Raw genomic sequence first — 72,089 nt, forward strand, 5'->3', positions numbered from 1 at the left:
TGCCCTGTTCAGCGGTGCTTTGCCATGGTGGTATTTGCCCTGTTCAGCGGTGCTTTGCCATGGCGGTCTTTGCCCTGTTCAGCGGTGCTCTGACATGGCAGTCTTTGCCCTGTTCAGCGGTCTTCACCATGGCAGTCTTTGCCCTGTTCAGCGGTGCTTTGCCATGGCGGTCTTTGCCCTGTTCAGCGGTGCTTTGCCATGGCGGTCTTTGCCCTGTTCAGTGGTGCTTTGCCATGGTGGTCTTTGCCCTGTTCAGCGGTGCTTTGCCATGGCGGTCTTTGCCCTGTTCAGCGGTGCTTTGCCATGGCGGTCTATGCCCTGTTCAGCGGTGCTTTGCCATGGCGGTCTTTGCCCTGTTCAGCGGTGCTTTGCCATGGCGGTCTTTGCCCTGTTCAGCGGTCTTCACCATGGCAGTCTTTGCCCTTTTCAGCGGTGCTTTGCCATGGCGGTCTTTGCCCTGTTCAGCGGTGCTTTGCCATGGTGGTCTTTGCCCTGTTCAGCGGTGCTTTGCCATGGCGGTCTTTGCCCTGTTCAGCGGTGCTCTGACATGGCAGTCTTTGCCCTGTTCAGCGGTCTTCACCATGGCAGTCTTTGCCCTGTTCAGCGGTGCTTTGCCATGGCGGTCTTTGCCCTGTTCAGCGGTGCTTTGCCATGGCGGTCTTTGCCCTGTTCAGTGGTGCTTTGCCATGGTGGTCTTTGCCCTGTTCAGCGGTGCTCTGACATGGCGGTCTTTGCCCTGTTCAGCGGTGCTTTGCCATGGTGGTCTTTGCCCTGTTCAGCGGTGCTTTGCCATGGCGGTCTTTGCCCTGTTCAGCGGTGCTCTGACATGGCGGTCTTTGCCCTGTTCAGCGGTCTTCACCATGGCAGTCTTTGCCCTGTTCAGCGGTGCTTTGCCATGGCGGTCTTTGCCCTGTTCAGCGGTGCTTTGCCATGGCGGTCTTTGCCCTGTTCAGCGGTGCTTTGCCATGGCGGTCTTTGCCCTGTTCAGCGGTCTTCACCATGGCAGTCTTTGCCCTGTTCAGCGGTGCTTTGCCATGGCGGTCTTTGCCCTGTTCAGCGGTGCTTTGCCATGGTGGTCTTTGCCCTGTTCAGCGGTGCTCTGACATGGCGGTCTTTGCCTTGTTCAGCGGTGCTTTGCCATGGCGGTCTTTGCCCTGTTCAGCGGTGCTCTGACATGGTGGTCTATGGACTGTTCAGCGGTGCTCTGACATGGCGGTTCGGATACTGACATTGGTGTGTGGCATGACGAACTCCACACTGGACATTGGTGTGTGGCATGACAAACTCCACACTGGACATTGGTGTGTGGCATGATGAACTCCACACTGGACATTGGTGTGTGGCATGACAAACTCCACACTGGACATTGGTGTGTGGCTTGACGTTCCATCATTGCCCATCGGGGCTGCGGGATCCTGGTCCCTCCTGGGCTGTGACTCAGGCGGTGGCGGTGGTCTCCTGACCAGTGACGATACTTGGGCCCTCCTGGGCTGTGACTCTGGCGGTGGTCTCCTGACCAGTAACGATACTTGGGCCCTCCTGGGCTGTGACTCCGGCGGTGGCGGTGGTCTCCTGACCAGTGACGATACTTGGGCCCTCCTGGGCTGTGACTCTGGCGGTGGTCTCCTGACCAGTAACGATACTTGAGCCCTCCTGGGCTGTGACTCCGGCGGTGGTCTCCTGACCAGTGGCGATACTTGGGCCCTCCTCGGCTGTGACTCTGGCGGTGGTCTCCTGACCAGTAACGATACTTGGGCCCTCCTGGGCTGTGACTCCGGCGGTGGCGGTGGTCTCCTGACCAGTGACGATACTTGGGCCCTCCTGGGCTGTGACTCCGGCGGTGGCGGTGGTCTCCTGACCAGTGTCGATACTTGGGCCCTCCTGAGCTGTGACTCCAGCGGTGGCGGTGGTCTCCTGACCAGTGACAATACTTGGGCCCTCCTGTGCTGTGACTCCGGCGATGGCGGTGGTCTCCTGACCAGTGACGATACTTGGGCCCTCCTGGTCTGTGACTCCGGCGGTGGCGGTGGTCTCCTGACCAGTGACGATACTTGGGCCCTCCTGGGCTGTGACTCTGGCGGTGGTCTCCTGATCAGTAACGATACTTGGGCCCTCCTGGGCTGTGACTCCGGCGGTGGCGGTGGTGTCCTGACCAGTGAAGACGGTGCTGGCGGTTGTGTCTGGACCGCCGGAAATGATGGTGCACTTCTCCGCCTTGACACTCACAACAGGCTGGGGAGACTTCCTCTGGACCTTCCCCACCTTCTTTGGAGTTACAGCTGACTCACCAATCGCCTTGGATCCCATTTCAGTTGTTGTCCCACCAGGAGTCTTGACACGGTCCCGTCGTCCACTCTCCAATTTCAGAGCCTTTACAGGGGGTGGGCTGACAGTGCCTTGGCTCCGGGTCCTACTGCCTGCCCTGGTGGACGGTGCACTCCAAAAACCTGGAACACGCACCACTGGTACTGGAGGGTTTTTGGCTGAGGCGCTACGACGGGACTGATGAATTGGACGGGGGGTGGGGGCAAAAAGGTCAATTTGACATAGGGAAAGTTTCTGACGGACACTGGGATGGGTAGCTAGAGGGGGTCTGGGAGTGGAGGAAGAGGAGGTGGTTGTAGGAGTTGTCACTTTAGGTGTTTTGGGTGCAGGTGCAGGTACTGGAGGCTGTCGTGAGGTGGATGGATGTTGGGTGAGTGATTGCCAGCGTTTGTGTACTTTGGGAGGGGGCATCACAGACACACTCGGAGAGGACACAGGGGATGTGTAAATGGCAGTGGAGGTGGTGAGTGCAGGTGAGCGGCTTGTGGTGCTGGGTGTCCTGGTGCGAGTCCTAGTTCCTGTAGATGTGGTGCATGCAGGTGTGTGTGGAGACGACACTGGGAGGGAGGAGGGAGAAGAGGAGGAGGGGGACACAGTGGAGACAGTGGATGTTGCTGAGTCTGTATGGGTGTTATGCTTGTGTGAGTGCCTGTCCTGTGTGGTCCCTATGTTTGCTTGAGCTACTTTTGGGTGTTGACTTGTGTGCATGCTGGTCTGTAGGTGTGCTTGGGATGGGCTGGGGTACAGGGGATTGGGTCTGGGTGGAGGAAGTTGGAGGGGGAAGGCTGGACACAGGGACAATGGCTGCCATCAGTGCTGAGGTCAGAGATTGCAGGGTTTGCTGAAGGGCAGCCTGACCAGAATGAATGCCCTCCAGGAATGCATTACCGTGTTGCAACTCTCGCTCTACACTCTGGATGGCATTCACAATGGTAGACTGCCCAACATGAGTGACCCGAGGAGGTCAATGGCCTCCTCACTGAGGGCAGCAGTGGTGACTGGGGCAGGGCCTGAGGTGCCTGGGGCGAAGGTGATGCCCACCCTCCTGGGTGAGCGGGCACGGGTCAAACGCTGAGGGGCTGCTGGGAGGGCGGGGCTGGTAGGGGAGGTGGCGGCTGTACCTGTAGAAGTGGGGCGCACAGATGGTGCCGCCACCACAGGGGAGCTCACATCGGCGGACGAGTCTGTGTCGCTGGTTGGTGATCCTGTGGCCGACGTGAAGCTCCCCTCGCCCTCTGTCCCACTGGTGCATTCAGAGTCTGTGGTGTGGCCCTCCATGGCCATGTGGGATGCAGCTCCCTCGTGCTCCGGTGCCACTGTACCTCCGCCTGATGATGCTGATGTACAAAAGGACAGGGAGAGCAGGAAAAAGGGGGGAGACAGAAGAAAGAGAGTTTTAGTGCATGGCATACTGCTACAGTTGGCGGACAAGACAGGCGCAGCAGCCCCATGCATTACGCCGAGCTCCTGCCCTCTGCACATGCAATTTTTGGGATATGGCCTATATGGCAATTGTAGGAATCTGCGCACATGGATGGCAAAGGGGCAACTATACCTCAACTTGCCACTCTTCTGAGCTGGGGTAGAGTGCCACATGGCCTACATTACGGAGGGGCCTTGCCTACCTAACTCGCCCTGGCCTAGGGACACCCACAGCCCACCTCCCCCACCCAGACCCCTCCACTGCACGCAAAGTCCGCTGAATGAGGTTTTACTCACCCCCTTGTGTCTGCTGTGATGTCCTTAAGCGCCCATCCAACTCTGGGTAGGCCACCGCCAGGATCCGGAACATCAGGGGGGTCATGGTGCGACGGGCACGTTGGAGGCCAACCCCTAGCTGAGCCTCCGCCGTCTTCTTGCTGCAGCGGCAAATGTCCTCCCATCTCTTACGGCAGTGGGTGCCCCGTCTCTGGTAGGCCCCCAGGGTCCGGACTTCCTTAGCGATGGCACGCCAAATGTCCCTCTTCTGGTGGGCGCTGTCCTACATGACATGCACAAGGAAAGAGGAACAGTCACTACCTACTGCACCGTCAATGTGAGTGGCCCCCTCCCAACTCTGGCCATGTGGCCCATTCATCCCCATGCATTTCTGTTCTTAGAACTCTGCTCCCTTCCCTCTCCCACCCAGCCCTGTCCACCCAGGCCTAGCCCATCCAACGTGCTCCCTGTGTACTGACCTGTTGGTCTGGAGGACCGTAGTGCAGCATGTACTGGGGGAGGACCCCATCCACAAGTTTCTCCAACTCCTGTGCAGTGAAGGCAGGGGCCCTTTCCCCAGACGCAGCAGCCATAGTCGCTTCCAGACTGAGGTCACAGCAGCATTAGCAGTGTAGGTCCTCTCCTGTCGAAGGTCAGGTATCTAGTGACTGAACAGATAGAAAATGGTGGTGACGTCCGTGGTGGTGACGTCCGTGGCAGGGCGCATCATCACCGGCGGAGCACCTGTTCATTGGCTCCTGGGACCTATAGGGTCCAATGTTAACCAATGCAGCATTGCGCCGCGGTCTACGACCGCCTACCGCGACGTGTGCAACGCCAGCGCAGTTACCCCACAATCCCATTGTCCCAGTTTAGAGGTCAGGCAGCCGCCATTTCAGGGGCCCACATGGCTTCATTTACTACTGCGTCACACATACCGAGGCCTACACTCAAAACATATCCAGGAAGGGTTAATTGTCTGTTGTAGTCTTGTGTGTGACTGTGGGTACATACCTGGAGGAATGGTGACTGTTTCTTTGCTGTTGTCCTTCTTAGGCACCATCAGTTGGGACATATGGGAATATGGCGGAATCCGCCGGTGTACCGACCACTGGTGGACCTGTTGACAATGGAAGATAGACATTTGATTGTGACCGACTGGTTTGACCGTGCCACAATCCAGCAACTATGTACCCAGTTGGAGCCAGACCTGATGTCACCAATCCGCCATCTGACTGGAATCCCCCCTGACGTGCAGGTACCGTCAGTGCTCCATTTCCTTGCAAGTGGGTCATTTCAGACTACTGTGGCCATGGCATCAGGGATGTCCCAGCCTATGTTTTCCAACGTTTTGTCGAGAGTGTTGTCTGCCCTGCTGAAACACGTAAGGAGATACATCATTTTCCCTGAGGTGGAGGATTTGCCTACAGTTAAAGGTGACTTCTATGCCCTTGGACATATCCCCAACGTCATAGGTGCCATTGATGGGACCCATGTAGCTGTGGTCCCCCCCGCAGGAGTGAACAGGTGTACAGGAACAGGAACAGTTATCATTCCATGAAGGTCCAGATGGTCTGTTTGGCAGACCAGTACATCTCGCAGGTAAATGCTATGTTCGCTGGCTCTGTGCATGACGCCTACATCCTGCGGAATAGCAGCATCCCTGATATGATGGGTGAACTCCAGAGGCACCGGGTGTGGCTATTGGGGGACTCTGGTTACCCCAACCTGTCCTGGCTATTGACCCCAGTGAGGAATCCCAGGACCTGGGCAGAGGAACGGTAAAATGAGGCCCATGGGCGGACTAGGAGGGTAATCGAACGCACCGTCGGCCTCCTGAAGGCCAGGTTCAGGTGCCTCCATATGACAGGTGGGTCCCTATTCTACTCACCGAAGAAGGTGTGCGACATCATCATCGCCTGCTCCATGCTCCATGCTCCATAATTTGGCATTGCGACGCCAGGTGCCTTTTCTGCAGGAGGATGATCCAGGTGACGGTGTTGTAGCAGCGGTGGAGCCTGTGGACAGTGATGAGGATGAAGCTGAGGAAGAAGAAAACGACAGCAGGGAGTCAGTCATACAGCAATATTTCCAGTGAGACACAGGTGAGTACATTTTCAGGTTTAACATTACATGAACTTTCACACGTCTACCTCTATCCTGTACCTACATTTCACTCACTATTTGTTAACTGAGTTGTCCCCTTCCATTTCAGTTTCACAAATGTGGTAACCTACGTGTCAACAGCTTGCACTCTTGAAGGGCTTGTGATGTGTGACATTGGTATGTTGGCCTTCCAATGGGTAACCCTTTTTGACAGTGTAACTGACAATACAAAGTTCAAAATCGTAGACTGACTCCAGTTTTATTAGTGTTTCAAGGGTGTTTATTGAAGTGCATAAAAATGAAGGGGGGTTGTGAAATGGGGATGGGTTATGGTGGAAGAATGTCCATGGCAGAGTCCAGTCTATTAGTCTCACAGGTACATTGCACATCTGGGCATTGGAAGTGGAGCTGGGGCAGTTCCAATCTGGACAGGGTAACAAAGTGGGACAGTGGGGGGACAATCAGGGTAGTCTTATTTCCTGTCTGGGGTCTTGCCATCTTGCTCTGTCCTGTTCCTGGATCTCAGGGCCCGCTTGCATGGTGGTTGTCCGTCTGCAGGGGGTGGGGTGCTGGTGTGGTAGTCCTGTGGCGGGGCGTCCTGTCCACTAGCGCCGGCGGAGGTGGTGGGCATTTCATCGTCCTGGCTAGTGTCAGGGGCCCCTTGGAGTGCCACGGTGTCCCTCAAGGTCTTTTGAATGTCCGTCAGCACCCCTACGATGGTGCCCAGGGCGGAGCCGATGGTCCTGATCTCCTCTCTGAACCCCAAATACTGCTCCTCCTGCAGACGCAGGGTCTCCTGCAACTTGTCCAGGACCGTTGCCATCGTCTCCTGGGAGTGGTGGTATGCTCCCATGATGGAGGAGAGGGCCTCGTTGAGAGTTGGTTCCCTTGGCCTGTCCTCCCTCTGTCGCACAGCAGCCCTCCCAGTTCCCCTATGTTCCTGTGCCTCCGTCCCCTGGACCGTGTGCCCACTACCACTGCCCCCAGGTCCCTGTTGTTGTTGGGGTGGTGGGTTACCCTGGGTGCCCTGTAGTGGTGGACACACCGCTGATTGACCTGTCCTGGGGACGGAGGTATGGGCCCGCTGGGTGGGTGCTGTGCTGGTGTTACCAGAGGGTGGCAGCTCGGTGTTGGGCTGTGGCTGGGCAAGGGGAACTGACTGTCCTGAGGCCCACAATGGTCCGGGCTGGTCATCAAGATCCCGTAGGGCAGAGCTGCTGTTGTCACTGTGTGCCTCTTCTGGGGGTGGAGTGGTGTTGTCTGGACCCTCTGGTGTGGTGACGTTCCTTCGGGTTCCTGCAGGGGTATAAGTACATGAATATTGCATGTGTGTGTTTCATGGTGTGCAATGGCAGGGTGTGTGTGTACACCAGTGCAGGCATTCCTGTGTGGGGGCTTGTGTGCTGATGGTTGGGGGGGTGTTCTGGGTCTGTGCAGTAGGCATGCTTTAGTGATGGGTATCCATGCTTAGTTGTGTCATGCAGGTCTTGGTGTTGGGATGGGTGGTTTGTGTTATGGGTACATTAGTGAGGAGTTGGGGTGATAGGGGAGGGGGTGAAGGTGGGGGTGTGTGATAGCATGCAGGTAGGGTGGGGGATATGATAGTGAAGATTTGACTTACCAGTGTCCGTTCCTCCAACGACTCCTCCGAGACCCTCAGGATGCAAGATGGACAAGACTTGCTCCTCCCATGTTGTTAGTTGTGGGGGAGGAGGTGGGGGTCTGCCACCAGTCCGCTGTACCGCAATGTTGTGCCTGGATACCGTGGAACGCACCTTCCCCCGTAGGTCGTTCCACCTCTTCCTGATGTCCTCCCAATTTCTTGGGTGCTGTCCCACAGCGTTGACCCTGTCCACTATTCTTTGCCATAGCTCCATCTTCCTGGCTATGGATGTGTGCTGTACCTGTGAGCCAAATAGCTGTGGCTCTACCCATAGGATTTCCTCCACCATGACCCTGAGCTCGTCCTCGGAGAAGCAGGGGTGTCTTTGGTGTGACATGGGGTGGTGTGTGTGATGTGTGGGGTGGTGTATATGGTGATGAGTGTGGTGAGTGTAGTGGTATGTGGTGTTTTGTGCGCGGATGTTGTGTGGGTGATGGTGTAGTGTGCCTCTGTGTGATGGGGTTCTCTATTCTGTGCTGTCTCTCTATGGCCTTCTCTCTAATTTTGGGTCGTAGGGGTTTGTGGGTGATGTGGGTGTGTGTTTTATATTGTGTTGGATGTGTGGGAGTGGTGTGTGTATGTGTATCAGGTGTGTGTATTTGGATTTGTCCAATGTGGCGGTGTTTTGGAGCTGTGTGTGTGTATTTTGAGGGCAGCGGTGTGTACCGCCAATGGAATACCGCGGTTGAAAGACCGCCGCGTGGATTCGTGGGTCGTAATAGCATGGGCGTGTTTCTGTTGGCGTGGAGGTGGAGGATTTGTTTCTGCATGTTTATCGCTGACCTTTGTTGTGGCGGTATTGTGTGGGTGTCTGAATTTCGGCAGATTCCGTGATGTGTGTCATAATAGCTGTGGCGGAATGCTGCGGCGGCGGCGGTGTATTAGCGGTCTTTTGCACGGCGGTAAGCGCCTTTTACCGCCAATGTTGTAATGACCCCCAAAGTGTCTTAAGTCTTTTATAAGCAAACAAAGTTTTTTTCAAGCACAAAATACCTGGTTTGCATGAAAAATCTCCGCAAAGGGCTGCAGAGGAGGAGATGCGTGGAAACAAAGGGGTGTACATCGATTTCTTGGGCCGCACATGGTGATGCGTCATTTAGCTTTCACGCAGGGACGGCTGTTCGTTGATTTCCGGCACTCGGTCGTGGATCCTCTTCGGGTTGTGGGGTTTTCAGATGCCCCGGGGACGATGCGTGGATTTCCGGCACTGCTAGGAGGAAGTCACAGGCGCTGTGTCGATCTGGTAGGCGTGGCGTCGAATTTTCTACCGGAAGGCAGGCGCTGCATCTATTCCTCTCTGGAAGTCAGGCTGCGTCGTTCCAGCTCGGCTGTGCGTCGATCCGGTGAGGCTGTGCATCGAATTTCCAGTTGCTACTCTGGCACTGCGTCGATCTTCTCCGTGTTAAGTCGGGCTGAGTCATTCCGATTCAGTGTGCGGTGAAAGTTTCACTGTGATGCAGGCTGTACGTCGTTTCTGGCAGGCTGTGCATCAAATTCTGTCGCACAAGGAGTCCTTCTAGTAGACATAAAGTCTCCACAGCCAGAGAGCAGCAAGGCAGCAGGGCAACAGCAAGGCAGCAGTCCTTCACAGGAAGCAGACAGGTGAGTCCTTTGAGCAGCCAGGCAGGTCTTCTTGGCAGGATGCAGGTTCTGGTTCAGGTTCTCTTCTCCAGGAAGTGTCTGCGTTGGTAGGGGCAGAGGCCCTGTTTTTACACCCAAATGTGCCTTTGAAGTGGGGGAGATTTCAAAGAGTGGCTAAGAAGTGCACCAGGTCCCCTTTCAGTTCAATCCTGTCTGCCAGGGTCCCAACAGGGGCTGTGGCAGTCCTTTGTGTGAGAGCAGAACCTCCACCCTCCCAGCCCAGGAAGACCAATTCAAAATGCAGATGTATGCAAGTAAGGCTGTGTATCTGTGTTTGGGGTGTGTCTGAGTGAATGCACGAGGAGCTGTCAACTAAACCCAGCCAGACCTGGATTCTAAGGCACAGAAATGTTTAAGTGCAAAGAAATGCTCACTTTCTAAAAGTGGCATTTCTAAAATAGTAATATTAAATCCAACTTCACCAGTCAGCAGGATTTTGTATAACCATTCTGGCCATACTAAATGTGACCTTCCTACTCCTTTCAGATCAGCAGTTACCACTCAAACAATGTATGACGGCAGCCCCAATGTTAGCCTATGAAGGGAGCAGGCCTCACAGCAGTGTAAAAATGAATTTAGGAGTTTTACACTACCAGGACATGTAAACTACACAGGTACCTGTCCTGCCTTTTACCTACACAGCACCCTGCCGTAGGGGTTACCCAGGACACACCTTAGGGGTGACCTATAGTTAGAAAAAAGGCTTGGCAAGTACTTTTAAATGCCAAGTTGAATTGGCAGTGAAACTGCACACACAAGCCTTGCAATGGCAGGCCTGAGACAAGGTTAAGGGGTTAAGTGGATTGCACAATCAGTGCTGCAGGCCCACTAGTAGCCTTTAATCTACAGGCCCTGGGCACATATAGTGCACTCTACTAGGGACTTATAAGTAAATTAAATAGCCCAATAGGGTATGATCCAATGTTACCATGTTTAAAGGGAGAGAGCATATGCACTTTATTACTGGTTAGCAGTGGTAAAGTGTGCAGAGTCTAAAAACCAGCAAAAACAGTATCTCAAAAGTGGAGGAAGGCAGGCAAAAAGTTAGGGGTGACCACCCTGAGGCTGTCAGGTCTAACACTCATTATTAACAGTGATCAATAATTGGGCATAAAAACACTGCAAGCTCCTAGGCACTTCGAGCCCGGTATCACTGAGTGGCTGATTAACTAGTGACTCTACAAGGGCTCAGTTAAGAGCTGAGTATTAAAAGCAAATTATACTGAAAGGCAAATTATATGAAGGGATTGGCAAAATTGTCATTTTCTCCAACTGCAAAAAGAGTACTTTTCCCATAAAAATAAATCTGCTACACAAATTACACTTGGGTGGGAATTTGCGTGAAAAGTACATGCATGAGATGCTGTTGCAATGCGGGTTGTAAAGCCACAATGATGTAGTGTCCTGCTGGACACGTTTCAGTGTTTCACAAGCCACCGGGCTGAGGTCTGCCCTTACACTCACTCCCCACACCCATCCAACACAGGTGGCACCAGTGAGGTGACCCTGCCAATAAAAAGGGCCGGGCACACGTGCCCAGGGCCAGTTCCTACAACCATGATACAGTGTATGGGTCACCTTTATTTTGTAGCCTGAGGTCCTAGGGCCCCCAACACTACAACTGGGAGCCACACTAGTGCACAATACGCAGCTTGCAGGACACATCCACTTCTGTGGCTCCTGCAGGATAGTTTCAGCTTGAAACAGTCTCACAAAGGCAACACCATGCACACAAGCATTCACAGAGCCGTTGTATTTGGGGGTATTTTCTTTGCCAATGAGTGTTTTCTCTAATTACAATTTATTAGGTTTACTACTCCAAGAAGACAACTTGGTGGGCATCTTAGAAAGAAAAAGCTATGCTAATATAAAGCAGAAGCCACTGTAAGATGCCTGCTTGTGGGCTCACAAGTAACACTATTCAAATGGTTTTGTATATTTCTCTAAAACTATTCTGATAGCCACCTGTACCTGCAAGAGTCCTATCTCTAAAAGTGAGGTAGAAATGTTTAACTCTTTGTGAAATTCACTTTTACCATACGAAAGCAAGTATGCAGAACCTGTTGAATGGCTCTTCCTCACTACACAATTGATGGCCATGGCTCACAGACATTATTCTTTACTGAAACGTAGCATGAACACATTAATCAGAGAATATCCTATGAAGAGAGACTGAGATCATTACATAGGGGAGGACATCAGTACATCAGTACAAGCTAATTAGCTCACATCTCTACAGAGATGGATAATACAATTAACAGAAGCAACTGTAGTTTAGCTTAAATACTGCTGATAGGGACCATACACTCATCACATTCTGTACAAACCTCAAAACTATCACCTAGAGGAGAGCAACTCATTTGATACTTGAGCCGGGCTCAAACTATAGGCCTAGCTCTGGCTTTGATTGTGGTTCTTTTGTAACCTTGAGCCCAAACCAAGCCATGCTTTCTAGGGAGGCGAAGTGGCATGGTGGCTATAGCTGCAAATCATGTAACCTGGGACACCACATTCAAATTCCTCCCTTGGCTCAGCATCCTATGAATCTCATTCAAGTCTCCATTTGCTGAAAAAAGATGTGTAACATAGTCTTTGTTGTGTTCAGTTATGTCCTTGGGTAAGGTTCATGCTGTGTAAAAGTGCCAAAAAAGTAATGTGGAATATGCTTTTGTTAGTGCGTCTGACCTTAATAAGTAAACTTACAAGGGGGCGCAAATAGGTCGATGAACCTTTTTGTCCTGCAATTAAGATGTTCCCACCATAACTTTAGTACATGCAGATAAATAATCAATAATTAATCAATAACATCAATGATCAATAATAATCAATAGCATTAGTAATCAATGGAGTCAACTACTTCCCAAGTCCCTATTGGTCAGGGGATCGCATGTTCACACTTTGTCCAATACAATTAAAATATCAAATTTATACTTTCTACTAGGACTCGGTTCACATGTCGCTGATTGGCTCATCTTGTAATGTCCTCATTATCCGGGTCGTCATGTAACAATATTGTTGCAGTTTATAATCCAGTCAGTGTCTCCATTGTTCTTCTCCTGAGAAAGTCAGTCTTACACACATTACATTCATAATGTTACATTTACCAAGAACAGCATCTTCTAGCAATCGGTTCTTATCAGAAAAGACTTTCACCTACGAGTACATGTGATTAGCACAGTGGAAAATCACAGTTTAATTGTCTAAGCAAACATTTTATTAATCAGTTTAGAAATACAGCTTGACATGAGGCCATGCAACTAGGCCAAGACCTCCGCTAAGTTAAGGCCTACAAACAATAAATCTAATATATAATACATGACCCATAATATGATGTATTACAACATTATTCAAACATAAGCTCCGTATTTCATATTAATAAGCCATTAATAAGTATATTTAGTGAACATTGGTGGCCACTTACGTGGACACATTTGCAAATGCATGCATTATTTTTCTCTATAGTATTTACATTTTCTACAAAAATCCATTACTCAGAATACATGAATACTCATTAATATTTGTATTAAAACACCCGCTTCAGCAATCCCTCCTCTGATGACTAAATATGTCATCATACTATACTATCACTCACACATTTTTGCATCAACTAATATTCGGTCATTTCAGTCCCTTCATATTTTTGTTCCCTCTTCGAATTTTCCCTAAACAATTTTTCCCTTTTCTTTTCTTCCCTCCTCTGATTATTCTTTGTCTTTTCCAATTGTAATATTTTACACAATTTACACATTCCCAGTATTCCAATTAGGCAAACTATGATAATTAATATCCCTGTATAGTTTTCAATAAGATCCACTTCCCAATGTTGCTGAGCCAAATTCCCACTCAAGCAAAACCTTTGCCAACTTTCTTCCAGACACCTCGTTGTTTCAGTTCTTTCAAATCAGTACTTTCATTAGTCAGGTTAGTGAGTAAGCCTCTAATTTTTTTACTATTATCAGGAATGAATGAACAACAATGCCTAGAATTAAGCATCCTACAAACTCCTCCATCCTTTGCTAAAGAATGTCTAATGCAAGGCGATTCTGAAAAGTCATAGCTCTTTCAGCAGCTAATTCAATATCTAACAAGAGTATGGCTCCTGAAAATTTTGTCCGCATGTTATCCACAATAGTAGACAACTTTCAAATCTTTATTGAATTCAGAACAACTCCCACTGAAGGAATCATAGCTCCAAATATATCTCCTACTGCACCAGAAGGAGACTCCCTCCTCTTTTGCATATGATGTAATTCAGTCACTTTCGGAAACGGCTTCAAGTCATCCATCTGAAAAATCTTTATGAAAACTATTCCCAAATAACACGTCCCGTACCATCCTCTTGGAAGACGGTAATAGACATTAGGACCACCAATGTAATATATCCCAGGAATCTCCGGATCCTGTCCATTCAACATAAATGTCCATTTACTCTGAAACAAAAACACATGTCTACATTCACTCATTCCCACAAACAAAGTGTCAGTGCGTGATTTAGGGCTATATATACACAAAGTTTCCCTATGTATTGCACATCTAGAGCTAATTTTCCTTATGTTTTAATTGTACGATAAGCATAATCATTCTTGTAAGTCATTTTCTCTAAGCCTTTTTCTAACTTCTCCTTCAATTCCTTTCTCCTGTCATCTGTGTGATCTAAAAAGCTCTTCTTTAAAGGTGTAAGCAAACATGTTAGATTGTTCCGGTGAGCATAAGCTGTACCAAATATTAATGTAGGTTCAAAGAAACCTCTAACTAGTATTATGTCATTATTCTCAGCTATTATACTCAAATACCTAAGTATAGGGACAAATGAAAACACCAAGTCATAGTTTGAGTAAAAATACTGAATGTACTCTTGGTATAGAATCTTGTTAGTAACAGACTACAACTTATCCCATAAGTTAATGGCAAACTACAATAAGAAACTCCTTCTTCGACTGATGAAGAAATCTGCGTACACACATAACAATTAATTGCATCCATTGTCTCAACATACTCAGCAAGCGATAGAAGACATTAGAAGAACGTTCTCCTTGCACATTAGTACCCTCATGCAAATACTTCTCATCTAACCTACACTTCTCTATTTCTGTTAGTGCAATAGTCATTTCAAAAGTAGAAGTATGGTTGGCCTCATTCTTACCAAGAACAGTCATTCCCACAATCAATACCACAAACAGTATCCCACATACAATCGCCAAACTAATACTGATGTATTTACAGCACCTATTTTTCCTACCCTGCTGGCTAATGTTACTAATGATCTGTAAAGAATCAAAAAGCAGAAGAGAAATTTAGAAAAAGCAGCAAATCAAACACAAAATCTTCTTTCAGCAATTTTTTACAGCTCTCAGTCTTTCTTCCAGGGTCCCTTGTCAAAATCGGCAAGCAGCTTGTCAAAATCAGGTTTCAAATGTTGAATCAGGTTATCAAAGTCTTTTCTTGTTACTTTCAATAGTCTCTTTCTCTAAAATTTTCTCAGATTGTTTCAACAGTTCAGTTCATCAGCTTCCTTCAACTGCCAAAATATTGACCTGGAATGTCTTGATCAAAATAAAAAGACAAATAATTATTTCTGCCATTCATTTGTAGTTGCATGCGCCCATTCAGGACCTGAATATCTTAAACTTGCTATTCTCTTTCTTTTCAATTTTTGATCACCATTCAATTCTCCTTCACTTAGATCTTCTCTCCATGTTGTATCCACTTCTTCTTCAATTGTTGTTTCAACAACTGCTTCCTTTCTCTTTGTTTGTGACTCTGGCCACTTATCTCCTTCCAGTGGACGCTTGGTCAATGTTTTTTTCAGTGTTGAACTTGAAACATCTCCTAGTTCTATGGTGTTTTCTCTTGATGGACCTGCAACTGGTCCGGGAGAAGTCAGATCACAGTGACTTTGATCCACCTCAACTCCTTTGGGGTCTGGCAATTGCTCTTTATGTCTCTCAAAATCGTCTGCTTCTGGTAAAGCCCTCCTTTGACTAGGCTCTCCTGCTGCCTCTTTTCAGATAGACTCTTTGTCACCCTCCTGGAGGTCTTCTCCTTCGTCTCTCACAGGACTGACTGAACTGTCCTCAACTGGCCCAGATCCGCACTCAGTTCCCCTTTGTTCTCCTTCCGGCCTTGCGACTTGTGCTACTGTTGTTGGTACTCTCAAAAACTCGGCTTCCTCATCAGTCGGGCATATCACTTTCTTCATGTGACTGGCATGGATCCAGTTTGGAACTCCAGCACACTTTATAGCTGTGGTAGTTGTCAGAACTACCTGGAAAGGTCCTTTCCAACAAGGCTCCAAACACGTTTGCCTCACATGTTTCCGGACAACAACCCAGTCACCGGTCATCAGATTGTGCCCTGGGTCATGGATCGGTGGCAGTGTGGTGGCTTCCACCTGATGAGAGAAAGAGTGAACCGCATCAGCCACACCTTTGAAGTAGTCCAACACCATATCATCTGTAATGTTGACAAGTGCATTTGGAGGCACCGTTGGCAACCTCATGGCTCGACCCATGAGGATCTCATGCGGCAACAATCCTGTCTTCCAGTCAGGTGTGTTTCTCATTGTCATCAGAACTAAAGGGAGTGCGTCGGGCCATTTCAGATCCGTGGACGCACACATCTTTGCAACTCTAGACTTCAAGGTACCATTCATTTGCTCCACTAGTCCTGATGCTTCAGGGTGGTAACCACAATGCAACTTCTGCTCAATGTTTAATGCTGCACATAGTAATTTAATTGCTTCATTGTTGAAGTGACTTCCCCTATCTGATTCTAATGAGATCGGAAACCCGAAACATGGTATCAGTTCCCTAAACAATAGTTTCACTACTGTGAGACTGTCATTTCTTCGTATAAGGTAAGCTTCAATCCAGTGACTAAAAATGCACACAATCGCCAACACATGTCTCAAACCTCCACACACAGACATCTCAATAAAATCCATCTGCATTCTGCTGGACCTCCTGCTCTTCCAATGTCGCTCAAATAACCACTGTCCCTTTCCCCATGTTCATTTGTTGGCAAATGATGCAACAATGGCAAACTGCTTTAGCAACCTATCTAAACCTTGGGTTGAACCACTCGTGCTTGAACAATTTTCAATTTTCAATTCTTCCAATATGTCAACTACTTTCAATTCGAAACTTTGACATGTTTCAAATTCTTCAGGTAACAGTTACCACTTATCCTTGAACGATATACAGTTTAATGTGCAAAACTTTGCGACTTGATCCGCATATCCATTTCTCATTGACACGAAGTCCTGAGACTTCAGATGTGCACTGCATTTCACCACAGCAATATTTTTAGGCATATGAATAGCATGCAACAGTTCTTTAATCCTCTCACTATTCCTCACTGGTGAACCAGAAGAGGTCATGAAACCTCTCTGTGACCACAACTGGCTAAAAACATGGACTATTCCAAATCCGTAATGGCTATCCATATAGATGGCAACCTTCAGTTGAGCAGAAACATGGCGCACTCTAGTAAGGACTACCAGTTCCGCTACTTGGGCAGAATACACTCCTCGAAGCCAAGAAGTTTACAGAATACCAGTAATTGTGCACACTCATTCTCTTCCAATCGAGTATGTCAGGTCTCGGTATTGTGTACAAGTCAGTTAATTCAAAGACAATCATGCTCAACGTCTTCCAAATTTTCAATTTCAACATTTTCATTAGGAAGTAAGGTTGCCGGGTTCAGCACTGTACATCTTTTCAGTGACACATTTGGTGACCCTAGAATACTCATTTCATATCTGGTCAATCTTGCATGAGTCAAATGTTGGGTTTTTGTCTTTGTAAGTAGGATCTCAATAGAGTGAGGGACCATTATAGTCAAGGGATATCCCATCACAATGCCCTCACACTGTGTAAGGTTTTGTCCAACCGTTTCAACTGCACAGAATAAACCTGGTAAGGCTGCTGCAACTGGGTCCAAAGTAGCTGAAAAATATGGTACTGGGGGTTTACACCTCCATGGACCTGCGTCAAGACGGACAAAGAAAATGCACCACACTCATGACAAAACAATGTGAAATGTTTTGTGTAGTCAGGCATACCTAAACTCGGAGCCTTGCACAGACTCTCTCTCAATTCAGTAAATACTTTCATTCCAGCCTCATCTAACACTATGGGATCAATGACTTCTTTATGAGTCAGCTTCTGCAATGGTCTTGAAATTACTGAAAAATTGGCAATCAATTGATGGCAGTAGTCTCCATCCCTAGAAACATCCTGACATCTCTCTGTGTGGTTGGGGGATTCATCTGCAATATGGTTGTAACCCTTTCTCTGGATATCTTTCTCGATCTCTTCTCAATCTAGTTACCCAAGTATTTCACTTCTTTCTGACAGTATTGCAATTTAAGTGGGGATACTTTATGACCATTCTTTCCCAAATGGTTCCACAAAGCAATTGTGACATATTTGCACTCGTCCCTTTTTTGGACGCAAACAGCAAGTCATCAATGTACTGTACCAAGGTCGATCTGAAAGGCAATACCAACAACTCCAAATTCTTTTTCAAGATCTGATTAAATATGGAATGTGACTCTGAAAACCCTTGAGGAATTCAACACCAACAGTAAACTTGATCCAAAAATTTGAAACAAAAGAGAAATTGGCTGTCCTCATGAAGAAGCGCAGAAAAGAAGGCTTGCGACAAGTCAATGACAGTGAACCACTCTGCATCACATGGAATCTGAAACAGTATCACAGCTTGATTTTGCACCATGGGACAATATTTGACCACAATGTCATTTACTTTTCTTAAATCCTGGACAATTCGAACTTTCCCACAGAGCTTTTCAGACCCATTATCGGTGAATTACATGGGCTTCTCAACACTTCCTTCAAAACCCCTTGTTTCACAAAGTCTGCAATTATTTGGGCGAGCTTTATAAGAACATCTTGTAACATGTGGTCCTGGGGAATTTGAGGGAAAACAGCATTTGGCTTTATAGTGACTTTAACTGGCTCAACTCCCTTTATCAGACCTATCTCTTTTCCTGTCAGATCCCACACCTTCTCCTTAACCGTGTCCTACAAGTCAGGATGAAGCTCCTTCACTGTAAACTATGGGAAAAATTAAATCAGTGGGTATTCCTCATTTAGTGTCTCACACTCTGTCTCTGGAGCCTGGTCATCTTCATCATCACTATTTATCTGAATCTCAATTCTACCATTTGAACAAGTAATCAAGCATTTTGTTTTACACAAGTCTCTTCCCAGTAGGGATACTGGACTTGAATCACAGACTACAAATTTGCTCAATCCCTGGAAGTTGCCAAATTTAACATGAACTGTTTAGTCAAATACTGATGATTCGCTACTCCTACAATCTGAATTGTTTTACCTGAAAGGGAAAAGTTTGGAACCTCAACTGATCTTACTGTCGAACGTGTAGATTCAGTGTCAGCCAAGAATGAAGCTCTGTGACCCATGAGTTTTCCCTTCACACAGGGATCTCTCTGAGCTACTGCTAAGGAGGTTGCAAGCACACATGGCTCCTCATCTGAACTTTCATTAATTCAATCATCGTTTATTCCACTCTCACTGTGTAACGGGGATTGGTGTACTGTGTTATTACTTTGGTTAAGCTTCTGACCTGTGACCTGTTGAGAAAGCATCATTTGCTGCTGTTCTATTGGGGCTTGAGGTGTTTGAATTTGCTGTCTAGGTACCATGGGAACCTGCTGCTGCATTGGCTGCAACTGTGTCATTTGCACACGTGGCATTTGCACCTGCTGCATGAGTTGGACATTCTGCACTTGATTCATATTACTTTGAAAATTCGGATTAGGACCTCTCATTCTAAGTCAATTCATGTTCTGGAATGAATTGATGTCATTAGTCTGCTGAACAGCACCTTCCTGCACCAACATCAGACACTCCCATTTCCAGTGTCCGATGGCTCCACAAACGTGACAAGGCAACAATTTCTTCATCCCCTGCACATCATTCTGTGCCACTACAGTTCCCAAGTCAGGACCACAATTCATATTACCTCCGCAACCTCTTTTCCTCATCTGGGGCTGAGACACCATGTTTTCCTGCTGCTGTGGTAGCTGTTGTGGAAAATTCCCTTGCATGCCTGTCTGAGCAGCTTTAATCTGCATCACCATCGCCTTTTCTTTCAGCTTTCTCTGCTTCAACTCAATTTCATTACCACACTATTTTGCATACTGCAACACCTCATCAATAGGCTTTGCTTGCCAGCAAATCAAATGACTCTTAATCATCTGGCTAATTGCAGGTCTCAATCCTTCCACAAATCTGGACACAAAATGACTCATGTCCTTCGTATCAATTGTCTCTGTACCGCCATAATGCTTGTACACACCTGTAACAACCTCTCATAAGAACGCATGCATCAACTCCTTTGCTTTTTGAGCTGCCCTGTCAGTTCTCTGCCAATCAATATTCTTGGGCAAAATGCTCATTTTCAAAAATTCAATCACCTTACAGTAATATCTCATTTCCTCAGGAGATGGTGCACCTGTAATTTTATATGTGTCTGGTTCTCTTGTTGGCCAGTCTACACTCCTCTTATACTCTATCCACAGATCAGCTTAGACCACTATCTCTAATAAGGTGTTTAGATCCTCCCACAGGCACTTTGCAAGTGTTACAAACCTATCTGTCTGCTGGTACCACTCTTCTGGCTTCTCCCTCAACTTTGGATAACAATTTCTAAATTATAGAATATTACTTCTGCTCCAAGGGACATGATCCCTCCTAGAATCCCCCTTGTTGGTAAAATCTTCACTGGATCTTGAACTTGCTGCACATTTGCAGTCAGCACCACAGAATCCCTTTTCCTTTTGTCTCTTTTCTTTACCCATCTGCCTTCCATTTGTCTAATGCTCCCCAAGTCTGGGCACTTTAAAGTAATTCCCTAAGGTGTGCCTTCATTCCGGCAGATCTCATGTGTTCAAAACCTTTAGTCTCAAAATCTAATCTCTAATATTATCACGACCCTTTTCCTGAACCCATCCATTGACACCACCGACACTGATGCAGCTGCCTGCAACTTCAGGCAATGGGTCAACACCTGTGCCACTGCTCTCACCCCAATCAAGCATCTCTCCAATAGACACACTGACAGAAAGGCCTTCTGGTTTACTGCCGACCTAAACAAACCTAAGCAAAGCTGCCAAAGACTCAAAAGAAAGTGGCACCAAGATCAGACTCTGGACAACCTCACAGCCTCCAAAAACGCCATAGGCAGAGACCACCAACTCATCTGAGCCGCCAAGAGAACCGCCTTCAAAGACCAACTCAGCAACAATGCACACAGCCACAAGGAGCACTTCAACGTCATGAAGGAACTCTCCAACCCCAGCTCCAACGCCATCCCGCCATCCCAAGACCTCTGTGCTTTCCACCGCCAGATTGCAGACATCCACGACAGCTTCAGCACCCAGACCCCCCGGCAACCACCAACACCACAGATTCACCTCTGACCAACCTCCTTTTCTCCTGGACCCCCGTCAACGACAATGATACCAATGAAATCATGAACACCATCCACTCCGGCTCTCCATCTGACCCCTGCCCTCACCACATCCTCAACAAAGCAAGCTCCATGATCGCACCCCAACTACGGAAAATCATCAACAGCTCCTTTGAGTCTGCCACCTTCCCGGAGAGCTGGAAACACGCTGAGATCAACGTCCTCCTCAAAAAACCCAAGGTGGACCCAAAGGACCTCAAGAACTTCCGGCCTATCTCCCTGCTCCCCTTCCTGGCAAAAGTCATAGAGAAGAATGTCAACAGACAACTAACCCTCTTCCTCAAGGAGAACGGCACCCTGGACCCTTCCCAATCTGAATTGCGCAGGAACTACAGCACAGAAACCGCCCTTATTGCCACCACAGGCGACATCAGAACCATACTGGATAGCAGCAAAACCACGGCCCTCATCCTCCTGGTCCTCTCAGCTGCGTTCGACACCGTCTGCCACCACACCCTATGCTCACACCTCAGCAATGTTGGAATCCGCGACAGAGCCCTGTACAGGGTCACCTAATTCCTCACTGGCAGAACCCAGAGAGTCCGCATTCCCCCATTCCGCTCGGAGTCCACCGAAATCATCTGCAGCTTACCCCAGAGTTCGTTCCTCAGCCCGACCCTCTTCAACGTCTACATGGCCCTGCTCGCTAACATCGCCCGATCCCACAACCTCAATATTATCTCATACGCCGACAACACCCAGCTGATCCTCTCCCTCACTGAGGACTCCACCAAGACCTACTTCCATGAAGGAATGAAGGCCATTGCCGAAAGGATGAAGAGCGGCGGCCTCAAACTAAATCCGGACAAGACAGAAGCCCTCATCTTCGGCTCCACCCACTCCTCATTGGATGACTCCAGGTGGCCTGCCACTCTCGGAGCCACTCCGTCTCCCACCGACCACGCACGCAACCTAGCATTCATCTTGAACTCCTCACCATCCATGAGCCAGTAAGTCAACGCCATCTCCTCCTCCTGCTTCAACCTCCTCCTCATGCTCCGAAAGATCTACAAATGGATACCCACTGAAACCAGAAGAACAGTCACCAAAGCCCTTGAAAGCAGCGATCTGGACTACGGCAATGCCCTCTAAGCAGGAACTATGGCCAAACTCCAGAAGAGGCTGCAATGCATCCAGAACGCCAATGCAAGCTTCATCCTGGACATCCCCCGCCACTGCCAATTCACAGACCACCTGAAAAACCTACACTGGCTCGGAGTCACCGAGAGAATCACCTTCAAACTCCTCACCCACGCTCACAAAGCACTGCACAACACTGGACCAGAATACCTCAACAGACGACTCTCCTTCTACACCCCAACCCGGCATCTCGCTCCGCCGACCTCACCCTCGCAACCATCCCACGGGTCCGCAGAACTACAACCGGCGGTAGATCAATCTTGCACCTCGCCACCAAAATATAGAACACTTTCCCACCCAACTGCGCCAGACCAAAGACCTCCTTACCTTCAGGAAACTTCTCAATACCTGGCTGTTTGAGCAGTAGCAGCACCTCCTCCCCCTCCTTCTCCTCCATCCCCTGCTCTGCGCCTTGAGACCCTCACAAGTGAGTAGTGCGCTTTACAAATTCCTGATTGATTGATTGATTGATTGGTTTTCTCTATTTCTATGCCATATTTTTCTGCCAGGTATGCTAGCTTCCGATGCACATTGCTCACTTCCCTTGTGATCTTCGGGCAAAGAAATCTCTGCTTATGTGTAGGATTCTAACCTGTTCACACCCATTGTTCCCTCAATAAGCTCACCCGCTTCCATGCTTAGCCTAACGTAATTTAAATACTCCTCTCCCTTAGGGGCACTCTGTGGGGTATTCAGCTTGTCTAACCATTCAGTCAATTGCTGTGCAGTCAAACCTTGCAACGAGATGTTCCTAGCCTGGACAGGTGGTATCTGCTGTGCAACTACATTCGGGGTCTGCGGTGTCTGCAATTTCAAGCTCTGGCTAACGTTTGACCCTATTGTAGTATCTGGAAGTGCTCCGAATGGACTAAGGTCTAGCAATTATCTCGATCCATCAAAAGTTTGGCCCACAGTTGGGACTACTCTAGTATTTTCATTATGTCACCCCCATTACATTCTGTGTCCTGACACTCTGTTCACATACACTGGGTTTCTACTGTGCAAATAAGGGTACGGCCGGACCAAAAGTAATAGGTAAATATATAGCATCTGGGGTTGGTCTGGTACTTAAGTTCTGTGGGAGAGTAATTCCCATGTTCCGATTCATCATAGAAGATATATCTGACTGTGTCCCTGTTACTGGAGTGAATCTCAGCATGACTTGTGGCTGTACTTGGGGCAACAAAAGTGGAGTTGGTTCTGTCTGAACCAACATAGGTCTCGGGACATCGGTTCTGTAGGCACCATTAAGTTTGTAACTGTTTCCATAATAGGCACATCAGGGTAAATTCTCTGGACTTGTGGCGGCTGATTTTGTACCACTGGAGTATTAGGTGCGTTAAGATTACCCTGCGTCGTAGTCTGTGTCAGGCTAAAAGTAACCTGCACCAGACTCACTGTCTCATTAACCTGTGTCGGAGCTGAAGGATCAGTACTGGTGCTCGGGCCACTCTATGTGCTGCATATGGTGGTGGATAATTTCTCAATAACTGTAAAATAAATTCATCATCATCTGATTCTTCTTCCATAGTTGAAGTCTTTCTGGCCTCCCTACTTTCGAATAGGCTTCAATTTATCTTTCTAGTAGCCTTCTTTCCTTCCTTCTCATTGTTCTGCGTAATTGCCGGGAACACCTTAATTACGTGCAAAGTCTAATTATTCCAAATTTTCTGAACAATGTCCCACCTAGCCTCCGTTAATGTCTTTTCTGCCTTTCTCATTCTCCTCTCAAATTTCTGTTTCTGTTGCTGCCTGGCTACTAGTTCCCAGATTGCTAATGCCTCAATCTGTGCTGGTCTCAGAGGGGGTTTCGGATCATACAGTACCCTCCACAAATGCTCTAAAACCATCAAGCTAAATGTTCCATTTACAGGAAACGCTAAGCTTCCATCCTTCTCTGTCACTTTGCACCATTGCTTTAGCCAAAGACATGGCGCGACACCCTTCTCTTCCATCACAATGTAAGCTAGTGTACCTTCTGGTGGTGTAGCCTCGCCTATACTCGTTGTAATGTACGTATCTCCCCTTAAAGCACTCCTTAAAGCCTTGAAAAACGTCATCATTTCGACCCTTTTTGTTATTCAAAATCAAATCAGGAAGTGACTTTTAATCCCAGAATTCTCTTCACTCTACTTCTCAACCAATTGTGCTTCACCGACTGCAGCCAATCCGTGCGCGACCCTTCTCACTAACTGACTGATCCCAGCGCAGCTCTAATGACATAAAACTCACACGTATTGCTGCTGACAAAGTCTTGCGGCTTGTCCTCCCAAACTCTGATTCACACAATACTAATGCAAAAATTGCAAGCACTTTCCCCAAAATCAAAAAACAAATCTGCTGGTTTACTCCAGGAAAGGTAACACAATCTCTTCAGAAACGTTATGGATTTTTCATTGACGCCTCTTCCCGCACTTACAGCTACTCCTTCTTTCCCAGTCTCCCAGATTCGCAAGCAAAATTCGACCTGCAAATTTTATTATCAACTGATCAGTGGCGCTGTCGTGGTGCACATAGGACTTGCCAGATCTCAGCCAAAATTCTCTTTCACTCACTTTTGACTCACTCTCTGACTTGTGGACTACGCCCAATCGACCTACTAAACCAGACAAATTACAACATACAACCAAGTGTCTCATACACTTTTGAATATACTCCAGAGTCGTAAACCACGCAGGGTCCGGATATCAACAACTACATGGACAATTTTTTAGCACAAATCGCCGCACACATGTGAAGTTCGACGACTTCCCTACTCTCACACTGCGGTGCACACACACTCCTTCTACAACTTCATTTGGAGTATGCAAACTCCCTAAACCCTCACAAACCTCACAATTCACTTGCGATTTGCATAAGCTGTGTAAGCGCAAAACCCTACTTCATTCACTCTATCACTAAAACTCTGAGAACGTCCTCAAACAACCATTGGTAAGCTCCAAGATTCTGGGAAAGTACTTTTAGGACATTTCTCTCCAATTTGTATCATTGAAAAATAAATCCAAACCTCAGTAATAATGAGCTCCCAAAAGACAAAATCATCAAGCTACTACCATCTCCGTTAATCTTTATGTCTTCCTGCTACCGGCTCTGTGAGTATTTATGGTGATTTATTAAAGAGACATACCATTGAGCTGTTACTATCTCTGTGAATCTCTTAAGGAGACAATCCTTCAATCTTACTACTATCTCTGTCAATACTACCTATACTGAACATCTATGGTCGACTCCTAAGGAGACAAACCTGTACCATACATCTATGATGGTCTCTTAAAGAGACGAACCATCAGTCTCTGCTACCATCTCTGTCAGCGCGTCTGACCTTAATAAGTAAACTTGAAAGGGGACACAAATAGGTCAATGAACCTTTTGACGCAATAAAGATGTTCCCACCATAATTCCAGGACATGCAGATCAATAATCAATAATTAATCAATAACATCAATGATCAATGATTCTCAATAGCATTAGTAATCAATGGAGTCAATAATTATCACACATTTCAGTCATGGATAACTACACCTTCAGTAAAAGTTAGAATATGTATTTCCCTATATTAACAATGCTGACGTCATGTAAAATAATCTAAATTCAAAGGATAAGCATACGGAAAAATCACTGGCTGTCCAATGCAGCGAAAGAAGCTTAATCTAATCAAGATTGAGCCACTTTACATTCTAAAGTTACAGTGCAATTTGATTAACAAGAACTTTTGCACAAACAATATCACATACATTTATATTTCAGCAAAGAAAAGACATCAAACGTTTTTCCATATAGTGAACTTCATTAGTGAGGAATCCTTCTCTAACACCAGATTAGCATCAGCATGTTGGGCTTCATGCAAAATAATTTAGTAAACACAAATTCGGAAAAGATCTAACTATGGCTCGATCAAAATAGTGCGGTTGGATCAGCAAGCTAAGATAATCTTTGTCATCAGGAGATCATTTCGGTCATCAAGGCATCACGATTCAGCATCAAAGTTCAGAAAATGCAAAGTCTTTGAGCAGTAAAGTTAAGCATGTCTCTTGTCAAGATGCTCAAGAAAGTAACAACCTTTCGGACAAACAGAAAATGAGCAAATGGTCTATCTTTCATCAGTGCAGTCAGGCTAAGTTAGATTTTCTAAAACTACTTCCCAAGTGCCTATTGGCCAAGGGATCTCATGTTCATACTTTGTCCAATAAAACTAAAAGATAAAATGTATATGTTCTACTAGGACTCGGTTCACATTTCACTGATTGGCTCTTGTTGTAATGTCCTCATTATCCGGTTCGTCAGGTAACAATATTGCTACAGCTTATACTCCAGTCAGTGTCTCCATTGTTCTTTTCCTGAGAAAGTCAATCTTACACTCATTACACCCATAATATTACATTAAGTAAGAAAAGCATCTTCTAGCAATTGGTTCTCATGAGAACAGACTTTTAGCTACAAGCACATTTGATCAGCACAGTGGAAAATGACAATTTAATTCTCTAAGCAAACATTTTATTAATCGGTTTAGAAATACAGCTTCATATGAGGCCATGCAACTAGGCCAAGACCACCACTAAGTTAAAGCCTACAATCAATAAAGCTAATACCCTAAATAAACATAAGTCAAACACCAGCTCCATATTTCATATTAATAAGCCATTAATAAGTGTATTTCATGAACACTGACGGCCACTCACATGGACACATTGTCAAATGCATGCACTATTTTTCTCTATATTATTACATTTTCTACGTAAATCCATTACTCTGAATACCTGAATACTCATTATCATTTTTATTAAAACACCAGCTTCAGCAATTTTCACCCACGCTCTAGTCTCACCCTCCAATCATTAAGAACAACGCAATAACCTTTCTGCATGCTGCAATTCAGCACACATAGAAATTGAAAATAATAAGGAGAAACAAATATATTTCTTCTTGTTATGCCTAGGTCAGGGAGGCATAGCATTTTGGCACAATTCCAGGTTTAGTGACCTTAGTAAATTTGGGATTGTGTCAAATTCCATAGGTGGATGTATGAGAACACCCATGTTCACCACATCGAACGCCTAGTTTAAGGAAATGTAATGCAATGCAGGGCAAGTGGCAGCATTGCTTTACAGTTTTTTACAAAGGCAAGAAATTCCACTCAAATCAGGCCTTGCATGGCTTAGTAAATCTCAAATAAGCCTTTGTGTTGCCCTGCATCACCATGTGTGACACAAGACCGACACACAACCTTAGTAAATCTGGTCCTTCATGTCAGATAGAGATACCTATTTAGTGACTGAACTTGATTCCTTGCTTGGCCAAATTGTGTTATCCTAAACACACAGTTTGTGGCATGTTCACTTGTTATTATTTTGTAGAATATTTATGTTGTAATTTTATATGAGCCAATCTGCTGGCTAAGTCCTGAATAGAAGTGGTAGAAAATAGCTGTTCATTGTCTAGGCTCTTTACCTATTTTACTAAATAAACTGAGATATTTCATTGTGTTAATTGACCCTCTTTCACAGTAGGTAGAAGTATAGTGTGTTTGAACCTACACCTAACAGTGTCATAGAATTTTCAAAGACGATTTTTTGCAGAAAAAAGGTGTCCTGTGGGAAGTTTTCACAGACAATGATGTACAATTTAAATCTGAGGTCACAACATATTTTCTTGATAGGAGTAGGAATAAAACCTTTTACACACCACTCTAATTTTTTGCAATTTTACATAGCACAAACTCAGTCCAAAGGCAAAGTGGAAGGATACAATCAATAATTAGTGGAATTTACCCTGAGTGCTCCTAAGTCAAGAACAGATTGCACTGAGGCTGTTAAGGAATTGTTGTAGGCATACAGAGTAACTCCACATTCAACCATGGGACAAATTCCTTTTGAATTGTTGAGAGGAAGAAAGGTGGTTTCTAATCTTTCACCACTTTGGATGGTGGATGTTAGAGATCACAAGTATGATGTTCAGGAGTCTAGCAGCAGCATGAAACTAGCCAGTGAAACTGCAAATGTAGCACATTTGTCCTTGTTGCGACCCTGGTGGTCGGAGATAAAGTGGCAGTAATACCACCAACAGGCCTGCGGTAAAAAAAATGGAATTATGACCATGGCGGAAACAGCCAACACAGACTTTAACACACCGACCGCCATGGCGGTAGCAATAAGCACTGCGCGGTAGCTGCCAACAGCCAGGCGGAAGACAAGGTTCAACCCACTACATTATGAGACACCAATCCGCCACCTTTTCCGGGGCGGTACCAACGTCATCAAAAGCACGGCGGAAACAGTACACAGACGGCAAAGGGCTCACCTCTGGAGACTCAGGGAAGAAGCATGACGCCATGGAGCCCGAACTGCAGGTGTTCCACATGCTGGTCTACCTCCTCGTACACCAGGAATACCAACACCGGCGACGACAACCACGGTGAGTACTGCCGGCTAGCACACAGTGGACGGGGGGAGGAAAAAGTGAGTGACACACATACACAACATGCAACACCCCTCCCCAACAACATACACACAAGCAGATGCAATAATATCACATATTCACCCCCACCCCTCAGGAATAATGCAAGGACAACATTATTTGAAGAAAGTGAGTGTAATAATATAAAATACTAGAAATAAGTCCACAAAAATCACAGGAGTATCTACAGATATACAAATGAAGGGACACTGCCCAGTCCATAACGTCCGTGGGCCACAGGGCCATATCACATAGGCCAAGGCCCCAGTTGCCTCCTGACTCAATATGGAGAGAACACTGCTGGGGCATCAGGTCAAAAACACACAGGCACCTCAGGGGGAAGGGAAAGGTGAGGCACCTCAGTTGGACGATGGTACAACGCTCCTGGAGGGGGCTACATGCCGTCTGCTTGGTCCTGGGGAGTGCAAGGCCACAGTCTCTCAAGTGGGTGGTTTGCCCACTGCGTGGTCCTGGGGAGTGCAAGGCCACAGTCTTTCAAGTGGGTGGTATGCCCACTGCTTGGTCCTGGGGAGTGCAAGGCCACAGTCTGTCTAGTGGGTGGTTTGCCCACTTCTTGGTACTGGGGAGTGCAAGGCCACAGTCTCTCTAGTGGGTGGCTTCTTCCACTGGTTCTGGAGGGGGCCTTGTGCCCAGTGTGCTTCATCCTGGCAAGGATGGGGTGAGTGGATGCCTTCTTCCACTGGTTCTGGAGGGGGCTTTGTGCCCAGTATGCTTCATCCTGGAAAGGAAGGGGGTGAGTGGATGCCTTCTTCCACTGGTTCTGGAGGGGGTCTTGTCCCCAGTGTGCTTCATCCTGGCAAGGGGGGGGTGAGTGGATGCCTTCTTCTACTGGTTCTGGAGGGGGCTTTGTGCCTAGTGTGATTCATCCTGGCAAGGAGTGGATGCCTTCTTCCACTGGTTCTGGAGGGGTCCTTGTGCCCAGTGTGAGTCATCCTGGCAAGGAGGGGGTGAGTGGATGCCTTCTTCCACTGGTTCTGGAGGGGGGCTTGTGTCCAGTGTGCTTCATCCTGGCAAGGAGGGGGTGAGTGGATGCCTTCTTCCACTGGTTCTGGAGGGGGCTTTGTGCCCAGTGTGCTTCATCCTGGCAAGGAGGGGGTGAGTGGATGCCTTCTTCCACTGGTCTTGGAGGGGGCCTTGTGCCCTGTGATGCAGCACATGGGGAGTGCAAGCTCACAGTCACTTACCTAGGTGATAGATCCACGAGATTTGTGTGGGCAGGATGCAATACACACCATGGAGGCAGGTGGCGGTGGCTGTACAGTGGTGGCAGTGCTAGTGCTGGTGTCGGTGCTGCCAGTGGTGGGGGTGAGGCTCCAGCCCTTCCCCTGCAGCCTCGGATGGCTGCCCACTGGGGCTGCTGCCAGTGGTGCTGGTGGCGGTGCCGGTGGGGATGCTGATGGCGGTGCTGGAGGTGGTGCTGGTGGCGGTGCTGTCAGTGTGTGGGGAGGCTCCAGCCCTTCCCCTGCAGCCTCAGACGGTTGCCCACTGGGGCTGCTGCTGCTGGCAGTGGTGCTGGTGGCTGTGGCGGTACTGCTGGCAGTGCTGGTGGTGATGCTGCCAGTGGTGGGGGGAGGCTCCAGTGCAGCCTCGGACGGCTGCCCACTGGGGCTGCTGCTGCTGCCAGTGATGCTAGTGGCGGTGTTGGTGGCTGGTGCTGCTGGCGGTGCTGGCGGTGGTCCTGGTGGTGGTGCTGGCAGTGGTGTGGGGAGGCTCCAGCCCTTCCCCTGCAGCCTTGGGCGGCTGAAGCGCCATGGTTGGTGGTGGGGGCTCAGATCCTGTCACAGCACCAGGCCTCCTGTCCCTACTGCCTGCAGGGGCAGGCCCTTTGCCCTTGCCCTTAGCAGCTAGTGGCCCCTCCTTGCCCTTGGCAGCTGGTGGTGCATCCTTGGCAGCTGGTGGTCCCTTCTTACCCTTGGCAGCTGGTGGTTGTTCCTTGGCCTTGGCAGCTAGTGGTCCATTCTTGCCTTTGGCAGCTGGTGGTTGTTCCTTGGCCTTGCCCTTGGCAGCTGGTGAAGGCACACTGCCAGTGCTGATGGGTATCTCTTTGGAGCCACTCACACCTGCAGTAGCTGCTGAAACTACAGTGGCCGTGGACTGGGTGGCTGAGGTGCTGTCTTGGGTTCTACCCACCCTGGCCTGAAGTGAAGGACAGGGGGAGGGGGGGGGGAGAGGTCAAGGGTGGAGAGGAAAAGCTTCTTAGGGCCCCTGGTGCAGGAAGAGGGTGAAGGTGTGGGAGTGGAGGAAGAGGGAGTGGTTGTAGGAGGTGTCTGTCTGCTGTGTTTGGGTGCAGGTGCATGGGCTGGATGCTGTTGTGAGATGGATGGCTGTTGGGTGTATGAGTGCTTGCGTTTGTGTACTTTGGGAGGGGGGACAAACACAGTGGGTGAGGACACAGGGGACGTGTGCATGGATGTGGGGTGGTGACTGTCAGTGAGGAGTGTGTAGTGATAGGCGTGCTGGTGATGGAGGTAGTGGATGAGGATGTAGTGCATGCAGGTGTGAGTGGAGATGCTACTGGGAGAGAGGTGGACGAGGAGGAGGCGGGGGACACAGCTGAGGCAGTGGATGTTGGTGTGTGTTCTTCTGGATGGTGTTTGTGTGAGTGCCTGTGGGATGATGTGTGGTGCTTGTGTTTGCCTGAGCCACTTCTGTGTGTTGTCTTGGGTGCATGCTGGTCTGATTGTGTGCTTGGGTTAGGTTGGGGTAGAGGGGAATGGGACTGGGTAGAGGAAGTTGGAGGGGGAGGCTAGAAACAGGGGCAATGGCTGCTCTCAGGGAGGAGGCCAGAGCCTGTAATGATCTATGTTGGGCCACCACTCCAGAGTGAATGACCTCCAGGAATGCATTTGTATGTTGCTAATGCCCTGCCTGCCCCTGGATGGCATTCACTATGGTTGACTGCCCAACAGAGATGGATCTCAGGAGATCAATACCCTCCTCACTCAGGGCAGCAAGGCTAACTGGGGCAGGGCCTGAGGTGCCTGTGGCGAAGGAGATGCCCACCCTCCTGGGTGAGCGGTCATGGAAAACTCACTGAGGGGCTGCTGGGAGGGCAGTGCTGGTTCGGGGGAGGTTTTTTATGTTCATGGACGTCAGATCAGGAGAACAGTCAGCTGGCAATGAGTTCACTCAGGGTTCTGGCATGGAGAGATGCAGGTCCAGTCCTTCTCAATACCCCATACGAAGGCAGCAGGCCAGCACAGCAAAGCAGGAGTCCAGCACAGTAGCAATTCAGCAGAATGGCAGAACAGCAGCTCTTCTTCCTGGAAGAATATCCACAGGTCCAGAGGTGCACTGAATTGGTGGGATCCGAGGTCAAGTTCTTATACCAAGTTGTGCCTTTGAAGTGGAAAATTAGATTTGATGTGTACAGAGGTCCACCCTTCCTGCCCAGTGTCCAGAGTCACTACAGTGGGATATGCAACCTTTTGTGTGGGGACAGGACACAGCCTATTCAGGTGAAAGTGCTAGGCTGTATCCAGCTCACGCCCTCCCACCCTGCCAGGTTGGCCCATCAAGGTCCTTCAAGTCGCACCTAAGCTTCCATTGTGTTTGGCTGTTTAGGGGGAATACACAAAGGTCAGCTGTCGCCCACCCCAGACATGTGACCAGAGACAGGCAGCAGGCACCAAATGACTGAAGCAAGTAAATACCAACTTTCTAAAAGTGACATTTTCAAAATTGCAATTTAAAATCCGACTTTACCATAAACTGTGATTTTAAATTGTGATTTCAGAGACACCACACTCAAAAAGTTTATCTCTTCCAGATATTGAATTAAACTTATAAAATGTAACAAGGTGACTCCAATGTTAATTTCTGGGAGAGATAGGCCTTGCAGTAGTGAACAACGAATTTAAGATGTTTTTACTACCAGGACATTTAAAATTTAAAACTACATGTCCACCTTTTTAAATACACGAAACAATGCCCACGGAGCGGTCTAGGACCTACCTTAGGGGGTGATATAGTTTTGTACTATGTCATCCTTTTTTTGCCAGGTTGACATGGTCGTTTACACTGCACTCACAGGCTCTGCAATGGCAGGCCTGAGACATGTTTTAAGGGCTACTTAAGTGGGTGGCACAATCAATGCTGCAGGCCCACTAACAGCAGTTAATTTATTGGTCCTGGGTACATGTAGATCACCTTACTGGGACCCTATATGTACATTAATAATGCCAACTCAGTTTGTGCCAAACAACCCATGTTTTAGGCAGAGAGCACAAGCACTTTAGCACTGGCTAGCAGTGGTAAAGTGCATGAGTTCTAAGTCCAACATAGCCAAATTTAGCATAATCGGAGGCAAGAAGGCAAAATGTCTCGGGAAGACCAACCTAAGGCTGACAGGTCCAATAAGAGGGATGACTTCTAACACTTGCTTCAGCAAACTATGAGGTAAAAGGTCTCAGGGCCAACCCTATCCAAACTTTAACTACATGTCAGCGGAAATGCGTGATGGCGAAAGTCTCCAGCCACTTGGGCTCTGAGCTTAAAGGTGTGATTGAGGAGTGTACTATGGTAAACCTAGTGACTTCTTGCATCTAACACTAAAATACAGTTTGAAGCAGGCACTGTGCCCACAGCAATCAGAGAGACAGAAGTCTGGAAGGACAAAAGCAGAGCCCTTTAGCAACCAGACAGAGGATCCACAATAATTATCTTGGCATCCTGTACACTTCCCTTCAAATACATCCCTAGTGTTGCATGTGACACAGAAGACCTGTCAAGTAGGATTTGAGACCATGCTGTGAAAAGGATGCCCAGAGCCCCCAACCGTGCATATTTTGTTGAACTTAGAGGAGTCATCTCTGTCAATTCTGGTAAGTCTATGGTATGCTAATGGGGGTCCTTTTACACCTATTCAGTGCTAATCACTGGGTAGGAGAAGCTGGATAAATAAAAACAAGTCCACAGAAACTTCAGGTAAGGACAAGGAGAAGTTTTGAAAGTTACTTTTCCCTAATATGTATTGAAATCCAACTTCACCATTGATTTGGATTTGTAATAACTATTATAAATAGTTGTTTAATTATTTTTCTAGCTGATCTCATTCCAGAGATACAGTATTAATATTTAATATCACTTCCCAGTGTTTTTTTTATGCGCCAACCAGCTTTTCTATGGTAAAGACATCTTTTGGGTGCTAGTCCTGCTTTTTAAATACTATCCTCCATACCTTGTTGGCTATTAGGCTAACATAGAATGACAATAATAATTAAAAGGGACGGTTTTACCTGTCAAATTGGTTATGATAGCAGGTTGCACTGCACGTTTAAATTGTAGCAGTCAGGCTACACAGGGTAGAACTGAATCTATGTTTGCTCTGTCCTTTATTAGACTCTGACATTGGTTTATTTTTCATGAATGGAAATCGATGTGCTCTCTGAATCTTTGTTTCCCAGTTCCACTCAAGGAGGTCTGGAAAGGCTTTCTTAAAAAGTGATACAATATAGGCCCTAGCATCCTGCCCCTCAAGACCCTCTCTGATTCTCAAGATCCGCAAATTGTTCCTCCGCTAGCAGTTCTCTGCATCCTCAAGTTTCCACTGGATATCCAAAATCTGTTGCCCCTGTGTCACCGTCTGTGCAGCTTTAACTTCTGTCTCCAGTTCCTCAGTGCGAGTCTCCATTGAGCCAATATGAGTGCTTATGTCCTGGCAAGATGTAACCACCTTTTTAATAGATGATTGGAGTTGCCTGTTTGCCACTTTCGCCTTCCTGCTCTCCTTCTGAGCCTGATCGTGATTGTGCACCATAGTACAGTTAATAAGTTCCAGCGAGGGGGGTCTCAGCCGGATCTTTAATACCGGGGCCTGGTAAAATATTGTTAGTCCTATCTACCTTCAAGAAAGTCTGCTGGGTAGCAGTATAGTACCGCTGCATCTTACAGACTTCATCTTGAACATTAGGTGGATCCCCCTAGACTTTGTCCCCAGGTTGCCTCTAGAGCTGGGCTGCTCCAAAGACTTCCTTCTGCAAGTCAAAGGATTTGATGCCCAAGTGCTGGCTGAGGAACTACATTCTAAATCAGAATCTGTTAGTGGGATCTCTTCATCTGACTCAGAGTCCTTAGATTGATCGGACAGGGAAAAAAACCTTTCTACCGTATCTGCCAGTCCATGATCGCCTTTAGCCCCTGGTAGCTTCTCCTACTTCCCCCTCTGACTTAGGCTCAAGTTTTTAACCTCAGATATTGACAAAATCTTGAGCATGTCCTCAGTTTCCTGTGAACCAGTGTTCTGGGTTAAGCTGCGGGACCCTGCATTGCTGTTGGTTTCTCCCTGTTTCGCTTCCTTTGGCCCCACTTTCGACCTTTGCTCATCAGTCATCTTCCCCTCAGAGCGAGGGGAGCCCCCCCTCTTTTCAATATTTTTTGAAAATGTACCTGTTGTCTCTGGACTGACTGCTCCTCTGGCCCCGGCTCCTGCAACAGATACCTGATCTCCATCAGCTCTTGGGGTGCAAGATTGTACATCCAAAGCTTCCTTCTGCGGAGGTGTCTGTTTAACTTTCATTGCGTGGGTAAACATTGCCGGGACCGGGGAAGTAACCCTCGCTGCTTTCTCCATCACAGGTGCTCTTTGCTGTCCTCCTCTGCCTGAAGCGCTTGTTTGTTCCCTTGAACAAGGTGCCAGTTGTTTCTTTTCCCTGGGGTCGAGGTTAAGCTTCTCTCATGATGTCCGGGGCGTCTTTGTGGCTTTCCAAAATCCAGGCGCCGAGGGCCGCGCCTCCAAAGCAGCTGGAGGCGTCCCTGAGCACAAGACAGGGGAGCAGCCACCACCGAAATGCTCGCGTGGCTCCAAGCCAGGCAGCGAAGCGCCCTACTCTCCGAGCGACGCAGTCTGCCACTCGCCAAGAAGCTGTTGATCGTGCCGCATACCCCCAGGAGTGCAGCAGCTCCACGGAGACTGTCCATGAACCGGGCACGGGGCATGTGCGGCAGAGGTGAGGGAGCCGCGGTTACCGCTGTGCTCACACGGGCTATGCTGGAGGGCTGAGACGAATCAGCCGGAACAGCCAGCCGCCATCTTAGATTCCCAACAACAAAGAGTTCTCCATTCCAAGTGCTTCTTTAGTAAGTGGCATAACATGTGTGAAGGCTCAAGAGTAGCATTTCAATTACAGACCCTGGGTACATGTAGCACCACTTTACTAGGGATTATGAGTAAATTAAATGCACCAGTTGGGTGTACACCAAGTTTACCATGCTTCAAGGAGAGAGCACTTTAGATAAACTGGTGTAAAGAGGACAAAGAAATCCAAAGGGAGGGCAATTTGTGTTCATTTCTTGAAATGTGATCCTGGCAATGTGGTTGTGAATACCCTTTGTGCTTGCTATATTATGTTATGTTATTATTATATTATGATATTTTTAACTTACAACGTTCCATGTCAAGGTGATGGTGGCATAGTGAGACGACAGCTGAAAATGTTAGCTATATGCTTCTATGCTTGGGTGAATAACCAATTTTTCAACAATTTTCCAAATTTAGGATAGCAAGTGGTAGATCTTCTTTCTGGGGGAAAATAATTACAGTCTTGGGGCAAGAACTGAGAATCTAGCTCCCCCAGTCCTCTTCTTGTTGAATTTGGGGACCGACAGGAGATTAGCATGAAAGGAGCACAAGATGCGAGTGTTGGTATATTTCTGAATATTTGACAAAATAAATGCTGGGTATTTACTCCATATGGTTTTATAGGTAATGTAGCCTCTCTTATAAATTGTTCTTTGTGCTTCTGGTATCCAGTGAAGTTCTCTCCTCAAAGAGGTTATGTGGCACCGATAAGGAAGTCTGTGTATCAGACGGGCTGCCTGGTTCTGGACCAGTTGTAGCCCTTCATGAGGCCTCTTGATATGCCAACATATAAGGAGTTGGCATAATCTATCCTGGAAATTACCAGGGCCAACACAACCTAAATAAGGGCTCAGATGTTAAATATTTGTCTATTTTTCTGATATGCCAAAAATCTTTAGACTCTGAGGAGTTATCAATTTTAAATATAAGCTGCATGTCATCTGCATAATTGTAAATCATGCACTTCCTTTCCTTAAGAAGATGAATAAGAGGATGAATATATAGATTCAATCGATGTGGGGACAAAGATAATCCCTGAGGGACACCACAGTACAACTGGACCTCAGCTAATCTATAAAGTGAAAACGGACAGATTGAGTCCCATTAGTGAGAAAGGAGGAAATCCACTCCAATGCTGAACCTCGTAGTCCTGCGGCTTCAACATGATCCAGTAGAAGCTTGAGATCAACTGTGTCAAAGGCTGAAGAGAGATCTAAAAGAACCAAGGCCAAGGAGTAATCTTTATTACTTTCTTCATGAAGACCATCTACCACTGATAAGATGACCATTTCAGTGGAATGAGGTGGACGAAAGCCTGCTTGATGAGGATCTCGATATCCAGTATCCTCTAAGAAGGTGCATAAACTTTTAGCTATGTGAGCTTTTAAAATGTTAGCCAAAAATTGCAACAAGGAAATAGAACGGTAATTTTTCAACTTTAACTGGTCTTCCCTAAGGGTACCATGATTTCTTATTTAAAAGTGCTTGGTACTGACCAGGTATGGATAGAGTGATTGAGTAGGGAGCGGGGCGTGTCTGGGAATTGCGAAAACACTAATTTCAGGATTGTGGGGAGCACTCATCACTGGGAGAGTCTGATTTTGCTTTGGATAGAAGTTCCTCAAACAATCCTTGCTAATGAGGGGAAGCGAGGATAGAGTATTAGGGTTTCTGTCTGTAGACAATTAACTGAGTTCACGAGGGCAGTTCGGGATGCTATCTTTAATTATTTTTATTTTTTCAATGAAAAATTTGTTCAAGGAGTCGCATAAAGTTTGGGAAGGTGTGACTGGAAGGGTGCCTCTGTATGGATTAGACAGATCAGAGACTACTGCAAAAATGTCTTTAGATTTATTTTTAACCATAACAATTTTGTCAGTGAAATAAGTGGCCTTTGCCTGAATAATGAGTATTTCATATTCTTTCAAGCGTTTAGAAAAATATTCCTTGGCTTCTGGATTGTATTCTCTTCACCCTTTTTGTTCAGAGCGTCTTAGTTCAAGCTTTGCTTTTTCCAGTTCATCAGTAAACCATTTTGAAGCATCATGGCGTCTAACTTGTTTGGATAGGAGGGGAGCATGAGTATCACTATCTATGATGAGCCAGTCACAAATCGCTTTAGTCCGTATGTTGATGTTATTACTCGACATTGACAAAGTAGTGGCTAAATCATCACAAAACTGGTTCATGTCGACCTTTGACCAGCACCTATTTAGTGTTTTCAAGAGAGATAGATCTTTTTTGGCAACCTGACTGTTAATGAGAAACAAATAAAGCTGTGATCAGACCAAAGACAGGGGGCTACTGTTAATTTATCAATAACTATGTTAGTGGACCAGACTTGATCTAGAGTATGGTCCTTGATATGGGTGGAGGAGAAGCCGAAGATTTAAGTTTTTCAGACAGTCGTCAAAGTTAATAGCTAGGTGTCCTCCTTCATAATCATTAGTCCAATAATTGAAGTCTCCAATCAAAAGAATATTAGCAAAATCCCCACAAAAAGGAGGGATACGTTCAAAGAACATCTGAGGAAAGTGCTGCACATAGTCTGGGGATCTGTAAATTAGAATACATAAGAGGGGGAAAGTGTGTGAATCCATTTTGATAATGAAGCTACCCACATCTAGGGGTATCAGTCTAGTGAATCTAAGATGTTTCTTTATTATTGCGGTATGCTGCCACCTATTTTACCTGTAGAATCATTTGCATGAAGGGTGTAATAGTTGTTAGGTAAGACAGTGAAAATATCAGGTGTTGATTCTTCAGTTAGCCATGTTTCTGTGAGTAATAGTGGATCTGGGGATTCAGAAACGGACAAATTGTAGAATTCTAATTAATGTTCCACCATGGATCGAGTATTCAGATGAATAACTGCTAAATGATTAGATTTGAGGCTATGGGTGCAGGAGCTTACATCAGATGCTGTATTTCCTGAACTCGAGGCAAGATGATTACTTACTATGAGAATGGAGGTAAGGGCCTTGTGTTTTTCTATGCCTTGATGGTCGATTTTCTGTAAAAGGGAGGGAGCTAATTCATAATCAGTCGAATAAAGGTTTCTTATCACTGATGAGGAGTAGGTTAAAGATTGAGATTCCCGAACATAATGCCTGGCCTCTGTCCACCGCCGGATGCGGACGGATGCAGACTGGCTTGCATTGGCGCACCTTCGGTCTGCTGTTGGTGGGCCCGCTGTGCGCGTCTGCTGCACATCCATGCTACTTCAAACATTTATTGCTGAAGCTGTTATATATATGCTTAGTTTTACAATATGCTTTCTGTGCTGCATAACTCCTTAACCGCTTGTGGTATTGACGAATATGTGATTATGAGCTGTTAACCACTAAACGGTGACTGTTTTTTCTAACCCCAGGTTCATCTCCATGCAGTCAACACCTGATACACACCAAGTGCTGCATTTTGGTATGCTTCTGACACACCTGATGATGCTGCCACTTTTGTGGCCAGACACTTTAACTGCTGGAGGCAAACATTCGCAACCTCGCTGCTGGATGTCCACACAAAGCACAGATGTGTATTCTAAGGAGGGAGATGTGATATTCGGGATTCTAGCTGCTGTTCACCAGGTTACTATCTATCCTCGGACCAAATTCAATGAGCCCCCTCCTCCTAGAAGCTGTGAATGGTAACTACACACCTATGTAGGGTTTTCTTCATTCCTAAGAACGTGAATGTTATGTCCAACATTAAAGAACGCTACTACCATCCAAAGGTCTATTGGCACAACAGTCATGGGATAGGAGAAGAGCGGGAAATAGAAAGAAAAAAGGTGACTAGTGTGGTAGGTAGGTCATAAAGTTTTATAGACACTTGTGCAGAAAACCTATACAGAGTTACAAAATCCATTAGCATAGCAATATTCAGATCAGGTTTTAAATATTAAATTTCTCACAGATCATAAATATGTCCCAATCTAAATTTAACATCTTGATTTTGCATATTAATAAAATACCGCCAGCAATATATTGCATAATTACCCCATATTTTAACAACAAAAGTTAAAACATGTATGATACCTGTTACAAAAAGAGGGCAGTCAATTAAAATATGGACAGTGGTACACTTCATCTTTAAAGGGCATATAAAAAAGCCTCCCCTCTCTTTAATTCTTCTAGCCAGACATGAGGTTATATCCTAATTTATATTTTCTATCGGTCAGTAAAAATGCTTTATTCGATTATTTAAAAACAATCATAAAATCTTTACATACATCACTGTCACTAACAATTAAGAAACTAAAAGCCATTTAAAAATCAGAACCGTAAAAAGTAAAATATCAGACAGTCAAAGAATTTTGTTTACGTACAGCTGAATTCAGAAAATTCCAGAATTAAAACAAATCATAGGGGTTTGAGAGCATACGCAGGAAATAAAAAGCAGGCTTATATTGGCAAAAAATAAAGTTTAAGAACTGGTTTTAAAAGCGTTTTAGTTTGTCATTCAAAATATTTACAAAAGAAAACAAAATGATCTGGGGTTTGTTCATCTCATCACAAAAACTGAAATGTAGTTGTTTTTTTTCCATATTGGCCCAAGGGAAAGCAGAGCAGAGATCTACTAGTTCACAGATGCTATTTGGTTAATAGAGCACTTTCCCAAGGAATCAAGACCCAAGTCAAGAATGTACTACATAATCACTAGTAGCATTCGTTTACAGGTCCTAGGTGCATGTAGCACCACCTTACTAGGGGCTAATCAGTAAATTGAATGTACCAATTGGGTATACACTAAATTTACCAGGTTTAAAGGAGAGAGCACTTTAGCACTTGTTACCAGTAGTAAAGTGCACAGAGTCCTAATGCCAACAAAAACAAAACTCTGAAACCAGGAGAGGTGAAGGCGAAACCATTGGGGATGACCCAGCAGAGAGAGACAAGTCCAATGCTCTTGAACAGAGGTATGCAGAGGTTACTCCCATTACAGAGAAACTGATGTAAAGTGGCAGTGTGATGTTTTTACAATGACAAAAACATGCACTGAAGATATCCTCAGTTCCTCTTGCTCCCTAGATGTCACCTTATGTCACTTAAGGTGACCCTTTAGCTTGTAAAGTGTGTTTGAACTTTGTGCTTATCCGTTTTGGTCAAAGAACTGGGAGATGTAAACAGTTCATTCCAGTCTATGGCTCTAGAAGAATATTGCATGACATTTAGCCAGGGGACAGAAATGACCTTCTCACAGTTCAAGCAGTCTAAGATAATCTCCCGATTGAGAGTTATATGTTTATTAGACCAAACGGAGACCCAAAGCAATAATGGTGCAACCTTAATTGAATCAGATGCATAGTCCAAGCCCAATTTCTCGTGTAAGAAAAAGTGCCCTGTCGGTGGAAGGAGGCCAGTCAGACACCGGCAAAACCAATTCACCTCTGCCTGTACCTTGGTAGCATCCAGATAGTCCTGTATTCCTGCATAATATGTTAAAACGGTTAAACACTTCTGCATGTAAACTTCCATGAGAGGCTTGATTGGCTTGTTGCCTACTTTATTAGCAAAATCAGACAGAGCCCCCACAAAGTGGTTAAAGCACACACAGCGCTTCACTACACAAGATAACCACAAACATTTAGACTCAAACATAATTCCAGGATAGGGAAAGCTGGTGACCTGCACAATACGCTTACCCGTGATCCAGAAAGAACCCTCTTTAACCGCTCTACATATCATATATTTAGCTTTGGAGATGCTAGTTTCCAAATCTAAATTTCCCATGAAGGCGACAAAGCTGTTTATTAAGGTCCTCAGGCCATTTAGGGTATGAGACATTAGAACAGCATCATCTGAATAAAGCAAAGATGGTACTGAAGTGGAGCTGATCTTGGGCAGGTCCTTCCCTAGGGCTTGCAAGCTGTCATTTAATCCATTTATGGATAGTAATAACTAAATGGATGCCTAGAGACAGCCTAGACAAACCCTATGTTGTAAATAAAAAAAAATCTGTATATTCTCCTACAGGCCGTACTTTACCATAGCATTCACCCCACTATGCAGAGTCCTCAGAAAGGCGACCAAATCATCTTCAAGCCCAAGTTCAGAGATAATCATTCATACTGCAATTGACTCTGTCAAAGGTGCTGCCTAGCTCTATGAAGGAGAGAAGCAGCATCTCCCTTTAGCAGTCATATATGCACTGATGGTCAAGTAAAGGATGAGGCATTGTTCAACTGTATCAAGTCCCTCTCTAAATCTGTATTGCATGGGAGATATCACATGGTTTAGGCCAGCCCAGATCTCGATCCTGTTAAGGACAATACACCCAATGATTTTTACCATAGAATTTAACTAAGAAATGAGTCTATAACACAGGGGAGCTTGCCTACAGCCTTTTTCTGTAAACATGAATTATCACAGTGGTATGTAAAAAACTGGGGAACCCACTTGTACCAGCATTGTTAACCACAATAGTAAAAACAGGTACCCAAAATGTGATGTTCCCCTTGTCGAGATCCATCGGAATTCCATCAGGCATGAGTGCCTTCCTCGCTAGACTAGCACTTATTGCCTCACACATCTCTGTAAGATCTAATCTGATATTCCAGGGAAAAGAGGTAGGTGGCTCTACATGAGAACAAGCTATGTTGTCCAGGTAAGAATAGATATCTTTAAAATACTTAATCCAACATTCAGCACTGATTTTGGTCTCCGATCCATCAGTCAAAGATCCTGAGATGTTAGGCTGAATAATAAGTTTCAAGAAAACTCAGGCAATGACTGAGACAAGCTTGTTCCACATTTGACCCCTCACTTTCTAGCATGAATGGCTTTTTATATGCGACTCAGCAAGCAGCAAATGGAGCCTATCCCTAGGGGTAGCTGGACATTATAAGGTACATTTATGCTAACATTCAGAGAACAGACTGCTGAAAATATGCAATTGCTGGGCTTAACAGTGGCAAGAGATACTCCCATAAAAGAGAGAAATGTGATTTAATCACAGTGTTATAGAGTTTGGAGAAACCAGAATCTTCCCACCTAATCCTTAACCCATGATCGTGTGGAGTAATGGCGGTAGCTCTGGTTTATAGAAGAGAGTGAGCAGTCAGTGGGAGAGTAAGGGAAAACTCAATAGGGTTATGATTGTTGTAAGCATTAACAGGAATAGCAATTCAGTGACCTAACCTACCCATAGAAGGGAAGACAAATATGAAATCAATAACAGTACACCAGCCTCTAGTGGTGAAGGTGGGAGTAACAAGATCAATAGACTTGGAATGGGTGGAGCACAGTATGATTTGACCCCAATTCAGCAGTAAAGCCCCACCCAATTTTAATATTTAATTATTAAACAATAGAAAGGACCTTCTTCAAATGCAACTGTACAATAAAAAACAAATCATCAATATTACAAGTAGTGCGAGAAATGCCTACAGCATTGTAAAAATTACCAACACAGAAATTGAAATTATTACAGTGTATTAACCAAAGAATGTGACTCCCTGCATGTTTTACTGGCACAGGGAGGATCATGAAACAACATGCAGTACTCTTCTACTATTGGCTATATGGGTGGGGAATCAAAAACACCGATAACTGTCCCATGTAAAATGTACCGTACACCAGGTTTCATGCAACATAATCATTTTAACATAATTAAGCCAGTCCTCATTGCCCAACTTGGACATCAACCATGACACGTTTAAACAAATTAATTTTGTCAAAGTGTCTAGGGAACCTTGTCCAAAACAACGCTATCAGATTCAGGTTGTCTATATACATGAGCACAAATCAGATCACCAGGATGCTGGTGGCCTCAATCTATTTCATTGAGGTCTGACAAAGGTGAAAAGTGGTTACTACATGAGATGCCAACACCTTCAGGTTGAATAAAACTTTGAACCCCAGGTGCGGACATCGGATACTGGTGTTTTTACAGGTATCTGTAAAAAAAAAACAAATGGCAAAACATTGAAATTTCAATCCATAGCCATGGCCTGCCATTGTAGATATAAAACACACCTTGCAAGGGTTGAATATCTAAAATTAATGATAATAGTCACCCTGGAATAGCTTTGCGGTAGACCCCACCAATTCCACTCGTCGGACCATCAAGATATTTTTGTAGTCCCAAACCTTACAGCAAGAATTACTAGCAACCCAATAACACACTTTGTTTCTGAGCTGGACAGTAAACTCTGCATTGGGATCCACCAATTGCAGAACATTGGCTAAAACTACAAAATAGGGACAGCTTCCAGGGGGTGAAGGTTGATTCGAGGCAGAGCATTTTATAGGGTATGGATAGGGGCCAAATCTTATACATAAGAGGGGAGGTTTGGGTGCACACAATCCAGAGTTGCTGGCAGAGTGTGGAGGGAGAGACTACTAAAGGGTAATTGAGCAATACTATTGACAGGGTTAGGTTTGACCCCAGACCAGGAGGACTTGGAGTTGGGCGTGGCGCAGCAGCTGGGACAAAATAACGTTGACATGGCCTAGAAACTCTGTCAACTTTGGCATCAAGTTTATCCAATTTTTCCTTTCGAGAGGCGAGACAATCATTAAAAATAGCTATACATTTGTTGAAAAAGAGAGCTCATGCAGTGTCACCGTAATCACACGGGTGGTTCAAGGCTGGGGCAGAAGAAATACCAGGGGTATTTTTATGTGTGGCAGCGACTCCAGAGCTTACATGCTTTGCAGCTGGTGTACAGTTATGCGCCAACTGCTGAGTTAGCACATTTCTGAGGGAGGTCAGGGACTATAGCATCAAACAATACGTCCTCTTTATCCAAAATGATCACTGGTTCTCTCAGTGCATCAGTGCGAGAATCAGTCGGCATAAAAGTGCTCTCTGGTCCTGCAAGGTTCAAGGACAAACGTCTTTCAGTCAGGTCAATTTCCTTGGTGATAACACTGGCAGCTCTGGCCAACCAAAATGCCTGTTGGGGCCCAAAGTAGATTTGGTGTTGCGAGCCTTCCTTTTCCCCATGTCTTAAATACAAGATATCCACAGTGGAAGGCCACAGTCCAAAATGAAAGAAAAAAAGGAGGAAAAAAAATCCAAACACCGTACTCCCTTAGGATTGTAGACAAGCAGTGTACCAAGTACACCCCCTGTAGAGACACCAAGGGGGTATGCCCAGCTCAGCCTCTACGGCAGGTGGGCACAGACAGACCAGCTCATGGCCCGGTCTTCATCCTGGCACATCCCGGGCACATGCTGCATGCTTCAGCACTACTTGGCATGGCAATTACCATATAGGCTGAAAAGAATGGGGGGCAAAACATACAGTTGCTGCAGTCCATTACCTCTATATATATCTTTTCAGTAAAATGACCAAAATTGTGAGTTTCAACTTGGATCCGATTCGACATATGCAGTGCTTGGATTACAGTCAGTAAACCCCTTGGTATCTTCCAGGATAACAGTTTATTCCATACACTCCCACAATCTACCTTGTCAAATGTAGTGCAAAAGTCCACAAAACCACAGCACTATCTCTGATTAATTTCAATTGAGTTTTTATAATTGCCCACGGGGCAAAGCAGTGATCAATAGTGATATGTTAGAATAGCTCTGTGTTCTTGGGGCAAAAGATTATTTTCTATAGCCCATTCCTCAATGGTGGAGAGCAGCATTTTAGAAAATATCTTTGCACTAACATCTAAAAGGCTGATTAGCTAATAGTTTACAAGTGTTCTTCCATCACCTTTCTTCTATAATAGATTATTTGCAGAAACCCTCCAGGATTCAGGGATATTACCCGTTTCTGCTAGCCACTGAAATAAAAAATTAAGGTTTACTGCAATCCACTCAATAATATTCGTTATAGTAGTTACTGGAACATTGTTGGGTCCAGAGCCCCTGCTCAATTCAAAAGCTGTCATTGTTACATTTATTTATTTTATTGACAATAAAGCAATTATATATTTTAGAGTATGCCTAATTTTGGACATGTAATGTTGGAAAACCAATTGTGTACACATAAAATCCAGTATTCTTCTGCTGTCATGTGGGATGGTGCTGCTGCATGTACATCAAATATGTGCTTTAGCTATCCCAAAACATTTTTTTCTGGAGCAACAACTGTGTTACTTTGCTGGACTTAGCCCTCTGCAGGGTAGCCCCTAAACTTTTTGCCTTCACCACTCCTATTTTCTGAATTAGGTTTTCTTGGTTTCTGGCCTCTGTGCACTTTATCACTGCTAACCAGTGCTAAATTGTTTGTGGTGGCCTACAGTTATGTGGCACATTTAATTTAATTGGAAGTCCTTAGTATAAGGTACTACATGTTACCAGTGTCACGTCAAGAGAACCTCTGGAAGAGTACCTTACAAAGCCCACCTTCCATCAGCTTGGAGTCTACTTGTAATTTCTACAGAGTATCAGAGTGGCTAGACCATGGGAAGGGAAATTAGGAAGGGCACTGCAGGGAATGAGACATCCAAAAAAGGAGTTACACAAATTACATCACCAGTGCAATAACTGGTCTCTTTCTGAAAACATTCATGTCAGTGGAACACACATATGGTACTGCTAATAATACGATTCATTCACTGAACCATTGCCCTGAACAGTTATCAATACAAGCAATACACAACACACTAATTTCTCAACAAGACTATTGACAAATGCCAAATAATAACGAACATGATACAGTTTTGAAATCGAACCACACTATTTGTGTTACATCACAAAAGATTTTCTCTTCCTGTTCAATAAAGTTCCTCCAGATTTTCCAAATTGAGTAAAGGTTTCCAGTATTTGTGGGCTCCAGGTTTCTTAAGTCAGTGGATTACTTCACCCCTTTAGAACAGTAACTGAGAATATATTCAACTGCAAATGAGTCAGTTTTTCAAACTAACAAGGTATCCTAATACAAGCTCCCTGAAAGGGGTGTTCAAAATGTCCCACCAGCAGAGGAAAAGATTAGATCCTACTAGCTCTAGCACATTCTTCTGAAGAGGTGGTGTCATTTCTCAGCTGATTGATGTCCTGATTCTCCTGTTGTCAGCAAGCCCTCCACTAGCAAAACTCTCTGTGGATTCACTCACCTTGCCACAATCAGCGAAAGGTGCCGTCAATTAGAGTTCAAAGATGGCAGCCATCTTTGACTAGTCTTCCGAATGGTGGCTGTCCTTGACTAGCCATTAGGATGGCATGCCTAGTCAATTGAATGGTCATTCAGTGTGCGGACATCCTTGATGGCCTTGATTTTATACTCTAGGGATCCATTCACCAAGACCAGAGGAAGGCATTGATGAGCACTGACTGAAGCTGGTTAAAGAAGGGATGTATGAAATAAATGGTCCTACAAACCTTGGGTGGATTTAAATCTGTTGCTTAAATTGAAAGTTCTTTGTAGACAACAACATCTTATCTCATACCTTATATTCGGGTCCCTGATGTCGGTGTTTATCTATGAACATCTTACACTTTTGCTTTTGTGAAGCACATATTTCCTGGTTTGATATATGACACGTGCCAGCTTTTGTGACCGTAGTAAAGGTAGGTGCTGGTAGGTGGGTGAATGGCGACATCAGGGTTGAAGCAGGTGGTTACACATTGTACACAAATTCTGCAAGCCACATTAGGGTTTTTCATGACTTGGCAGGAACTTGCCGCACTGCATCATTTCAGAAATGCAGGGATGCACCATATTTACTACAATACAGCGCACCCCTGTGTTTTCCCAGCGCTGGCACTAAAATCAGCTGCCTAGCGCCAACGCAGGCACACTTGCACCATACCTGCTTTGTATGGAATGATTGTTTATGTGCAGGAAGGTGCCTAGTGGTAACATATGGCAATATTCCGTGCTCAGTGTATTTTCTAGAGCTAGGGCACTACATAGCACAAAGAGCATTCTGCATTTTTCATACAGGACGAAGTGGGTATTTAATCTGGTCTTCTACTCACCCCCAGCCCCTATCTGACCCGATAACAGACACCGCACAGATCAAGCTTGGTCAAGCACACTTGCTCCAATAGAAGTGAGAAGAACAGGAGAGGGTATAGATTCTCACTATTGACCTGGGGGTTTGAAAAATAAAGTTGAAGTTGCTTGCGAGTTAAATGGCCTGGCAAAACCATTTTTTATGTATTTATCTAGATATTCTAGCAAATGGAGAATTTCTTCTTCCGTAAGGGCATAGATAAAACTGCATGGAAATTTGGCATCGGAGACCAAATAAATTTGACAGTCGTAGGATGGAGGAGTTTCAGCTTTTGGCTCACTGAACACATCAGCGAATTTTTGATAATATGATGGTAACTCATTATCTTTCTCAGCAGTGGTTGCCACAGTATGATGTAAAATGAGAGCCGAATGACAAAAATTCAATCAGTAGAACCAGAGTTATGGATTTAAAAAAGTTTAAAGTGAAAAATATTGCCAAAAAGAAAAAAAGCACCAACTGAGGATATTTGGTTTCACAATAATGAGGCAGTCGAAAGCTGAACACGATGGAGTCTGCTTCAGCCACACAGTGTGGATTGGGCCCAATGTTGGCTTATTTTCAGACTTAGAAGAGTTTCTTGATGAAAAATGTCTGCGAAGGTAATGTTCAGCAGGACAAAGTAGTTGAGGTGTCCGAGGAGGAGGCTTTGTCATATGGAACCTGCAGGATGAAGTTGTGATGAAGATTTCTACGTCCAGATTTTGCCACTTTTTTGAAGGTGAAAATCTCCAGTGGGATGAAGCTACAAGCTGTAGGTGATAGGGACTCCATATGGTCAGATACCCTTCCAAAGAGGAGCCACTGAACAAGGATTTACTGCTGCAGAGATGGAGAAAAACTTAATGGGAGCTACATCAAAACCAGGATGACTGGCATGCATCCCAGCCAGATCGGTGACCAGATAGGTCCTGGTCGCCTTTCAGTTCTCAGACCGCCTTAATTCTCTGCTCTGCCCATAGGTTAACATGGGAGGAGTGTTACAATTATTACAAGCTGTAACAGTGGATTGCAGCAGAGTAGCCCCATGTTGTTCACTATCATTGGATGCGTCTGGACAAACCCAGTTCTATGGTAAAGGTGGTTTTGCCAATAACCATGGAGAATGCTGCTTCTAGAAAGTAGAACATTCGCTGCCCTATAACACTTTGTGTGCTTTAATTTGACTCTGGTCCATACTGGGAAATGGAAAACACATCTGTGCATTCTCCAGCGACGGCTAAAAAACTTGGGCACACAACTGGAGAGAAGACCTCTGCCATTTGTGGGCCTGGCTGGATAGATTGGAGGGAGAGGTTCTGACACTTGGCCTCTCGGAGCCAGATCCTGGTCCCACTAAAGGTCTTCGTTCCGCAGCTCCATGGCAGACGGGGCTTCAATTTAGGGATGACATCGGTGATTCAAAGAGAAAACCCTGTGAACTTCCCCTAACTTCAAAGGAACACTACAGTCTAACTCCCGGTGCCCCACTGTAGCAAATTAGAGATATACTAGCAGGAACGTGGTGCACACTGGCAGAAGAACCTGTTGTGCACAAAGAGTAATTACTGCCCTACGAAGGGACCGCACACTCTTCCTTCATCATGGCTGGCCTATGCAAACTGGTTGCTGCTGTTTGGCACTCTGAAGTGTGGTCTCCAAGGGCTTGTTGGCTTGCCCCCTGTTCTGTGTGGAGGTCTGTCAGAGTACCTTGATTTGATTCCCTCAGGAGCAGAAGATAAATCCTAAGTCCCAACCTAGACTACTTGCAATGAAATAAAATCTCCATATTGAAAAGGGGAAAGGGGAATGGGAGACTGCCTCAGAGATGATATTTCACCAAATACCTAGTCTGCCACCTCATGTCTCGTTTGACTGGATATCGGCACCTGAAAAATCACATTCACAATTACTAGGGACACCCTACTATATGTTACTATATGTTACTATACTTTCATATTAACTAACAATTCATTTTCTCTGACATCCAATGTTATACTTACTCACCCTGAGCTCCCTGAGGATTTGTCTCTCTTTGTTTGAGTAAATGTTTATTATTGATATGATAATGAACTTCTTGAAATAGTTCTCAAATTAACACAAAGAGTTGTCTGCTTCTTGACTCTTGTGATGAGATTTTCAATTCTGAATACGTTTCTTTACACGTTCTTAATTATTCAGCAGGGTTGCTATATGTATATATATATGTATATATATATATATATATATATATATATATATATATATATATATATATATATATATATATATATATATATATGTATATATACATATAGTTAATAATTATTTATGGTTTCATTAGATGTATTAAAGATTTCCTCTTGACTGTTTTTTACTTACTTTTTCTATCAAGAAAAACTTGTGTGCCTGTTTACAAAAAATGCGCATTGAACTTCCTGTTGTGGATTTCTTACATTTTGTTGTTTGAATATTGTTGACTAGATTATTTGGTTTGTTGTTAGAATATCTTAATATTCTTTGAATGTTCTTAATAGTCAATTCTAGCCGAAAACTCTTTAGAGCACTCGAAAAAACTTTCTGTATCCATAAGACTTTTACTCCAAAAATTATTTTTATCTGCAGTTAACTCTTTATCTGTAAAAATACATGCAGAGTCTAGTTTTCCTAACAAAACACGTTTAGCTCAAAAGACGCGCTCTCTCTGTACATCTGTACATCTGGATTCCTGTCAGATCACAGTCGAAGTGCGAAGCTCTCAAGCGGCGCGCCTGTATCCTAGCAACTAAACTGAAAGCAACAGTATAACTACAATCTAACCTTCCGGCTTCTCGTCGGCCATCTTGGATTCCTTTCTTTGGCCTTTTCTTTGTAACAAACGCAGCACGACTCGGCAAACCTTCTTCCAACTAGGACATTGCAGTCTCCACTGTGGATACTTCTTGGCCTGCATTCTGACTGCTTTTCTTGGACTTTTCAACGTTACTGAATGCCAGGTTTGAAGGGTCTTGACAGTACTCCCCCTCAAGGAACAGTTCTCCAATTTAGGTTTGTTTGGATAGGTTCTGTGGAAGTTATTTAGTAATCTTGAGGCATGTACGTAGTTATGAGGTTCCCAAGATCATTCTTCTGGACCATAACCATTCCAATCAATTAGATAGTATAACTTGCCTGTTCTTATTTTTGAATCTAAAATTTGATTGACCTCATACTCTTCTGCAGAGCTAATCTGAAGAGGACTCGGAGGAGTGTTTAGACACAAATTTGGAGGACTGTTGTTTAGCAAGGAAACATAAAAAGCTGGATGTATTTTTAGATGTGATGGCAACTGTAATTTAACTGCCACTGGATTGATCATCTTGTGTACTTTAAATGGACTTCTGAATTGAAGCTGAAATTTTCGGTTTCCTTTGAGATATAAATGACGAATAGATAACCAAACTCTGTCGCCTCTTGTAAAAGTTGGACTTTCTCTTCTTTTCTTATGAGTCTTTTTCTCAAGTGATGTTTTTTTCTAGCGCTAACTAAGGTGGTCTGTAATCTCTTCATCATTTCTTCTACTGCAGGCACTGTGTCATCTTCTTTACCTAAAATTAAATTAGGATGCCTACCTTGATTTAGATAAAAGGGGGTGAACCCAATGGTGGAATGCACAGGATTATTATAAGCAAATTCAGCTGCCCAAATCAACTCTGGCCATTACTTCTCTTGATCAAACAGATAGAGTCTTAGATATTGTTCTAATTCCTGTTTCACTCTCTCTGTTTGCCCATCTGTTTCTGGATGATAACTGGTAGAGAAACTTAGCTCAATTCCCAATCGCTTAGTAAAAGCCTTCCAAAAGTGAGAAACGAATTGGGACCCCCTGTCAGAAACAAGAATTTTTGGAATCCCATGAGCACGTACTATATGTTATGTAAACAACTGGGCAACTTGTGGGGCTCGAGGAATTTCTTTTAAAGGAATGAAATGTGCCATTTTAGTGAAAGTGTCCACAAAAACTAAGATAGTGTTAAAACCTTGACTACTAGGAAGGACTACAGTGAGGTCCATAGTAACAGTATGCCAGGGATGGAGTGCTGTGGGTATTGGTCTTAAAAGACCTTTTGGAGCTGTTCTGTTGGATTTCCCTCTTTGACATTTTTCACAAGTTGACACATATCGTCTTATCTGAGTTTTCATTTGTGGCCACCAAAAATTTCGCTGTATCAAATTTTGAGTCATTTGAATTCCTTTATGTCCAGCCAACTGATGATCATGACACGCCTGAAGAACCTTTTCTTGTAATTTTAAAGTCGGTATATACAATGCATCTTTATAATATGGCAAGCCGTCCTTAATCACTCTTTCGTGGGCTTCTTTGGACCACTTCAGCATCTTTTCAAGTGTTACATTTTCTTGGATTTCTTTGGTCAAATCTGCATAATGAATGGTTAATATAAACTTATCTTGTGGAATGATCGGATCTTTTTCTGGAGTTCTTTAGATGTACCAATATCAATTTGAGACAGAGCATCTGCCTTGTCATTAGCTTTTCCAGGTCGAAAGGTGATGACAAAATCGAAGTCGGCAAAATAAAGGGACCAACGCAGTTGTCTTGCTGTTAATGTACGAGCTGATTTTAAAAACTGTAGATTTCGGTGGTCAGTGTAGACAGTTACTTTATGTTTAGCTCCCAATATATAATGTCTCCACTCATGAAAGATTTCTTTGACCGCCAAAAGCTCCTTATCAGCAATTAAATAGTTTATCTCTTGGGGAGTAAAATTTTGTAAGAAAAAGGCAACAGGATGCAATTGACCTGTATCTTTATGACGCTGGGAAAGAATACCTCCTATAGTGACGTCTGATGCATCTGCTTCCACATAATAAGGCTCGTCTGGATTGGGGTGTAGCAATGTTGGAGCTGTGGTGAAGGAGTTTTTCACAAAATTAAAAGCTTCATCTGCTTCTTTTGTCCACTCAAACTTCACTCGTTTTTTTAACAAACGAGTGATGGGAGTGACTATTCGAGAAAAATTGCATTTGAATCTTCGATAAAAATTGGCAAATCCCAGGAGACTCTGAATTTCTTTGATATTACAAGGAGAAGGCCGATTTTGAACTGTCTTTATCTTAGCTGGGTCCATGCTAACTCTTTCTGGTGACAACATGAATCCTAGGAACTCTACCCGTTCTACATGGAAAGCACATTTTTCCAGTGTCACATAAAGATTGTGCTCTTGCAGTCTCATGAGGACATGTGCCTGCAGATTGTCGGAAAAAATCAAAATATCATCTATATATACCACAGCAAATCTGTCAAGAAAGTCTCGTAATATATCATTGAAAAATTCTGAAAAGTTGCAGGAGCACTGCATAATCCATATGGCATCCTTTAATAATCAAATAATTCATATTGAGTTCGAAAGGCTGTTTTCCATTCATCTCCAGATGCCACTCGTATTAAATGATATGCCCTTCGCAGATCTAATTTGGTGTACATTTTAACATTTTTTACTTGATCTAGAAGAACTGACACCAAAGGCAGCGAGTATCGATTCTTGATGGTGACCTGATCAAGGGCTGACTAATCTATGCAAGCCCGAAGTCCCCAATCATTCTTGGATATGAAAAACAGCAAGGAGGAAACAGGCGATTGAGAGGGGCGAATAAACCTATTAGCGAGATATTGATCTAAAGACTCCTTCAAATGTTGGTTCTCCACTTCGGTCAATGCATATATTCGACTACATGGCAATATTGCTCCCGGCTCCTATTCAATTTTGCAGTCATATGGTCGATGTGCCAATTTCTCATCCTCCTTCTTGTCAAAGACTGTAACAAAATCGTCATATCCCTTTGGAATGTTGGGACTTTGTGAACATTCCTACTTCACCATGAAAGCAATTCTCTTTACAATAGGAGGAGCTCATTTCTTTTGTTCTTTTACTCCAATCAATTTGAGGATTATGCTCAGTAAGCCAGGGCAGACCCAAAATTAATTGACATTGCGGAGCATCTATTAAATTAAATTGATCTGTTTCTGATATCCACCGAGCCTTGTAATTGAATCGGTTCGTTCTCATGAGTAATTGGACCTGAAGAGAGACTGGTAACATCTACTGCTCTTACTTCTTCCAGAGTTGATTTCTTGAACAAATGATGCTAATGTGGCATTAGAATGGCGCTAGGGGCTCTTAAATATGCCCCTATAATTTATGTGGCTAGCTGAGTGGATTAGTAAAGCCAGCCTTTACAAGTGCACATTTGCCGGGTTGTAGTGAGGGAAACCAAGGAGGTCATGGGATGGGGGGCGCCACAATAAACTGTCATACAGGGTGCCACTAGTCCTAAAGCCGGCCCTGGGTGGAGTGCTTGATGTTTCTGTAGGATCATCAATTAGGGAACTCCACTCATCTATTAGCTTAATTTCTGATACCTACTCGTATAGCCAAGTGTGTTTGTTGATTTGGCAAAGAGAATGAATTTGAAAAAAAACATCCAGGCTGCGAAAAAGAGCAAGGCAGCTCTGTGGTTAATGTATGGCCATAATTTTCAGATATATTTGTGTGTCATCAATGCATTCTTTGATTTTGGTCCTTTGTTTGAAATGAAAATTCAAGGAGAGGGTAAATTCTGAGGTGCACCAAAAGACACAAGTAGCACACTAGCAGTCATCTGTCTGAAATTATGCTAATTGAAGCTATAAAGTGGCCAGTGAAGTACAAATACAACATTTACTAAAAGGATAGTTTCTAAGGCTTGATGGTCAACCAGTTGGAGCTCTTTAGAGAGGTTGAGCAAGGCCAATGGAATGTATTGCTGTAGTTTTTCATTTCCTTTAACATTGCTGTTTTTTGCTCGGCATCACTTTATTGAATTTTAACAGAGCATACAAATGCTGGCCCAGTAATACAAAGAGCAGGTCACAGTGTGATAGTGGTTCAGTTGAAAAGCTTTGCATCTACAAAATACCTTTAACCACAGTGTGAGCATTGAAAACCACAGGTTAACTGGTAGTACAACAGTGGAGTAGTAACAAAGTTATGACTATGACAACAAGCAATGACTCCCACAAACCAAAAAGAAAAGAATGGGGGGCAGTACTGCTGTAAGTGGTAGGTTAGCGGCAGGAAGCGAGGGAATGGCTAAAGTGTCAGGGGTGGCCCCATTAGTATGAAAGCTCTAAAAGGGAAAATGTCCAAGGTGGCAATATGGAAAACTCATCAAACAAGTGAAGGGGACATAGTCTGGGCGTCTGGAAACAGAGGTGTTGCATCTTTGATATGTAATCCAGAAGAGGCTGCTAGAGCCAATTGAATTTCTTGGCCACACAGGAAAATTTGTGGACAGGTGTTCCATAGCTACGGTATGCCACAACCTTGTAAAGCAAGATGTGACAGGGGATGGGGGTCAGCTGTGGACTTCCAGGCCAGAAATATGAGATGTTTGTCGCATCTGTCATATGCCAGACTAGGTACCAGTATTCATGCATCAGTGCCTTGAGCATGGCTGGACGATTGCCCAGAATGATTGTGCAATAGTCTCCCTGGATCAGGAATCCCCAAAGTGTTTTTGATATATCCCAAAAGACAGTAGGGTGAGGGCAAGACCACCGGATGTGCTGGAAATCTTGAAACATTACTTTAGCCACTGTTCAAATTAGAATGAAGGCTTGTTAATAATATGACATCCATGAAATTTCAAAAGTAAAAATTGTGTATATGCTGTGAATTACTATTGAATTTACTCATAATATTTTATAATTTATTTCTATGTCCAGGATCCATACATTATTCTACCAAAGCATCCTTGCCATGAAGTTTGCCATCAGTGAAATCAATAGCAGTCCTACACTTCTGCCTAACACCACCTTGGGATTTCAGATTCATGATTCTTGTCACTCTGAAGTGGGCGCTGTTGATGGGACCTTGCAGCAGCTCTCTAAAGGAAAGGAGACAATCCCCAACTATAGTTGTCTTTCTTATCCAAAACTGGCTGGCTTCATCGGAGATGGCCCATCTGCAGGAACGCTCTCTATGGCCAATATACTGGGAGTGAGCTGGTTTCCCCAGGTACAAAATATTCAAAGGAAGTACAAAACTATATTTAAAGATGATGGGGTTAGAAATAACCTGGACAAATGCTGAATAAACTAGATGAAATCAGACACATATTTTAATTTAACTTTGTTATTTGTCATTTAATGAAAGATCTGATGATTGGTGGACTTCCTGGAGCTGTGGACATCCAATGGTAATGATTTGGATTGGACAAGGGAACATTTTATACCACTGCCAACTACGAATTACGTTTATCACAGTGATCAGACTTGCTCTGAATGAAGGAAAATGTTTTTTTTTTTCAGTTACAATTCTTCAGTTTGAATGAACCAAGTCTACTTGTGAAATATGTTCAGCAGGGAAAATTAGGGTAGAATGAGGGAGCTGGGCGGTGTTGAAAAGTCCCTTATGTGCAGTAACTAGGCGGTATTCCACAGTACAAACAGGTAGCTGTGTTATTTACTCTTTAGTTTAAATTAAAGTAACATCTGACACAATTACAGGTTACATGTATGTAGCTACAGAAAACCCGGTAGGAGTGTGGTACTTCCTACTTCCTTGCTCTGCCTCTGTCCATAACCGGTGTAATTGTTAGAAGGACACTCCGTGTGACCTAGCAGTATTCCATGGAGCATCGTACTCTTTGGGTCTCGTTTACAACAAACTGGTGCATTGACCACGATGCACCAGTTAGCTTGCGCCGACCTTCGCCCCTAACGACACCATGGGAGCGCTTTATTTACAATACAGCTCACCATGGCGCTCGTTAACACAGCTGCATCAGAATTTCTGATGCAGTTGTGGCGCTTTGCTGGACCAGCGTCAAAAATGTGATGCTAGTCCAGCAAAGCTCAGGGAGGCCCATTTAAAACTGCTGATCATCACTTTAATGCCTGCTCTTTGAACAGGCATTCAAAAATGAAGCTCGAAAGTTGTAGATTTCAATGCGCCATTACTGTGGGCCTCCTGGCGGGGGAATGCCTCCCTTGCATACATTATACCTGGCACATGTATAATGTGTCGCAAGAGTTATGAAACTGGTGCAATGGTCCCATTGAGCTAGTTTGTTAATGCGGTGCTGTGTGGGGGACTGTTTGCGCCACTATAGCATAAAAAAATTATGCTACGGCCCTCAGGGGCTTGTAAATTAGCCCCTTAGTGTAGTTGATACATGTACAACACAGGAAAAGCAAAACGCTACTCTTCATACTCCATTGGAAGCACAACAAACAAGTGACAAGTGTCTAGAGAATGTAAGATTATGCAAACACGTTTACATGACTTTTTGGACCAAACCAGAGCAGATAAAAGCATACTATAAAGTTGAGAACTAAGAGGGAGGCACAGAATTATACCAACAGAACAACACCTTTATCAAGTACACTTTCACACACAACCAATCACTCAACCAAGCTAACAGCCAGCCAGTCAACGGAAACAGGGATACGGGTATCAGTCAAACGTCACTCAGACCAGAGGAGGTCACCTTGTTAATAACTAAATGGGGCCAAGTTTAACTAACAATTTGTGTTCGCTCGTGTCTTTTTGTAGACGTATGCTGACACAAAATGTGTTCTGGGATTTACTAAGCCAGCAAAGCCTCATATGTGGCTTTGTAAAACGAAAACTAACACAAAGCAGAGCATGACTCTGCCTAAGTTCACTTTGAATATGGGATGTGTTCCATTGGTTGAGCATCAATGATCCATCGGTGTAGGAAAGTACCATCTTGCCTGGCATGTTACCCCCATATTTCACTGTATATATGTTGTTTTAGTGTATGTGTCACTGGGACCCTGCCAGCCAGGGCCCCAGTGCTCATAAGTGTGCCCTGTATGTGTTCCCTGTGTGATGACTAACTGTCTCACTGAGGCTCTGCTAACCAGAACCTCAGTGGTTATGCTCTCTCTGCTTTCTAAATTGTCACTAACAGGCTAGTGACCAATTTCACCAATTCACATTGGCATACTGGAACACCCTTATAATTCCCTAGTATATGGTACTGAGGTACCCAGGGTATTGGGGTTCCAGGAGATCCCTATGGGCTGCAGCATTTCTTTTGCCACCCATAGGGAGCTCTGACAACTCTTACACAGGCCTGCCACTGCAGCCTGAGTGAAATAACGTCCACGTTATTTCACAGCCATTTACCACTGCACTTAAGTAACTTATAAGTCCCTATATGTCTAACCTTTACCTGGTAAAGGTTGGGTGCTAAGTTACTTAGTGTGTGGGCACCCTGGCACTAGCCAAGGTGCCCCCACATCGTTCAGGTCAAATTCCCTGGACTTTGTGAGTGTGGGGACACCATTACACGTGTGCACTATACATAGGTCACTACCTATGTATAGCGTCACAATGGTAACTCCAAACATGGCCATGTAACATGTCTAAGATCATGGAATTGTCACCCCAATGCCATTCTGGCATTGGGGAGACAATTCCATGATCCCCGAGTCTCTAGCACAGACCCGGGTACTGCCAAACTACCTTTCCCGGGGTTTCACTGAAGCTGCTGCTGCTGCCAACCCCTCAGACAGGTTTCTGCCCTCCTGGGGTCCAGCCAGGCTTGGCCCAGGAAGGCAGAACAAAGGACTTCCTCAGAGAGAGGGTGTTACACCCTCTCCCTTTGGAAAAAGGTGTCGGGGCTGGGGGGGAGTAGCCTCCCCCAGCCTCTGGAAATGCTTTGATGGGCACAGATGGCGCCCATCTCTGCATAAGCCAGTCTACACCGGTTCAGGAATCCCCCAGCCCTGCTCTGGTGCGAAACTGGACAAAGGAAAGGGGAGTGACCACTCCCCTGACCTGCACCTCCCAGGGGAGGTGCCCAGAGCTCCTCCAGTGTGCTCCAGACCTCTGCCATCTTGGAAACAGCGGTGCTGCTGGCACACTGGACTGCTCTGAGTGGCCAGTGCCAGCAGGTGACGTCAGAGACTCCTTCTGATAGGCTCTTACCTGTGTTGCTAGCCTATCCTCCTTCCTAGGTAGCCAAACCTCCTTTTCTGGCTATTTAGGGTCTCTGCTTTGGGGAATTCTTTAGATAACGAATGCAAGAGCTCATCAGAGTTCCTCTGCATCTCTCGCTTCACCTTCTGCCAAAGGATCGACCGCTGACTGCTCAGGAAGCCTGCAAAACCACAACAAAGTAGCAAAGACGACTACTGCAACCTTGTATCGCTGATCCTGCCGCGTTCTCGCCTGTTTCCTGGTGGTGCATGCTCTTGGGGTAGCCTGCCTCCTTCTTGCACCAGGAGCTCTGAAGAAATCTCCCGTGGGACGACGGAATCCTCCCCCTGCAACCACAGGCAACAAAAGACTGCATCACCGGTCCTCTGGGTCCCCTCTCAGCACGACGAGCGTGGTCCCTGGAACTCAGCAACTCTGTCCAAGTGACACCCACAGTCCAGTGACTCTTCAGTCCAAGTTTGGTGGAGGTAAGTCCTTGCCTCCCCACGCTAGACTGCATTGCTGGGTACTGCGTGATTTGCAGCTGCTCCGGCTCCTGTGCACTCTTCCAGGATTTCCTTCGTGCACAGCCAAGCCTGGGTCCCCGATACTCTAACCTGCAGTGCACAACCTCCTGAGTTGTCCTCCGGCATCGTGGGACTCGCTTTTGTGTCTTCGGGTGAGCTCCGGTTCACTCCTCTTTGAAGTGCCTTTTCCGGTACTTCTGCGGGTGCTGCCTGCTTCTATGAGGGCTCCCTGACATGCTGGGTGTCCCCTCTGTCTCCTCATCCAAGTGGCAACATCCTGGTCCCTCCTGGGCCACAGCAGCATCCAAAAACCCTAACCGCGATCCTTGCAGCTAGCAAGGCTTGTTTGCGGTCTTTCTGCATTAGAACACCTCTGCAAGCTTCTTCACGACGTGGGACATCCATCCTCCAAAGGGGAATTTCCTAGTCCTCTTCGTTCTTGCAGAATCCACAGCTTCTACCATCCGGTGGCAGCTTCTTTGCACACTCAGCTGGCATTTCCTGGGCATCTGCCCACTCTCAACTTTGTCGCGACTCTTGGACTTGGTCCCCTTGTTCCACAGGGACTCTCGTCCGGAAATCCACTTTGGTTGCATTGCTGGTGTTGGTCTTCCTTGCAGAATTCCCCTATCACGACGTCTGTGCTCTCTGGGGAATATAGGTGCACTTTACACCTACTTTTCAGGGTCTTGGGGTGGGCTATTTTTCTAACCCTCACTGTTACAGTCCCAGCGACCCTCTACAAGCTCACATAGGTTTGGGGTCCATTCGTGGTTCGCATTCCACTTTTGGAGTATATGGTTTGTGTTTCCCCTATACCTATGTGCTCCTATTGCAATCTACTGTAAATCTACATTGCTTGCATTACTTCCTTTTGCTATTACTGCATATTTTTGGTATTGTGTACATATATCTTGTGTATATTTGGCATCCTCGTACTGAGGGTACTCACTGAGATACTTTTGGCATATTGTCATAAAAATAAAGTACCTTTATTTTTAGTATATCTGTGTATTGTGTTTTCTTATGATATTGTGCATATGACACCAGTGGTATAGTAGGAGGTTTGCATGTCTCCTAGTTCAGCCTAAGCTGCTCTGCTATAGCTACCTTCCAAGTACCCCTTGGTACCCACTACAAGCCAGGCCAGCCTCCTACAATCGGTTTTTACAGAAACCCAAATTTACTAAAGTCAGTAAACCTGGGTTTGCGCCAAAATAGTGCACCTAACCGACAGGTGTTATGAGGAGAAATATCTTTATTTTTCATCATTACTTCATGGGTGCTACATTCAGCAGCACAAACTGAAAGAGGAATATGGGCCTAATCTAGGGTTTGGTGGATGTGATTCTCCACCACAAAAGTGACAGATATCCCATTCTCCATATTGCAATTTCAATAGGATAAACTGAAATCGTAATATGGCAAGCGGGATATCTGTCACATTTGTGATGGAGTAATCCCATCCACAAAACCTTAAATCAGGCCCAAATCTTCTAAGGAGTGTTATTGTGCAGGAAAGCATCTCTATCTGTACAAAACAATCATGCCCATGGTGCAGATACTCTTGCACCAAGGCACAAGGGTGTCCGTGTTGACGTTAGTCTGCCTGAAGTGCACCAACACTATGAGAGAGTTGAAGTGTGCCATATCCTAGTAGACATAGCACATTTTTGCTGTCTACCTTTCACATAACGCAGTGCAGCAAGTTGCCTAGATATACTGCACTGCACAAAAGGTTATTACCTTTGCTGATCCCAGCATGCACAAGAGTTGTTAGAAATTGAGTTGTTGTTTTAGTGGGGTTTCAGGCATAGCTTAAGTTAACCTTTGTTCAGCTTCTGGTAGCTCAGCATTGAGCAGTCAGGCTTTCCTTAGAGGCACTGTGTAAAGTATTTGTGCAGCACTTCAAACAGTAAAACAATGAAAACACTACACAAAATTAATCCACCCCAGTTTAGAAAGTATAGTACGATTTATTTAAAAAAGTAACAAAAATTCAATAAGTAGATCTAGAGTTGTGAATTTTAAAAGGATAAACTGTAAAATAGTGCTTAGAAGCAATAAGCGCCAACTGGGGTCTCACCGACTTGGACAAAGTCAATGCGAGGACTGGTGTCAAGGGTGTGTTGTGCAGCTGATATGATGCATTGGTTCTGATGATGGTATAGGCTGTGATGTGGAGGTCTGATGTAATTGTTCACGCTTCCATCGATGGGGATGCAAAGACCTTGCACCAGGGAAAGCGCCACAGTGGCGATCCTTAAAGCAATGCATCAGTTTTGTTCCACGCAACAGCAGCAATACATCGATTTGGCACCCACAGCGTGGGATACATCGTTCCGTTGGAGCAAACACCTTAGATCCACTTCCAAGGGGCCAGGAAAGGGGTGGCACCACTTGGCAGAGCAGACTCACAGATGAAAGAGTACAGGCGCAGAACCAGGGTGGAAGTCTTTTATGTCTCTGAGACTTCAGCTCAAGAGGCCAACCAGCTTGCTCTTGGTCTGGGTTAGCGTGATGCAGGTCCAGTCCATCTCACCCAGGCAGGGGAATAGTAGGCTGCTGGGCAGCACAGCAATGCTGGAGTCCATCAAAGCAAAGCATCATTCCAGCAGAGTGTCAGTCCTTCAGCAGCATAGCATTCCTTCTTCTTGGCAGAGGAGTCACAAGCTCAGTAGTGCACTGAGCTGGTGGGGTCAGAGATCCAGTGCCTGCCCTTCCTAGCCTGGCTCCAGACTAACTAGAGGGGGTCATCAATTCCTTTGTGTGGGGACAGAACACATCATAATCAGTTGTGAGTAAGGATGTGCCCAGCTCCTTCCTCCTACCCTCTCACCATGACCCATCAAGTCACACCTAAGCCCCCATTGTGTATGGCTGTCTAGGGGGAATACACAAAGCTCAGGTGTCACCCACAAGTGACCAGAGAAAGGCAGCAGACAACAAATGGCTAAAGTAAGAAAATGCCAACTGTGGCATTTTCAGAATTGCAATTTAAAATTTGACTTCACCATAAATTATGATTTTAAATTGTAACTCCAGAAACACCAATCTCAGAAAGGTTACCTCTTCCATATTGTAAATTACACGTATAAGATGTAATAAGGAAATCCCAATGTTGTCTTATGGGAGGGATAGGCCTTGCTGTAATGAAAAATAATGCTGGGATTTTTTCACTACCAGGAGAAGCAAAACTTAACAGTACATGTCCTTCCTTTTAAATACATTGCACCTGCCCAGTTGTCCAGGGCCTATCTTAGGGGTGACATCTTTATATAAAGAGAAGGTTTCGGCCAAGTAAAAAGGTTACTTTGCTAGGCCAACATGGCAAAGTAAAGTTGCACGAACAGGCTCTGCGATTGGTAGGCCTGAGACATGACTAATGTGCTCCTTAAATGGATGGCACAAGCAGTTTTGCAGGCCTACATGTAGCATTTAATTTACAGGTTCTGGGAACATGTATTGTCCTTTACTAGGGACTTATAAGTAAATTAAATATGCCAGTTGTAGATAAGCCAATGTTACCATGGTTAGCGGAGAGAACACAAGCACTTTAGCACTGGATAGCAGTGGTAAAGTGCACAGAGTTCTAAGGCCAGCAACACCAAGGTTAGAAAAGTGGAGCAGTTAGGCAAACTGTTGGGGGGAAGACCACCCTGAGGCTGTCAGGTATCTTTAACACCTTCAGTGCACACCACAGAATGGTTCAATCGTGAGCACCGGCATTTGTGTGCGGAAGACTAAACCATTCTGTCCTCATCACACAAGCGCCAAATCCCTCTGCTGCTCACCGCAGATGGATTTGGGTTTTGTAAAAACAGACTTGGGAGCTGGGAAAGAGCTTTCTGAGCTCTGAGGCTCTCTCGAGGCTGCTTTGGCTTTCCAGTGAAATAACGAGCAACACACATGGCACGCTGATGTAGTTTCACTGAAAACATAATTGAAATTAGCGCATTGACTCATTTCACTTTCTTTGCCTAGGTGCTCGTGGGGCTATCTCAGCCCCCAGAGCACCTAGACAGACGCGAGAGGTATCATTTGAAATGGGAGAATCTTCCCTTACCATTGGTACCCTTCCCTAGTGGATCCCTTCTTGGGGTTCGCCACAGGAGGGTGATCCCTAAACAGGGATCAACCCACTAGACACCTGGGAGGGGGGAACCATCCCTTGGGCAAGAGCTTTTGTTCCTCCATTACTTTTTTGTGCATAATCATTCATTCTGATCCCCTCAGGGGGCAGATGGGGGCAATATTCCCCAATTTGCACACCCGAGGCAGAGCAGATAGCCCACCAGACACCAGGGATTATTATTTTTTATTACATTGGGTGCCCCCACGCTCTTCCCCCCAAGCACTAATATTAGTCTTTCTGCCCTCCTCGGGAGGTAAATGGTCGTTATCACCCTTGATCGAAAGCCCACTGGACACCAGGGATTTTTTCTTTATAAAAGAGGGGTAAGGGGCTGCCCACAATGGGCATGCCTATACCCCACACCCCCAGTCACAAATGGGAACAGTCTTTTGCCCCCTCAGGGGGCAGAGGGGGGTAGAAAGCCCACTGGATACCAGAGGTTACTTTCTTTTATTTGTATGGTTGGGGGCTGCCCAGCAAAATAGAGAAACATTCTTTCAGCCCCCCGGGGAGCAGATGGGGCAATTACCCCCATCTTCCACCAGTAGGGTAGAAAGCCCACTTAACACCAGGGAGGGGGGAGTGACCCCTTGGGGAAGGACATTTTCTTCCTCCTTACTTGTTTGCACATAATCAGTCTTTGGGGGGCAGATGGGTGCAATATTCCCCAATTTGCCCCCTCCGGGGGAGCAGAAAGCCCACTAGGCACCAGGGATTTTTTTTTTTTTTTATTAAATTGGGTTGGTGATTGCCCAAAATGGTCATGCCAATGCCCCCACTCCCCAAACACTAATAACAGTCTTTCTGCCTCCCGGGAGTTATTACCCCCGATCAAAAGCCCACTAGACACCAGGGATTTTCTTTTTTTGTAAAAGAGGGGAAGCGGGTGCCAACAATGTGCATGCCAATGGCCCCACCACTCCAGTAACAAATGGGAACAGTCTATCTGCCCCCCTCATGGACAGATGGGGCAAGTAACTCCATCTGTCCCCATAGGGGGTAGAAAGCCGAAAGCCACTGGACACCGGGGGTTACATTTTTTTATTTGTATCGGTGGAGGCCATTGGCATGCCCAAGAGTGAACTATCCCAAATAGCCCAAAAAAGGCTGAGAATGGGGGGGAGGGAGGCCTAGCAGCCAAGGGGTTAAACAGTCACTGTGAGACTAAGTAATGGGTGTCTTTGAGCAAGGCATCTAGTGAATTTAGCAGCATGTTTCTTTCAAACCTCACTCATCCATGATAACTGTGTATCTTTTGAATTTAGCAGTGGGTTTCTTTCTACCCTCTTGCATTCCATTACAAAAAAACCTTATTATTTATCATACATGGAACTGCACCAAAAGGAATTTCCTACACACACTCACAACACATAGTAAAGCACTCACATACCAGCGATCCCCGTCATGAAGTTCTGGATCAAGAGAACAGCAAAAAAGTTACCGAACCATTCTTGGCACAGCAGGCCATTAAGAGTTACCAATTAGTTTCTACTTCATAGACTACTCAGTGGCCTTTGTTAAGGTTGACAGACGTACACAAGAGCAAACGAGTATAGGGTATTTTAACTCTTTTACTCCAGGCTCTTATCACGCTATACTTTGATACCTGGGGGCAAATAAAAATTGGGACCAACCAGAGGGTCAGCAAAGATACACATGAACAGAGGCTGTGATGCACTGGGTACTGCCCCAGCAGTAAGCCAGGATTTTTTCATTTTCTGATCAACCGTTCTTTGGATTTTTTACTGTGAATGAGCCTCACTACCTGTGTCCCACCCAGGGTAATCACATGGTAAACTGACCGCGCATGATTACCGTCAATGTCCACCTTTTAAGACAAGGCTTCTGCAATGCAGCAATGGTAAGGGGCACTTAACTTATTACATGTGAACATGTGTGCACACGTGTGCACATGTCTGCAGGCTGTGCATGGAAGACTACTGTGGTGCACAGTCCAGTAACATTGCATTGGTAACTTTGTGCAATGGGGACTCTGCGGGATTAGATATTCACCTGGGATACACCTCATGAGGGTAGTATAAATAATTAGGGAAAGTCAGTGTGCTTTACTGTGTTATTTATAGTGACACTGCAGTGTACACATAGGTAGGAAACTGCCTTAGAATGTAGTTACACTTTCCCTTGGCCTACAGAGACCATTGAATGGAGTGTAACCTGAGCGAGAAAACCAAATTTGTAACTTCCAAAATGATAAATGTACTTCTTGTGTGTGATTTGGAGTTGCCATGTTTTCCTGGCTCTGCTCAGGACTAGAGCCCAGGCTTTCTGTCACCCTGCTGTGCCCAGTAATTCAATTTTCTCAAGCTGTAGGAACAAAGGCCACCTCCACACAAAAGGAGCAATTACCATTCCATTTCATAGCTCCTGAGGAGGAAAGGGTTGTGGTAGAATAATCTATATCAATTACCCAACTGTCACACTGTATCAGGGATGGACCTGCCAAAGCCCAATGAACAAAGGAAAGTGTCCACTGAGGGTCTCCCTAGTGTGAAAGTCCCTGGCAGTGATTTCAGTGAGGGTTGAAGCTGAGACCTCAGGAGTTGATGTGACCAGTGGCTCCTGGATGATACCATTTTGGATTGTTTCAACATGCTGTGCAGGAAAGGGGTGGAGAGGTGATGTGGCAACCTAGGACTGGCTAGTGGTGTCTGTCTTCTGGAGCCTTCCTCTCCCCTTTATGAACTCTTGCACAAGAGAAAGACTCTCTCTTGCCTGCAAATTTTCTACCTGCTTCACTGCTGGATTCTGGGACTACCATGGAGAACTGGAAAGAGGAATCCTTTGACCCACACTCAGGCCCCAGGACTCTGTGCAGCTGACCCGAGTACAAGTGGGTCTCCCAAAGGCCACTGAGAATGGCCCCTTTACTTCCCCTGAGGACCAGTTGGGGAAGCCCTGGACTTTTCTGAGCCCACCAACAAAGCCACAAAGGAGAGCTAGTACCAGGAGCTAAGAGTAACAGCTTTTGGAGAACTGCACTACTTTGGAGTTGAGCAGGGTTGTTGCAACTGCTGCTGGTGAATAGAGTTCACCACCAGGAGTAAAAAAAAGTCCATGATCGTCTTAATCAGCCCAACAGGCCTGAGTTATGGTTTGGTGACCTTTGACCTAATATTCCTCCCACAGAGCAATCGGGGCACTGCTGCCATTTGATCACTTTCCTCTAGGGTGGACCAAGGCCCGGGAAACAACAGAATTCAGTGGTATTTACCATGTTGGGGGAGCAGGTGTGTGTGTAGAGCCCCCTCCCCATGTTTTTATCTCACCAGGGAACCCCAAATCCCGGGGCATATTCATGCTGCAGGCGCAGTGTCCACATCCCCATCCCCAACCCCAACCCCCAGTCATGATGCCAGTGTGGGAAGTCAGCAAATGCAGTCAGGGAAGGGCACTCGGTTCTACTCTCCAATGATGACAAGCTCTGGGGGCCCAAGTTGGCACTGGGCACCCCCAACAAAACATTGGGAAATGTGGCACAAGGCCAATCAACAAGAAACAACAAGGAAAACATCACTGTAGCTCTCCCGGCACAGCTGGAGAGCCACTGCTAAAATATTCACCTCTTCACTGTGACTTTCCTGATAATGCTTTGCGGGCCCTGTGTTCTACTTACTTTTATGCTCATAACTCAGCCTGTGGTGGTCCTAGGACGATGGGACCACCACCAAATCATTCAGTACAACATGCTCTTGTTCATCAGGTCATCTTCGGGTTCCAAAATCAACACCTTTCCTGCCTTTTCAATGACTTTCAAGCTCTCCCATGGCTGGAGCTTTTGTTCTTGAGCTGGGTGTTCTCTTCTCTCTAGGGACCTTGAGTATGGTAACATTTTAGAAGGCCTGGAAGGCCTACAAATCTGTAATGCACTGTTCTTATGGCTACACTATCTAGGAGCTGATTGTATGGTTACATTGAAATGCTGTTTTATTTTGATGCTCTCTAGGTGTTGTTCTGACCATTACAGTTTACTGCCAAGTGTATGAAAGGATGCACAAACACAAAATTAATTCCTGATAAATGTTTTATTGGGTTTTCAAAATGGGTTCACGTTTTATTGCTACATCCTCATCACACTTTTGCCAATGATTCATGTCAAATTAATAAAATTGTTACACAATGACTGTCGAAACTCCCTTGCTATGGTTGGAACACCACTCTAGTAGGGGGGGTGGGGTCCACAGGTGATTTCACAATGTCATCTATGGTATGTTCTAACTGCCTATGTATATTTGTAAATTACAGTGTAGTATTTACTAGTGTGTGTGTGTAATAAATGTACATCTCCTTTTTTGAAAGAAAAAGCACTGACCAGACAATCAGGTACTGAGTGTGATTATTGCGTGCCAGTGATTGGTGACCACTGGCCCACACCATTTCCCTTGAGTAGGCCTTAGATGCTCCACCTCGCTAATCTGTGAGAGTGAAGTGCTACAATGGGGTATTTGGTTCCCACTGAGGACAATTGAGGAACTATTACTTGTGCTGGCCACACAACAAATAGCCCAATTTCCCACAGGCCTGAAACAGGGCTCTGTTCTGGCCCCACTGTTCCTAATCTGTATACGGCAGATATTGGTTCATTTCTGGGTACTGCCAGATCATTTCCTCTCAAAATTCATAGCTATCATATTTAACTTCTTCAAAATGTTAATGATTTCATCTTAATGGATCCTTATCGGCACTCAAAGGGCACTTAACAAACTACATGAATTTGATCTGAAAAATGTAAAGTATACAGCAAAATTATTTCAGCTCCCGAGTACTACCTGTAGGGCTCAGGTGTGCCTTGAATTCGGCTATCTGAAATGAGATATTGCTTGGAAAGATGACTTGTTAAGATATTGTTATCTGGTACACAGGGCAAAAGAAGTGAGTCTGGGGGCAATCATTGGTTTATTCTTTGTTGGGGGGAAAAAATTTCCTGTTACCCCCTGGATGGGCTATCTAAATAAAGCAATAGAACATCTAGATATTACTCACATATGGAATCTAACAAGATTTTCTTTTAAATCTATACTGAATGATCAAGTACTGGCATTGAGCCTAGCAGAAGATGTGGCATAGCTTACTAAGAATAAGTTTACATCATTACTTTTGTATTCCTACAATACTCTTCTTAGTCCTGGCCCTTTCATATCCCTCCGTAAAAGAATTCTTGTACAGAGATTTTCATTTTTGATTTGTAATTTTGTATCATTAGAGAAGTAATTTAGCTTGGGTAGACATTGCTAATCTGGGCTGTTTTTTTATGGACGACATTTTTAAAAATGGCAGATGTGTTGCAATGATGATGTAATATTTCAGGAACCGTAACCTATATACTTCATTTTAATGTAATTAAATAAGTTTTAAGAATCAACTTGTCTGTTAGAGACAGAAAAATAACTCCTCAGAGGACCCTTTAACCATTTTCCAAAATGGCAGCTCTATAATGTTGTGTTTTAGCCATCATATTGGTGATTTGTTTTAATATAGTTTTTGTTTCAGGTTTTTAGTTGATTCAAATTCGTAAACAGGAGCGAAGCAGGTGGTGGCAGAGGATCTTTACCTCCTGAAAGTGTGTCGGTAACTACAAAATCTGAGGACTCTTTCAACAAAGTAAAATGTGTCATATGACAACCAAATCCCAGAGAAAACCTAACATTAACTGTGGCTGAACAGAAGAGAGTTTGATATGCTGCAAAAACATGACAAGACTTAAACTGATGAGTATAGAAAATCAAATGTTTTATCATTGTAACAACAAGTGCCACAAGACGTATACAATGGAAAAAAGTTGGAAACAAAATGTAAAAAAATTGCAGAAAACAGTGAATCACAACAAGAATCTGAGGTGGTCATTACAACCCTGGCGGTCGGTGTTAAAGCGGCAGTAAAACCGCCAACAGGCCGGCAAAAAAAAATGGAATTATGACCATGGTGGAAACCGCCAACATAGACAGCCACTTTGACACTCCGACCGCCACGGCGGTAGAAACAAACACCACGGCAGTAACTGCCTACAGACAGGCGGAAGACAATGTACCGCCCACAGTATTACAACAGGCCAAACCGCCACCTTTTCCGGGACGGATTCACCGCGAACAAAAACACAGCAGAAACAGGCCTTGGAAGGGAAAATGCTCACCTCTACACACCCCACGAGGAACCAGAATGCCATGGAGCCAAAACTCCATATTCTCCCTGCCTTTGTCTTCCTGCTCCGCTACCAGGAGCACGAACGCCGGTGGCGAAGACCATGGTGAGTACTGCACCTACAACACAGGGGAGGGGGGAGGGAAAAGAGAGTGACACACACACGCAACACCCCCACCCCCATCCTCACCCACTACAACACACACACTAATACATATTGATACATTACAGTTACACCCCCTTACCTCCCCTGGAAGAATGCAAAGACAAAAGGAAATGATTTAACGTTTGTAATCTATTAAAATCCAGTACTCAAAAATATATATACCCTATAAACAAATATATACACCAAGAATACAAGTCCAGGTATTCCACCATTAAAGTCCGTGGACCACTGGGCCCAAAATTCATGAGCGAGGACCACACTCAATACCCGATCAAAACGGAGAGAACACTGCAGGGGCATCAGACAGAAATACAACAGGCACCTCAGGGGGAAGGGAAGGGGGGGCACCTCAGCCGGATGAGTGCACAATGCCAGATCCATGTGGGGGCTCCATGCCCACTGCTGTATCCTAGGGAGTGCAAAGCCACAGTCTCTCAAGTCTCTCCAGTGGGTGGGTTGCCCACTGCTGTATCCTGGGGAGTGCAAAGCCAGTCTCTCAAGTCTCTCCAGTGGGTGGGTTGCCCACTGCTTTATCCTGGGGAGTGCAAAGCTACAGTCTCACAAGTCTTTTCAGTAGGTGGTTTGCCCACTGCTCTATCCTGGGGAGAGCAAACCACAGTCTCACAAGTCTTTTCAGTGGGGGGTTTGCCCACTGCTTTATCCTGGGGAGTGCAAAGCCACAGTCTCACAAGTCTTTTCAGTGGGTGGTTTGCCCACTGCTTTATCCTGGGGAGTGCAAAGCCACAGTCTCTCAAGTCTCTCCAGTGGGTGGGTTGCCCACTGCTGTATCCTGGGGAGTGCAAAGCCAGTCTCTCAAGTCTCTCCAGTGGGTGGGTTGCCCACTGCTTTATCCTGGGGAGTGCAAAGCCACAGTCTCACAAGTCTTTTCAGTAGGTGGTTTGCCCACTGCTCTATCCTGGGGAGAGCAAACGACAGTCTCACAAGTCTTTTCAGTGGGGGGTTTGCCCACTGCTTTATCCTGGGGAGTGCAAAGCCACAGTCTCACAAGTCTTTTCAGTGGGTGGTTTGCCCACTGCTTTATCCTGGGGAGTGCAAAGCCACAGCCTCACAAGTCTTTTCAGTGGGGGGTTTGCCCACTGCTTTATCCTGGGGAGTGCAAAGCCACAGTCTCACAAGTCTTTTCAGTGGGTGGTTTGCCCACTGCTTTATCCCGGGGAGTGCAAAGCCACAGTCTCACAAGTGAATAACAGTCTCCACTGGTTCTGGAGGGGGCTTTGTGCCCAGAGTGCTTCATCCTGCCAAGGACTGAGGTAGTAGATGAGATTCTCCACTGGTTCTGGAGGGGGCTTTGTGCCCAGAGTGCTTCATCCTGACAAGGACTGAGGTAGTGGATGAGATTCTCCACTGGTTCTGGAGGGGGCTTTGTGCCCAGAGTGCGTCATCCTGCTCGTGGCGGCCTCAGTAGTGTTGGAGCTTTTGGCGCTCATTGGCCTGCTGTGCTGGTGGTGGCGGTGTCCTTGGCAGCAGTGTTGGTGGCGGCGGTGTCCTTGGCAGCGGTGTCCTTGGCAGCGGTGCTGGTGGTGTCCTGTGAAGCGCTGCTGGTGGCGGCGGTGTCCTTGGCAGCGGTGCTGGTGGCGGTGGTGTCCTGTGAAGCAGTGCTGGAGGCGGTGGTGTCCTTGGCAGCGGTGCTGGTGGCGGCGGTGTCTTGTGAAGCGGTGCTGGTGGTGGCAGTGTCCTTGGCAGCGGTGCTGGTGGCGCCGGTGTCCTTGGCAGTGGTGCTGGTGGCGGCGGTGTCCTGTGAATCGGTGCTGGTGGCGGCGGTGTCCTTGGCAGCGGTGCTGGTGGCGGCGGTGTACTGTGAAGCGGTGCTGGTGGTGGCGGTGTCCTTGGCAGTGGTGCTGGTGGCGGCGGTGTCCTTGGTAGCGGTGCTGCTGGCGGTCTTGTCCACCGTGCAGGTTTGCGGTGACTTGCCTTTCTTTCTGTGCCCCTTCCCCACCTGTCTTCCCACTCCCAACTGCACTCCTGGGAGGGCCTTTGGTGGCAGGTGTTTTGCCTTTCTCCCTCCGGGCAGTGGGCAACTTTTTATTCTTCTGAGGTGGGGGACTGTCTGTGGTCTGGCTCCTTGGCACACTGGCTGCCCTGCTGCTTGGCGCACTCCAGAAGCCGGTTACTGCTGGCACCACTGTTCCCGCTGATGTGGTGGCTGAGGTGCTGGGTTGGGACCTGGAAAGGTGGGCCCTAGGGGACTGAAGGGGTGGGGGAGGTGAGGGGAAGAGGTCAAGGTTGGACAGGAAAAGTTTTTTGGACACACTGGGACAGGTAGATGGAGGGGGTTTGGGAGTGGAGGAAGAGGTAGTGGTTGTAGGAGGTGTACGTTAGCCAACTTTGGGTGAAGGTGCATGGGCTGGAGGCTGTTGTGAGATGGATGGCTGTTGGGTGGGTTTGTGGCTGCGTTTGTGTACCTTGGGAGGTGGGCTCACAGACACACTGGGAGAGGACACAGGGGATGTGTGAATGGTAGTTGGAGGGGTGAGTGCACGTGAGCAGTGTGTGGGGATGGATGTGCTGGTGATGGACATAGTGGCTGAAGATGTAGTGCATGCAGGTGGGAGTAGAGACGAGACAGGGAGGGAGG

This window comes from Pleurodeles waltl, chromosome 10, assembly GCF_031143425.1.
Source record: "Pleurodeles waltl isolate 20211129_DDA chromosome 10, aPleWal1.hap1.20221129, whole genome shotgun sequence".
Lineage (NCBI taxonomy): Eukaryota > Metazoa > Chordata > Amphibia > Caudata > Salamandridae > Pleurodeles > Pleurodeles waltl.